Genomic DNA, 72,089 nt, shown 5'->3' with positions numbered 1-72,089 from the left:
TGGGACTAGCCACTGAAGTTTAGGGCAGGTGGAACGAGTGAAGATAATATTATTAAGGGCATGCTTCTCCAGGTGGGAGATAGTAGTGCACAGCAATTGTGATTTACGGCAAGCTGAAAAGGAACAAACTGTGTGTGTTGTCTAATGGTTCAAGGGAAGCCGAGTGGGGCCTGGTAGTGCACTCACTTCGTGGGGCTAAACATGGGTAGAACATAAAACTACATGCAATACATAAATGTACACATACATATGTATATATGTGTATATTTTAATTAAATATAAAATGATTCCTTGAGACCTTGTCAAACAAACTTGGCATTATTTGCCCCTTGACCCACTTTCTACTTCTGTATTGACTTCCCTCTCTCCTTTGCATCTAGAGCCCTCTTCCTATTTTTCCATTTTTTACTTCATATCAACTTTGATCACAGTTTTTACACTTAGGGTTGGTCCTATTGTATATTTCAGCAGCACAATGCAAAAGAAAAGGTGCTCACTCGGTGTCATTTACTTAAGAATGGGCCTCTTTTATTCAGAAGAATTATGATCTCTCTTCCAATCTAATCTCTCAAACAAAGATCATCTTTTCTATTGAACAGCACAGCAAATGTGGTATTGAAAAGGAAGAAAGAAATTCTGTTCACATCAGTCTCTTAAATCTCACAGGAGGGAAATTGGTTTGAGGCCCTATTTATTCCATATACTACACAAAGTAACAATTAAACAGTATCAATCCATACATACATGTTTCTGAAATAGTTTTCTTTGAAATGGTACATTGTTTTCAACATGTTGCTGATTTTAGAAATGTTCTTAGATATAACTACCATACCATTTCTCGGCCTGAGACAAGGGTCACAAAAGAAAAATGAATATGGTACAATAAAGCTGTATATTCAGTTGAGTTTGTAGGGGTTTATACCATTGCAGGTTCCAAAATATAGTAAGATTGGTTCTAATGTTTTGCCTAAAGGTTTGTTAATTCTGAACAGGATGAGTATATAGTATGTAAACAGAGTGAATACATAGTTGTAAATGATCACACATCACATTATTAATGTGGTTGCAGGTTTGATGAAAGTTTGACTTGCAAAGGCAAGCTTCAAACAGCATTTCTTAGAAAAATAATGTCTACATTACAAGTTAATTTACATAGTTTATGTGGAGTGAAAAGTAGAGTACTAAGAATATAAGAAACTTAATTTTGCAGAGGGCACAGACATCCATATACTAAACATTTCACAGGCATTTCAGGCATTAAATTAATGTTTTATAGAGAGATGGGATAGGAAGTTTATTTATATAGAGAAAAAAGTTGGTGTGTCCCACCTAAGAATGAAAGCATAAGGAAACATCACAAACTGGAATTGACTGTGCAACATTTGGTAAAGCAACACAAATGTAAAACCATTGTTTGCTGAGTGCTGGGCAATAGGGCTAGACTAATACTATGAATCCAAATTCTACAGGAGTCTGAAGACAAATGATATCACATAAGACTTTATTCTGGATGTGATTTAGAGCAGTGAAGATAACCCTGAAAGGGAAAATCAAAATATGAATATAGCAGAAGATTAATAAGGTAGACATAAACAATGGATATTTGAAGGAGGCATAATAGGAACATCTATTAGAAGTCTATGAATTCCAGGGTAAAAGATTGAAATGGAATGGTTGCAGGAAGGGACAGAAACAAATATTTCTTGGTGATGTTGACAGAGTGTTTAGGATAGAAAACTGAGTTTTCATAGCCCCAACGAACTATGTTTAGTCATTGGCGATATTCATCCCTAATATACCAATTAGAGACAAATAGTAGTAAAAACTCAAACATTCGTTCTTGGAATATAGGCATGAAATAGTATCAGGATCTTCTTTCGGACTCCTTGTTCCATTCCTGTTTACATGAACAATTCATAGATGTAATTGCAGTATGGAAATCTAGTATGCTCCATGTAGAAAGGAAGATTGTCACATGTCTATGGGGGAGAATCATTCCAAATAGAGAACTGAAATGAAAATTACACAGACAGTGACTCAGTGAATAAAACAATAGTTCTTTCTAGGCTAGGTCGAATTTGAGAATATATACTACCAACAGAGGAGTGATGTTTGCACTAGTTAATTCCAAATTTAGCACTTGATATTTCCAAGCAGATGCAACAGTTTTCCCCTTAAAACTGTCTTTTCATGGTTAATAGATCTATTATTTTGACTATTGATGATTTCCAATAGTGGGAATTAGATCAGGTGTCATGGAACAGTTAACACTTTTTTTTTATTTGGGCCTTATGGTGGTTTGAATAGGAATGGCCTCTATAAGCTTATGCATTTCAATGCTTGGTCCATAAGGAGTAGCACTCTTAGGAGTTGTGGCCTTGTCGAGGGAAGTGTGTCACTGTTGAAATGGGCTTTGAGGTCTCCCATATGCTCAAGCTATGCCCACTATGAAACCTAGTCTCTTCTGCTGCCTGCAGATTAAGATGTACAATTCTCAGTAACTTCTCCAGCACCATGTCTGCCCATGTGCTGCCAGGCTTCTCACCATAACAGTGGACTAAACCTTTGAACCTGTAGGCCAGTCCCAACAAATATTTTCATTTATAAGAGTTGCCATGGTCAGTGTTTCATACAGCAATAGAAACCTTAAAACGGGCCTCATTTTTCAAAATACTACTGGTTAAGTAAAAATTGTCTATTTTTAATGTTAGAACTCATTTTTCCTTTAGTTATATCACTATTGTTTGTTTACATAGCACTTGAATAAGAGATATCTACCTAGTTTATACTGATTTACTAAATATCAGAAAAGGATTGTAAAGAATAAAAATCAAAAGTCATTTGAAAAAAAAGTTTCTTGCTGTTATCAAATCTGACTTAGTACTAGTCACTTTACAGATAAATCTGACATTATATATTATACCAGGCCTGATCTGAACAAACACAAATTTAAATTTGTTGTGTGGCCAAATACTTTAATCTTATATAAGATCTAAGTATCTTTGGGTGAAAGCATGTTCTAATTTTCTTTCTATTGTTGCAATAAACACCATGATCAAAACAAATTTGTAAAAGGGTTTATTTGGCTTCAATCTTGAAGGGAAACCTGGACAGGAACTCAAAGGAGAAACCTAGAGGAAAACAGAATCATGAAACACTGCTTGCTGGTTTGCTCTCCATAGATTATTCAACTTTCTTTCCTATGACCATCTTTCTAAAATGGCACCTCCCATGGTAGTCTGGACCACCTACACCAAGCATCAATCAACAAAATGTGCCATCAGCTAACACACACTAGCCAGTTGGATAGAAGCAATTCCTCAACTGAGGTGCCTGCCCTCTTCCTATATTACCCAGTTTGTGTCAAGCTGACAAAATAACCCTAACAGGTATAAAACATAAATATAACATAGTAGTAGATTTGAAACATTATTACAGTAAATGTTAATTGGAGATTTCTTCCCCACCTTTGACCATTTAGTTTCCAAATAAAAGACAACCTTTATAATAATAATAAGCCTTAAAAGCGCTAGGACTAGGCGCATATCAACCCTCTGTGCTATTCTCTCTAGCTCCTGTCAATAACCCTGAAGTACAACTTGTCGTGTTCCATCTGAGCCAGCCTTCTCCAATCGGCTGGCCCTCATGGGCACACTTTTTTTTCTCTTTTCTTTCTATATTTTTTAGCCAGAAGATATTTTTAATTTTTTTTAGATATTTATTTACACTTCAAATGTTATCCCCTTTCCTGGTTTCTTGTTCAGAACCCCCCATCCCATCCCCTCTCTTCCTTTTATGAGGGTCTTCCCCCTCCCTAACCACCCACCCCTTCCCACCTTCCTGCCCTGACATTCCCCTACACTGGGGACTGAGCCTTGGCAAGACCAAGGGCTTCTCCTCCCATTGGTGCCCAACAAGGCCAGCCTCTGCTGCATATGCTGCTGGAGCCATGAGTGTGTCCATGTGTACTCTTTGGGTGGTGGTTTAGTCCCTGGGAGCTCTGGTTGTTTGGTATTGTTGTTCTTATGGGGTTGCAAGCCCCTTCAGCTCCTTCAGTCCTTTCTCTAATTCCTCCAATGGGGACCCCATTCTCAGTTCAATGGTTGGCTGAGAGCATTTGCCTCTGTGTTTGTCAGGCTCTGGCAGAGCCTCTCAGGAGACAGCTATATCAGGCTCCTGTCAGTATGCGCTTCTTGGCTTCATCAATATTGTCTGGGTTTGGTAGTTGTATGTTTAGGGGCTGGATCCCCAGGAGGGGTAGCCTCTAGATGGTCATTCCTTCAGTCCTTCAGTCTCTGCTCCAAATTTTGTCTCCATATATCCTCCTATGAATATCTTTGTTCCCCCCCTTTAAAAAGGACTGAAGCAGCCACACTTTGGTCATCCTTCTTCTTGAGCTTCATGTGGTCTGTGGATTGTATTTTGGGTAACCCAAGCTTTTGAGGCTAATATCACTTATCAGTGAGTACATACTATGCATGTTCTTTTGTGATTGGGTTAGCTCACTCAGGATGATATTTTCTACTTCCATCCATTTGCCTACGAATTTCAAGAAGTCACACTCTTACAATCCACCGAGGTGTCTTCTCCCTTCTCCTCTTAGTCAGACCATAAGCCTAGGAACTGAAGCCCTATCTACCTCTCTTCTGCTCAGCTACAATAGGCTGTTGGTATCTTTAATCAACAAACAGCTTTAAATTAAGGAGTAAGGTTTGCACAACAAAAGCTGGTGTATTTGAGAATTCGCTGGATTTGAGGCCACTAGCCCTTCGATGCAGAATTTAGCATTACAATACATAGCTACAGACCATATCACAAAACATGACAGGTATTGTCTGGTTACAGTTAGCAACAGGAACATCTACTAGATGTTATTGCAACATTGATCATCTGTTTCTAATACTGACTGATTTTTGGAAAGTTTATAAAGACAGTAAGAAGCAAACACTTTCCCAATTTAGAACCTGGCAATGAAATGCTTACATGCTGTCAACTTGAATGATTCTGATTATTTTACAGGATAATCTTACGGTTCATTTTTTTTTATTAACTTGAGTATTTCTTATATACATTTCGAGTGTTATTCCCTTTCCCGGTTTCCAGGCAAACATCCCCCTCCCCCTCCCCTTCTTTATGGGTGTTCCCCTCCCCATCCTCCCCACCTTGTCGCCCTCCCCCCAACAGTCTAGTTCACTGGGGGTTCAGTCTTAGCAGGACCCAGGGCTTCCCCTTCCACTGGTGATCTTACTAGGATATTCATTGCTACCTATGAGGTCAGAGTCCAGGGTCAGTCCATGTATAGTCTTTAGGTAGTGGCTTAGTCCCTGGAAGCTCTGGTTGGTTGGCATTGTTGTTCATATGGGGTCTCGAGCCCCTTCAAGCTCTTCCAGTTCTTTCTCTGATTCCTTCAACGGGGGACCTATTCTCAGTTCAGTGGTTTGCTGCTGGCATTCGCCTCTGTATTTGCTGTATTCTGGCTGTGTCTCTCAGGAGCGATCTACATCCGGCTCCTGTCGGTCTGTACTTCTTTGCTTCATCCATCTTGTCTAACTGGGTGGCTGTATATGTATGGGCCACATGTGGGGCAGGCTCTGAATGGGTGTTCCTTCAGTCTCTGTTTTAATCTTTGCCTCTCCCTTCCCTGCCAAGGGTATTCTTTTTCCTCATTTAAAGAAGGAGTGAAGCATTCACATTTTGATCATCCGTCTTGAGTTTCGTTTGTTCTAGGGATCTAGGGTAATTCAAGCATTTGGGCTAATAGACACTTATCAATGAGTGCATACCATGTATGTCTTTCTGTGACTGGGTTAGCTCACTCAGGATGATATTTTCCAGTTCCAACCATTTGCCTACGAATTTCATAAACTCGTTGTTTTTGGTAGCTGAGTAATATTCCATTGTGTAGATGTACCACATTTTCTGTATCCATTCCTCTGTTGAAGGGCATCTGGGTTCTTTCCAGCTTCTGGCTATTATAAATAAGGCTGCGATGAACATAGTGGAGCACGTGTCTCTTTTATATGTTGAGGCATCTTTTGGGTATATGCCCAAGAGAGGTATAGCTGGATCCTCAGGCAGTTCAATGTCCAATTTTCTGAGGAACCTCCAGACTGATTTCCAGAATGGTTTTACCAGTCTGCAATCCCACCAACAATGGAGGAGTGTTCCTCTTTCTCCACATCCTCGCCAGCATCTGCTGTCACCTGAGTTTTTGATCTTAGCCAATCGCACTGGTGTGAGGTGAAATCTCAGGGTTGTTTTGATTTGCATTTCCCTTATGACTAAAGATGTTGAACATTTCTTTAGGTGTTTCTCAGCCATTCGGCATTCCTCAGCTGTGAATTCTTTGTTTAGCTCTGAACCCCATTTTTTAATAGGGTTATTTGTTTCCCTGCGGTCTAACTTCTTGAGTTCTTTGTATATTTTGGATATAAGGCCTCTATCTGTTGTAGGATTGGTAAAGATCTTTTCCCAATCTGTTGGTTGCCGTTTTGTCCTAACCACAGTGTCCTTTGCCTTACAGAAGCTTTGCAGTTTTATGAGATCCCATTTGTCGATTCTTGATCTTAGAGCATAAGCCATTGGTGTTTTGTTCAGGAAATTTTTTCCAGTGCCCATGTGTTCCAGATGCTTCCCTAGTTTTTCTTCTATTAGTTTGAGTGTGTCTGGTTTGATGTGGAGGTCCTTGATCCACTTGGACTTAAGCTTTGTACAGGGTGATAAGGATGGATCGATCTGCATTCTTCTACATGTTGCCCTCCAGTTGAACCAGCACCATTTGCTGAAAATGCTATCTTTTTTCCATTGGATGGTTTTGGCTCCTTTGTCAAAAATCAAGTGACCATAGGTGTGTGGGTTCATTTCTGGGTCTTCAATTCTATTCCATTGGTCTATCTGTCTGTCTCTGTACCAATACCATGCAGTTTTTATCACTATTGCTCTGTAATACTGCTTGAGTTCAGGGATAGTTATTCCCCCTGAAGTCCTTTTATTGTTGAGGATAGCTTTAGCTATCCTGGGTTTTTTGTTATTCCAGATGAATTTGCAAATTGTTCTGTCTAACTCTTTGAAGAATTGGATTGGTATTTTGATGGGGATTGCATTGAATCTGTAGATTGCTTTTGGTAAAATGGCCATTTTTACTATATTAATCCTGCCAATCCATGAGCATGGGAGATCTTTCCATCTTCTGAGGTCTTCTTCAATTTCTTTCCTCAGTGTCTTGAAGTTCTTATTGTACAGGTCTTTTACTTGCTTGGTTAAAGTCACACCGAGGTACTTTATATTATTTGGGTCTATTATGAAGGGTGTCGTTTCCCTAGTTTCTTTCTCGGCTTGTTTCTCTTTTGTGTAGAGGAAGGCTACTGATTTATTTGAGTTAATTTTATACCCAGCCACTTTGCTCAAGTTGACTATCAGCTTTAGTAGTTCTCTGGTGGAATTTTTGGGATCACTTAAATATACTATCACATCTTCTGCAAATAGTGATATTTTGACTTCTTCTTTTCCGATCTGTATTCCCTTGACCTCCTTTTGTTGTCTGATTGCTCTGGCTAGAACTTCAAGAACTATATTGAATAAGTAGCGAGAGAGTGGGCAGCCTTGTCTAGTCCCTGATTTTAGGGGGTTTGCTTCAAGTTTCTCTCCATTTAGTTTAATGTTAGCAACTGGTTTGCTGTATATGGCTTTTACTATGTTTAGGTATGGGCCTTGAATTCCTATTCTTTCCAGGACTTTTATCATGAAGGGGTGTTGAATTTTGTCAAATGCTTTCTCAGCATCTAATGAAATGATCATGTGGTGTTGTTCTTTCAGTTTGTTTATATAATGGATCACGTTGATGGTTTTCCGTATATTAAACCATCCCTGCATGCCTGGGATGAAGCCTACTTGATCATGGTGGATGATTGTTTTGATGTGCTCTTGAATTCGGTTTGCCAGAATTTTATTGAGTATTTTTGCGTCGATATTCATAAGGGAAATTGGTCTGAAGTTCTCTTTCTTTGTTGTGTCTTTGTGTGGTTTAGGTATAAGAGTAATTGTGGCTTCGTAGAAGGAATTCGGGAGTGATCCATTTGTTTCAATCTTGTGGAATAGTTTGGATAATATTGGTATGAGGTCTTCTATGAAGGTTTGATAGAATTCTGCACTAAACCCGTCTGGACCTGGGCTCTTTTTGGTTGGGAGACCTTTAATGACTGCTTCTATTTCCTTAGGAGTTATGGGGTTGTTTAACTGGTTTATCTGTTCCTGATTTAACTTCCATACCTGGTATCTGTCTAGGAAATTGTCCATTTCCTGAAGATTTTCAAATTTTGTTGAATATAGGTTTTTATAGTAAGATCTGATGATTTTTTGAATTTCCTCCGAATCTGTAGTTATGTCTCCATTTTCATTTCTGATTTTGTTAATTTGGACACACTCTCTGTGTCCTCTTGTTAGTCTGGCTAAGGGTTTATCTATCTTGTTGATTTTCTCAAAGAACCAACTTTTGGTTCTGTTGATTCTTTCTATGGTCCTTTTTGTTTCTACTTGGTTGATTTCAGCTCTGAGTTTGATTATTTCCTGCCTTCTACTCCTCCTGGGTGTATTTGCTTCTTTTTGTTCTAGAGCTTTTAGGTGTGCTGTCAAGCTGCTGACATATGCTCTTTCCTGTTTCTTTCTGCAGGCACTCAGCGCTATGAGTTTTCCTCTTAGCACAGCTTTCATTGTGTCCCATAAGTTTGAGTATGTTGTATCTTCATTTTCATTAAATTCTAAAAAGTTTTTAATTTCTTTCTTTATTTCTTCCTTGACCAGGTTATCATTGAGTAGAGCATTGTTCAATTTCCACGTATATGTGGGCATTCTTCCCTTATTGTTATTGAAGACCAGTTTTAGGCCGTGGTGGTCCGATAGCACGCATGGGATTATTTCTATCTTTCTGTACCTGTTGAGGCCCGTTTTTTGACCAATTATATGGTCAATTTTGGAGAAAGTACCATGAGGAGCTGAGAAGAAGGTATATCCTTTTGCTTTAGGATAGAATGTTCTATAAATATCCGTTAAGTCCATTTGGCTCATGACTTCTCTTAGTCTGTCTACATCACTGTTTAATTTCTGTTTCCATGATCTGTCCATTGATGAGAGTGGGGTGTTGAAATCTCCCACTATTATTGTGTGAGGTGCAATGTGTGTTTTGAGCTTTAGTAAGGTTTCTTTTACGTATGTAGGTGCCCTTGTATTTGGGGCATAGATATTTAGGATTGAGAGTTCATCTTGGTTGATTTTTCCTTTGATGAATATGAAGTGTCCTTCCTTATCTTTTTTGATAACTTTTAGTTGGAAATTGATTTTATTTGATATTAGAATGGCTACTCCACCTTGCTTCTTCTGACCATTTGCTTGGAAAGTTGTTTTCCAGCCTTTCACTCTGAGGTAGTGTCTGTCTTTGTCTCTGAGGTGTGTTTCCTGTAGGCAGCAGAAAGCAGGGTCCTCGTTGCGTATCCAGTTTGTTAATCTATGTCTTTTTATTGGGGAGTTGAGGCCATTGATATTGAGAGATATTAAGGAATAGTGATTATTGCTTCCCGTTATATTCATATTTGGATGTGAGGTTATGTTTGTGTGCTTTCATTCTCTTTGTTTTGTTGCCAAGACGATTGGTTTCTTGCTTCTTCTAGGGTATAGCTTGCCTCCTTTTGTTGGGCTTTACCATTTATTATCCTTTGTAGTGCTGGATTTGTAGAAAGATATTGTGTAAATTTGGTTTTGTCATGGAATATCTTGGTTTCTCCATCAATGTTAATTGAGAGTTTTGCTGGATACAGTAACCTGGGCTGGCATTTGTGTTCTCTTAGGGTCTGTATAACATCAGTCCAGGATCATCTGGCCTTCATAGTTTCTGGCGAGAAGTCTGGTGTGATTCTGATAGGTCTCCCCTTATATGTTACTTGACCTTTTTCCCTTACTGCTTTTAATATTCTTTCTTTATTTTGTGTGTTTGGTGTTTTGACAATTATGTGACGGGAGGTGTTTCTTTTCTGGTCCAATCTATTTGGAGTTCTGTAGGCTTCTTGTATGTCTATGGGTATCTCTTTTTTTAGGTTAGGGAAGTTTTCTTCTATGATTTTGTTGAAGATATTTACTGGTCCTTTGAGCTGGGAGTCTTCACTCTCTTCTATACCTATTATCCTTAGGTTTGATCTTCTCATTGAGTCCTGGATTTCCTGTATGTTTTGGACCAGTAGCTTTTTCCGCTTTACATTATCTTTGACAGTTGAGTCAATGATTTCTATGGAATCTTCTGCTCCTGAGATTCTCTCTTCCATCTCTTGTATTCTGTTGGTGAAGCTTGTATCTACAGCTCCTTGTCTCTTCTTTTGGTTTTCTATATCCAGGGTTGTTTCCATGTGTTCTTTCTTGATTGCTTCTATTTCCATTTTTAATTCCTTCAACTGTTTGATTGTGTTTTCCTGTAGTTCTTTCAGGGATTTTTGCGATTCCTCTCTGTAGGCTTTTACTTGTTTATTAATGTTTTCCTGTGCTTCCCTAAGTGTGTTCATGTCTTTCTTGAAGTCCTCCAGCATCATGATCAAATATGATTTTGAAACTAGATCTTGCTTTTCTGGTGTGTTTGGATATTCCATGTTTGTTTTGGTGGGAGAATTGGGCTCCGATGATGGCATGTAATCTTGGTTTCTGTTGCTTGGGTTCCTGCGCTTGCCTCTCGCCATCAGATTATCTCTAGTGTTACTTTGTTCTGCTATTTCTGACAGTGGCTAGACTGTCCTATAAGCCTGTGTGTCAGGAGTGCTGTAGACCTGTTTTCCTCTCTTTCAGTCAGTTATGGGGACAGAGTGTTCTGCTTTCGGGTGTGTAGTTTTTCCTCTCTACAGGTCTTCAGCTGTTCCTGTGGGCCTGTGTCTTGAGTTCACCAGGCAGCTTTCTTGCAGCAGAAAATTTGGTCTTACCTGTGGTCCCGAGGCTCAGGTTTGCTCGTGGGGTGCTGCCCAGGGGCTCTCTGCAGCGGCAGCAACCAGGAAGACCTGTGCTGCCCCTTCCGGGAGCTTCAGTGCACCAGGGTTCCAGATGGTCTTTGGCTTTTTCCTCTGGCGTCCGAGATGTGTTTGCAGGGAGCAGTCTCTTCTGGTTTCCCAGGCTTGTCTGCCTCTCTGAAGGTTTAGCTCTCCCTCCCACGGGATTTGGGTGCAGAGAACTGTTTATCCGGTCTGTTTCCTTCAGGGTCCGGCGGTGTCTCTGGCAGGGGTCCTGCCGCTCCTGGGCCCTCCCCCACGGGAGCCCAGAGGCCTTATACAGTTTCCTCTTGGGCCAGGGATGTGGGCAGGGGTGAGCAGTGTTGGTGGTCTCTTCCACTCTGCAGCCTCAGGAGTGCCCACCTGACCAGGCGGTTGGGTCTCTCTCTCACCGGGTCTGGGAGCAGAGAGCTGCTGCGGGCCGGGATCCGCGGGTGTGGGACCACGGTTCATTTTTTAAACATTCTTTTTCCATTACATCTTAGAAACATACGAAGCAATAGATTTCATTATGCAATTTTCACCTTAGTCTTTTCAATGAGATGGTGTTTTAAAAGTATTTTCACTCTAATTATTCTTTTAAATATATTAAACTATATAGTAAACTTTAATTTATGCCATTGCTGTCAATTAGTTGAATTTTAAATTTCATTTACATTTTCAGGATTTGTGGATCATTCAATAAATATTTAGATAACAACTTATGTTATTTTGAGATGATATTATGTTTTAATCTTTCCTTGATTTAATTTTGCCATATATTGAATTATAACTGGCTCTATAAAACATTCTTAAATGCTTAAAATTTATTACTTTTCACAATATTATTAAAGCAAAGCATACATTTTATCACTGTATATCATAAGACAAGTGTATGCATTTCATCCTCAGGAAAGAGAATGCTAACAGTAACTTAAAGTTTTTCATGTCCTCCTCGAGTTACTACTATTGTTAACTCAAGACCATGGAAATTGTTTCTTTGTTCTTATAATATTATTGAGATAAAATTAATATTACATAAGATGTATGGTTTTACATTGGTGTGGCAATACATCTCACACAATTTGATTACCTGAATGAGAGACCTACAGAAGACTGTGCCCACTATCACTAGGCTACTCTCAATTAATGGCTGCTAGGGGAAGGGAAGTGCCATTTTCCCAACCTCTTTAAACAACATTGCTAATCCCTCATAATCTGCCTTTTCCTCTATCACATCACATCAGAAGCAAAGTTACCCATTATGCCTAAGCCACATTAGGCATCACCTGTAGGTTTAGATTTTTTCAAAACCTACTTTAATTTCTTCCATTGCTGTCAATTAGTTGAATTTTAAATTTAAATAAGGGTTCTTACTTCCTTCAACCTTCCTTCTGGCCTACTGTTCACCAGAGGTAGTGGAAAAGAAAGGTTAATAGGACAAAGTGGGGTGCGGATCTCTTAGAAATAGTTCTTTGGGGCTCTTCCAATCTTTGTTGTCAGTAGTCCAGTCCTCTAGCAAAACACCAACATGAACCATCAGCTGCAGTTTTCCAGCTACAGAGCTGGAGATGCAACTGGGGGAACTGGATCTCAGGAACAGTAGGAGAGATGTGGGTCTGCTTCATACTAATTGTTGCCCTGGGAAGACCTGCCCTTGGGTTAGCAGAGGAGTTACCTGCTGAAGGTCTGGAACACAGCAACCATCGGGGAAGGAGAGGAGAGGGGATCAGTTTATGGGATCAAGATATGGGGAGGGGTAAGGTTAGGCTGCAGCTGATGTTTTTAAGAAGGCAGTACTAGGGAGGATACTTGGTCTTGGTCTTCGAGGGTGACACACACACGTCTATGAGCAGCCTACCTACTGGTAATGTATTAAGGTTTTAGTTTTCACACGTTTATTTTAAGTGCTCCTTATATATTATAGTTTCTTTCTGTTGCTTGGTGATTTTTATCTACCTTTCAGTATGAGGAACCCTTTTAAGTCTAATACCAAGAAAAATATATAAGAGAAAGTTTTGCTATGACATATATTGTGGTGACTATTCTTGGTTGTCAACTTGATTATATCTGGGACTAGAAATACAAAATGTGTAGGCTTAGATTTTTAAAACCCACTTTAATAAGAGTTCTTAAATGCCTCGACTTCCTTTCTAGACCACCGACAAAAAGTAGGGGGAAAAGATGATTAATACAACAAGGGAGATGTGGGCCTATTCAGAAGTAGTTCTTTGGGACGATTCCAGTCTTCATTGTTGGAATATTAGTAGTCCAGTCCAAAATATCAAACAGGATCAGTAGCAGCAGTCCAATCCAGTCAGCAAACACCAAACATGAATTAGCAGCAGCAACATCCAGAAGAATCTGCTAAGCTCCACTAAATTGGCACAAGTCTGTAGAAGTGGCAAGAAGCAGCCAGAATACCATGAGAACTTCTTTGGCACATTTTTCTTTATTAATTCATAACAAACAAAGATCACTGAAGCATTGCAAGGTGAACTAATGCAAGACCATTGGTCACTGGCGGGTTCTACTTAATACTCTTTCCAAACATCATGTGTCCTCTCTCAAGTATCTGCCACAGCAAAACATCCTCTCATAAAACCGAGAAACTTAAGTTCTCACAACTGAGAAAGTCAGTTGTGTTGGATGGTGTTTTGTGGGGGCAAACATGTGAAGGAGTGTTCTCCTGAAGTAGACACAGGTGAAAGACTAAGATAGCAGATTTGTGAAGGAATATTTCACTGAAGCAGACATAGGAGAAAGGATGTTCTGCTAAAGCAAGCACGTGAAAGACACATTATGAGAGAATTTTTGCTAATGACCTACATGTATTGGTTCACCTTACATTGCTTAGTTGAACTGCGTTTGTTGGGACTCCATAGAGTCCCATAGAACTTCTTCTGGCATCTGTCCCACCAAGTACCTCCTGCTGATTCATGCTGAGGCTGAGGCCTGGCTGTCATTGCTAGGTGGTGCTGTAAGGTCCAAACTGAATCTCTTCTAGGACCTCTTGAATGAGTTTCATGGAGGCAGTGATTGATGGAAAAGCAAGAGGAATTTAATCATTCTGACATGTTTGGGTCATCCCACTTCAAGGGGAGACAACTCTGAGCAGATTTTAACAGGTAGATTATTTAAGGATATGGAAGAAGGAAACTTGCTCTTGGCCTGCTTGCCCTCTCCTTGCTAGAACATCTATTCCTTAACTGGCATTAGAGTCTACTTTCACAAGATTCCAGTATCCGCTGAAGACGAGCTGAGTCTATCAGCCTCATAGACTGAACAACTACTACAAATTGAAGAAGATCTCAAAAGATGGAAAGATCTCCAATGCTCATGGATTGGCAGGATTAATATAGCAAAAATGGTCATTTTGCTGAAAGCAATCAAGTTTCAATGCAATCCCCATCAAAATTCCAACTCAATTCTTCATAGAATTGGAAAGAGCAATTTGCATATTCATTTGGACTAACAAAAAAAAAACCCAAGCTATCCTCAACAATAAAAGAACTTCTGGGGAATCACCATCTCTGACCTCAAGCTGTATCACAGAGCAATAGTGATAAAAACTGTATGGTATTGGTACAGAGGCAGGCAGATAGATGAGTGGAACAGAACTGAAGACCCAGAAATGAACCCACACACCTATGGTAAATTGATCTAAAACCATCCAGTGGAAAAAAGATAGCATTTTCAACAAATGGTGCTGGTTCAACTGGAGGTCAGCATGTGGAAGAATGCAAATTGATCCATTCTTATCACCCTGTACAAAGCTTAAGTCCAAGTGGATCAAAGACCTCCACATCAAACCAGATACACTCAAAATAATAGAAGAAAAAGTAGGGAAGAGTCTTGAACACAATGGGCACTGGGGAAAATTTCCTGAACAAAATACATTGGTTATTGTAATGGCTTATGCTCTAAGATCAAGAATCGACAAATGGGACCCCATAAAACTGCAAAGCTTCTGTAAGGCAAAGGACACTGTCATTAGGACAAAATGGCAACCAACAGATTATGAAAGGATTTTTACCAATCCTACATCTGATAGAGGGCTAATATCCAAAATATACAAAGAACTCATGAAGTTAGACTGCAGGGAGACAAATAACCCTATTAAAAATGGGGTTCAGAGCTAAACAAAACATTCTCAGCTGAGGATTATCAAATGGCCAAAAAGCACCTAAAGAAATGTTCAACATCCTTAGTCATCAGGGAAATGCAAATCAAAACAACCCTGAGATTCAACCTCACACCAGTCAGAATGGCTAAGATAAAAAACTCTGGCTACAGCAGATACTGGCGAGGATGTGGGGAAAGAGGAACACTCCTCCATTGTTGGTGGGGTTGTAGACTGCTACAACCATTCTGGAAATCAGTCTGGAGATTCCTCAGAAGATTGGACATTCCACTACCTGAGGACCCAGCTAAACCTCTCTTGGGCATATACCCAAAAGATGCTCCAACATACAACAAAGACACATGCTCCATTATGTTCATAGCAGCCTTATTTATAATACCCAGAAGCTGGAAAGAACCCAGATGCCCTTCAACAGAGGAATGGATTCAAAAAATGTGGTACATCTACACAATGGAGTACTACCCAGCTATCAAAAATAATGATTTCATGAAATTCATAGGGAAACGGAATGAACTAGAAAATATCATCCTGAGTGAGGTTACTCAATCACAGAAAAACATACCTGATATGCACTCATTGATAAGTGCATATTAGCCAAATCGCTCGAATTACCCAAGATGCAATCCACAGACCACAGGAAGCTCAAGAAGAAGGATGACCAAAATGCAGATGCTCCCACTCCTTCTTAAAAGGGGAAAAATATCTATAGGAGCGGATATGGAAGCCACGTTTAGAGCAGTGATTCAATGAATGGTCATTCAGAGCCTAACCCACATTTGGTCCATATATACAGCCACCAAAACTAGGTAAGATTGATGAAGCCAAAAAATGCATGCTGAAAAGGACCGGATATAGATCTCTCCTGAGAGACACATACAGAGCATGTCCAATACAGAGGTCAATGCTAGCAGCAAATCATTGAACTGAGAGAGCAGGACCCCGTTTACGGGAATTAGAGGAAGGATTGAAAGAGCTGAAGGGGCTTGCAACCTGCTAAGAACAACGTCAACCAACTAGAGCTTCCAGTGACTAAACCACTATCCAAAGAGTATACATGAACTGACCCAGGGCTCCAACTGCATATGGCCTTGTTGGGGCACCAGAGGAAGGGGAAGCCCTTGGTCCTGCCAAGTTTGGACCCCCAGTGCAGGGGAATATGGGGGGCAATAAGGGGGATGTATAGGGGGAATACCCATATGGGGGAGGGGAAGGGGGTGGAATGGGGGCTTATGGACAGGAAACCGGGAAGGGGAATAACGTTTGGAAAGTAAGTAATAAATATATCTAATAAAAAATTTTAAAATTTATAATAATTTGAAAAGTTTATCAAAACTTTAGTTAACTGAAAAATGAAAACGTTAAACTACAACAAAATACTGTAGCAATAAAATAAATTGAATGACTTAGAATTTTAAGACATTTTAAAATCACTTTGGAAAACTATAACTTCTAAATATGTACACATGGGAACAAAGAACTCTACCATAGTAAAATGCAACAAAATACACATAAATCTGAGAAACACTGTTTCTTGTAGCCTATATATAGAAATAATATATCTGTTAACATTTGAATATATCTTGTATGATTCTATACATGCATGACTCAGTATACTCAATAACTTGAATGAATCTCACAAACATAAGCTTGTGTAACCAAAGCAAGTCAGAACATAATATTACTACATTACCAAATTATATAAGATAAGCAAAATAAATATATAATGTTAGAAATAAAGAGAATCATCATTGAAGACTGAGAGTCATTGAAACCTGGAGAGTGAATGACATAATAGATTTAGCTGAAGGGCTGGCAATAAGTTCTGTTTATTAAGTAAGGCAACAGTTTATCACATTTGTGAAAATTCAATACTCATATTTACATAGTTGGGCCATATATATTTTACCACAAAATATATGCACAAAATTATTAAATTCTGAAATTTGCAGCAACAAGGATGAAACTGGCTGATCTTTTATTAAGCAAAATAAGCCAGAGCAAGATAAATAGCACATGTTCCTGCTCACGTGTGGAAGCATATAATAGTAGCCATTAAAATTAGCAATATTAAGAGGGTGAAGGGAGACAAATTGGTTAATGTCTAGCACAGGAAGAATAAACCTTATGTTTTACAATGCAGTAGAGTTACTCACTTTATAATAATTGAATAGATACTTTATAAAACTTTAAAGGAGAAGAATTTGAAAGTTCACATCACAATGAAATGATAAATGCTTAGGAATATGAAAATGCTGATTATCCTCAGTTGATAATTATATATTTCACACATAGAATTGCCACATTATACCCCCAAATATGCATAATTATTATATCAATAAAACTTGGGAAGGGGAAGTGAAGAGGGGTATAGCTAAAATTAAGGGTCTTTTGAAAAGTACTATGGAAACCTAATACAGTAGAATCTTCCTAAAATACACACATTTATAGAGGCTATCTAATGAAATTGCCAAATAATGGGGGGAGGGGGAGAGGCCTTGCTGAATATCTTCTGTCACCAAATAAACCTTCTGGTACTGGGAATGAGTTACATCTAATTGAGTTATTGGCCATAGGGGCCCCATGGGAACCCCAAACAACCAGGCTGTTGCCAGGACTAGGTTGCTCTCCAAAACTGAAGGCAAGACCCTATGGCTGAAGACAATATCCATACAATTCATTGAACACAGAATTGACCTGGTACCTACCAGGAACATTCAACCCTACAGACTATTGTTCTTGGTACTGGAGCAAAATTGGTATTAAGCAAAATACCAAAAACTGTGCATGCTACCAATAGAGAAATGTAAACAGCAACCCAGCTACAAACTCTATATACAATGGTGTCCTGCTTGTAAGATATGCTAGTCCAATGGTGGCACAAAGTTTGTCGGAGTAAGCAACCGATATCTGATTTGATTTAAGGCCCACTACATGAGATGTAAGTTGTGTTAGTTAGGGTTTCATTGTTGTGAAGATACAACATGACCGAGGCACTCCTATAAGGGAAAACATTTAATCGGGGCAAGCTTACAGTTGCAGAAGTCCAGTCCATTATCATTGTGGTGGGAAGCACAGCAATGTGTAGTCAGACAGGCCACTGGAAGAGCCAAGAATTCTACATCTTGACCTGGAGGCAGCAGAAGTGGACTGTCTTCTACAGGCACCCAGGAGAAGACTCGGCTCCTCAGGCAGCTAGGGAAGAGGCTCTCTCTTCTGTTTGGGAGGAGACTGAGCACTAATAGCCCAAAAGGCCCACCTACATAGTGATGCACTTCCTCCAGCAAGGCCACACCCCCTAATAGTGCCACTTCCCATGGGCAAAGCATATTCACACCACCTCATAACCCATATTCAAAGCTGCTTGAGCAACTAAGAAACTGAGACTAGACAGCCTAGGGTCCTGGGGTAAAAGCAAAATCTACTATTCTACTAAAAGAACACAGCAATACTATGACTCCCAATGACATTCTGCTATACTATACTATAGATCAGTGCCTTGCTCCGGCATCATCGGGAAGCTGCCTCCTGCAGCAGATGGGTGTAACTTTAATTATTTTCAAAGCCTACTTTTAATGATGGTTCGTAAATTGTTTAACCTCCCTTCCAGCCCACCACTCACCAGAGATAGTGGAAAAGAAAGGATAAGGGGAATGGATATGTTTAGAAATGGTTCTTTGGAGCAATTCCCATCTGTGTTGTCTAGAAGTCAGCAGTTCAGTTCATAGGATAGCAGTGGCAGCTCAATCCACTCATAAACGTGTCATGGATACATTAGCAGTCCAGTTCAATAGAGTTGGGATAGCAGCAGCAGTGGCACTACATAGCAGAGACAGCCAGGCCTCGGCCTTGGTTTGAGTCAGCAGGAGAAACCTGGAGGAACGCCAGGAAAAGTTAACAGCTGTGCCTCTCTCAGTGAAGGGAAGATCAGCAACAACACAAGACCAACAAGTGTTGCACAGCTAGCTTTACCAGCAACCTAATCTCAGCCTCCTTCACTGTGAAGTTCTATTTATACTTCCTTCACACATCACATGTCCTCCATGTGTCTTGTCTCAGAGGACATCACCCTGCCAATCAGTCCAAGTCTGCTGAAGCAGCAAGAAACTGCGGCAGACTACCGGAAGTGTTTTAGTGTGTTTCTCTCTGTGGAGTCCTGGCAAATGAAGCTCAACTATGCAATGTAAGGTGGACCAATACATGCGTGTTGTTAGCAAAGAATCCTTTATCACATGTCCTTTCTTCTGTGTCTGCTTCAGCAAAACCTTCCTTCAGGAGTCTGCCTTAGCCTTTCACATCTGTGTCCACTTTAATGAAATTTTCCTTCATGTGTTTGCCCCAGCAAAACACCGTCCAACACAACTGACTTTCCAAAGACCGCTTCAGTTTCTACTTCAGATGGGAGCAAATACAGACAGCCATACAATATGCAGAGAGTGAGAGACCTTGGAACAGTCTATCTTAAATGGGAAATCTCCATCAAGTCCCTCCCCTAGAACTCAGGGGATCCTGCTAAAGAGGTATAAAGAGTATAAAAGCCAGAGGGGTATGGAGGTCACCAAACAACCAAGGCCTTCTATAGCAACATGAATTCAAAGAGACTATAGCAGAATGCACAAGGTCACCAAGTGTCTGCATCAGGTCCCCTGAGTTTATGTCTTTCAGTTTATTGTTTTTATGGAATTCCCAAGTGTGTGAATCCTCATGCCTTCTCTTGGGCTCTTTTTCTTCTGTTAGTTTGTCTTACTCAATTTTGATGAGTTGATGGGTTTTGTTATATTTTATTCATTTTGAAAAATGAATGAATGGACAGATGAATGAATCAAAGTGGATGGAGGACACTAAGGAAAATGGGCCTTCTCAACACAACAGGAAAAATGCACATATGAACTCATAGAAACTGAGGCAGTATGCACAAGACTTACATAGGTCTGCATCAGATGGGCTCCTACAGCAGAAAAGAGTAGGCACATGCCCCCACCCCTAATCCAGAATCCATCTCCAATTAATAACCATTTGAAAATGAAAATTTAGTATTCTCCAAAGGATTCTCAATGGGAAAACAAACTGTTTTTAAGGGTAGGCCACATGTCCAGCGAAGATGACCAGTACAAAAATGAACTTGATGGTATCTTTGGAAGTTTGTTGTATCAGGGTATTTTATTTTTCATTTTTTATTTGTAAATGATTTATTTTATTTTATGTACATTTGTGTTCTGCTTGCGTGTCTGCCTGTCTGAAGGAGTCAGATCACCTGGAACTAGAATGACAGACAGTTGAGATCTGCCATGTGGGTACTGGGAATTGAACCCAGGTCCTTTGAAAGAGGCACCAATGCTCTTAACCACTGAGCCCTCTCCACACCTCCTCCCCCTTTAAATTTAACTTCTTACATTTTGCTTCCTTACAGGTACTTTGGGTATACATTATAGCTTCCAGAGTTTATGTTTTTTATGGGATTCCTGAGTGTACAGATGGGTGGTTCTCTGCATCTCTCTGTTTCCTCTAAATATTCTCTGGCTCTTTTCCTTCATTTTGCTTGGTTTGTCCTATTCTGATGTGTTTGATTTTGCTTATCTTATTATATTTTATTTGTTTTACTATGATGCCTCAGAAACCTGTTTGTTTTCTAATGAGAGACAGAAAAGGGATGGATCCAGATGTGAGGGGAGGTTAGGAGGATTTGGGAGGAGTAGTATGAGGAAAAATCAGATTCTGGATATATTATGAGAAAATAATCTATTTTCAATAAAAGAAAAATTAAATTTAGCTCTAATACTTGATGCATACAGCTCAATTTAAGCCTTCTCACTCGTTATAAAGTGTGAAAGACTAAAGGCATTACTTTTTTGTTTGTTGCATTTTCAGATAATAAATTTTTAAGCAGTCACAGAGAACTGCCAGGAAAACATAAAGATCATTTAATATGGAAATCTATCACATTATTATGGTAACCTTGATTTAAGTTTGCATGAAGAAATGGAATGGATGTTTGGAATCTGACCTCTTGAGTTTTTTTTTTTAATTTAGAGAATACTTTATTAGTTTTTGTAATCAAACCCACGTATATAAGACCTTACATATTTAATACAGTGTGTTACCCCTGTACAAATGGAAAAAACTTAAGTTCAACATTTCTAGACCAATATGGCTGTTAATTTCTGTACAGTGCCAACTCAACACAGTAAACGGGGATACTTTTTTCGAAAGTTGACAGCACAGGTAAAGTTTCAAAAAATTCAAATTATATATCTGTATATATATTTATATTTATATAAAAAGACCAATAATAGCAGTGTGTTATGCATCAACAGCAGCAACAGCTTTTCCAGGTTCTGCAGTCATCTGAACAAAACTGTAGAGACATCCAGCACACTCCATTAAAAAAAAAAAAAGTAAAAAAACAAAACCCGAGAAAACAGCACAGTTCTGTTACTCTTGTGGTACCTGGCACCATTTTTTTTTAAAATTAGCTTCTCAATCATCATCTGGAAAGAAAGCATTCTGAGCAACATCATTAAAAACAGCTCTGATAAAGCATGGTCACTACTACGTATCATAAAGCAGGTACAAGCTATTTTACATCCACAGAGGTATGATACAGTACTGTCCTACATCTATAATACTAGAGGATACAATTTAAAAGGCATTATTTGAGACTTGATTCTACTTTTCCAGCAGAGGGCCCAAAGGATGGTGTGACACAGCTTTGTAAAGAAACATACTCTAGACAGGATTTCCTTTCACTAGTGGCACACTTCTAAGGATTCATTCTCTCCATGAATGTCAGCTAAAACCGTTATTTAAAAAATGAAATATCCCTAGAACAAAACCGTATAACCACCAGATTCACATGAAGATGACCTAGTGGAGACAAGCTGGACCTCACCTTACCAACAAGCTATCAAATCTGTTATGTTTAAACAGTGAGACCTCCAAGGAAGGAGATGCCAAGTAGTGCTTCAAAGCTTCGGACCACAATCAAACACAGCATCCTTTTCAACAGAAGCAGAAGCTCATCTGAATATGCTCATGGATGCTGACATCAACATTTAATCATCTCCTCACTCATCCAGGAAGAGGGGGAGATCAGTTACTACTGTACTTTATTGTGTTCAACCAAATCACCATGTTACAAAAATAGCAAGCTGCCATAATAAAAAATAAGGCTCCTCTATCCAGCACTAGATAGCATCATTTTACTTTCAAGCCTAGAAATTGCACACTTGTATATAAACCAATCGAGGATGAGGATTGAGAGTTCATCTTGGTGGATTTTTCCTTTGATGAATATGAAGTGTCCTTCCTTATCTTTTTTGATGACTTTTAGTTGGAAATTGATTTTATTTGATATTAGAATGGCTACTCCAGCTTGCTTCTTCTGACCATTTGCTTGGAAAGTTGTTTTCCAGCCTTTCACTCTGAGGTAGTGTCTGTCTTTGTCTCTGAGGTGTGTTTCCTGTAGGCAGCAGAATGCAGGGTCCTCGTTGCGTATCCAGTTTGTTAATCTATGTCTTTTTATTGGGGAGTTGAGGCCATTGATGTTGAGAGATATTAAGGAATAGTGATTATTGCTTCCTGTTATATTCATATTTGGATGTGAGGTTATGTTTGTGTGCTTTCATTCTCTTTGTTTTGTTGCCAAGACGATTAGTTTCTTGCTTCTTCTAGGGTATAGCTTGCCTCCTTATGTTGGGCTTTACCCTTTATTATCCTTTGTAGTGCTGGATTTGTAGAAAGATATTGTGTAAATTTGGTTTTGTCATGGAATATCTTGGTTTCTCCATCTATGTTAATTGAGAGTTTTGCAGGATACAGTAACCTGGGCTGGCATTTGTGTTCTCTTAGGGTCTGTATGACATCTGTCCAGGATCTTCTGGCCTTCATAGTTTCTGGCGAAAAGTCTGGTGTGATTCTGATAGGTCTGCCTTTATATGTTACTTGACCTTTTTCCCTTACTGCTTTTAATATTCTTTCTTTATTTTGTGCATTTGGTGTTTTGACAATTATGTGACGGGAGGTGTTTCTTTTCTGGTCCAATCTATTTGGAGTTCTGTAGGCTTCTTGTATGCCTATGGGTATCTCTTTTTTTAGGTTAGGGAAGTTTTCTTCTATGATTTTGTTGAAGATATTTACTGGTCCTTTGAGCTGGGAGTCTTCACTCTCTTCTATACCTATTATCCTTAGGTTTGATCTTCTCATTGAGTCCTGGATTTCCTGTATGTTTTGGACCAGTAGCTTTTTCCGCTTTATATTATCTTTGACAGTTGAGTCAATGATTTCTATGGAATCTTCTGCTCCCGAGATTCTCTCTTCCATCTCTTGTATTCTGTTGGTGAAGCTTGTATCTACAGCTCCTTGTCTTTTCTTTTGATTTTCTATGTCCAGGGTTGTTTCCATGTGTTCTTTCTTGATTGCTTCTATTTCCATTTTTAATTCCTTCAACTGTTTGATTGTGTTTTCCTGGAATTCTTTCAGGGATTTTTGCGATTCCTCTCTGTAGGCTTCTACTTGTTCTCTAAGGGAGTTCTTTATGTCTTTCTTGAAGTCCTCCAGCATCATGATCAAATATGATTTTGAAACTAGATTTTGCTTTTCTGGTGTGTTTGGATATTCCGTGTTTGCTTTGGTGGGAGAATTGGGCTCCGATGATGCCATGTAATCTTGGTTTCTGTTGCTTGGGTTCCTGCGCTTGCCTCTCGCCATCAGATTATCTCTAGTGTTACTTTGTTCTGCTATTTCTGACCGTGGCTAGACTGTCCTATAAGCCTGTGTGTCAGGAGTGCTGTAGACCTGTTTTCCTGTTTTCTTTCAGCCAGGTATGGGGACAGAGTGTTCTGCTTTCGGGCGTGTAGTTTTTCCTCTCTACAGGTCTTCAGCTGTTCCTGTGGGCCTGTGTCTTGAGTTCACCAGGCAGGTTTCTTGCAGGGGAAAAGTTGGTCCTACCTGTGGTTCCAAGGCTCAAGTTTGCTCGTGGGGTACTGCTTAAGTCCTCTCCGCGGCGGCAGCAACTGGGAAGATCTGCGCCGCTCTTTCCGGGAGCCTCCGTGCACCAGGGTTCCAGATGGCATTTGGTGTTTTCCTCTGGCATCTGGATGTGCACAGAGTGCAGTCTCTTCTGGTTTCCCAGTTTTGTCCGCCTCTCTGAAGGTTTAGCTCTCCCTCCCACGGGATTTGGGTGCAGAGAACTGTTTATCCGGTCTGTTTCCTTCAGGTTCTGGCGGTGTCTCAGGCGCAGGGATCCTGCCGCTCCTGGGCCCTCCCCTACGGGAACCCAGAGGCCTTATACAGTTGCCTCTTGGGCCAGGGATGTGGGCAGGGGTGGGCAGTGTTGGTGGTCTCCTCCGCTCTGCAGCCTCAGGAGTGCCCACCTGACCAGGCGGTGAGGTCTCTCTCCCACGGGGTTTGGGAGCAGAGAGCTGCTGCGGGCCGGGATCCGCGGGTGTGGGACTTCCGGTAAACACAGGAAGTGCCCGGTCCTAGAGGAATTTTGCCTCTGTGTGTCCTGAGTTCTCCAGGCAGGTTTCTTGCAGGGGAAAAGTTGGTCCTACCTGCGGTTCCAAGGCTCAAGTTTGCTCGTGGGGTACTGCCTAAGTCCTCTCCGCGGCGTCAGCAACTGGGAAGATCTGCGCCGCTCTTTCCGGGAGCCTCCGTGCACCAGGGTTCCAGATGGCTGACCTCTTGAGTTTTATTCCAGTACAATAACCTTATAGATATTTTACTTGCTACTCTGCATTTTATGAAAATTTTCTAATTTTAAGACATTCCTTTCATTCTAATTCATAAAATGTGCACTATTAAATGTTTCATGTAAGAACCTGACTGCTACCTTGCAAAAGTACAAGTTAATGTGAAGCATGAGACTTTTGTTAAATTTTGAATAGAATATTCAAAATGTTTAAAAAGGTTTTAAAATAAAAAATGTAAATAAATAATTGAAACAACATTGATATGTTTTGTGGTTGTTTAAAGTAAGACATACAAAGAATTAAAGTGTGGATCCAAAAATTTAAAATATAAGCAGCTATAATACACACTGGACAAAGAATAAATTTTAAAGAAAAAAATTTAATGTGTATTAGGTATGTTTGTCCAAAACAATCAACAAAGTGTATAGAGTACTTGTGTCACATATATATATATATATATATATATATATATATATATATATATATATATATGGCAGAATGGTAATATAAAACATTCCTATAATCTAAGAGGAAAATAGAACAAACAAGACTAATAATCTAACTTTTAAAAGAGCATCAGAAGTGGAAAGGAGTTCTTCAATAAAATCATTTAGAAGACTAATAAGTATGAAGAAAGTACTAAACATCATTATTCATTGGGGAAAAATTTAAAAACCCACTGAGATATGACCTTATATGAGTTACAATATCAAATTACTTAAAACAAAAGAAAGGAAGACAAATATTGTGTGATAAAGGTGCATCAAAGGAAACTCTGTCACTTTTTTAGTAGAAACATAATTGATGTAAGCACTATGGAAAACAACATGGAGGAGCAGATGTGCAGTTTGGTCTTCATGTAGGTTCCCAGTAACCGGAGTAGTGGCTCACACTCTGTTGTTGCCTGCCTTTGGATCCCTTTCTCCTAGCTGGACTGCCTGACTGGGCCTCAGTGGGAGAGGATGCACTTAGTCCTGCTGCAACTTGATGTGCCAGGTCAGCCTGGTACCCGTGGTGGGAGTATGGGGGAAATGGGCTGGGAGGGTGAAAGTGGAAGAAGAGGGAGGTGTAAAATGAATGAATGAATTACTGAAAAAAAATAACGTTTTACAGAATTCTACTTACCAGTTACCAACCTCAGTACATCTCCTCATTGAATCTTGATAGTAGAATTACCTAGAAAGAACAGTGTAGTTAGTCACTGGAAGGAGAAATAGCTTCACTCACATAGAAAATAGACAGCAAGAGTAGCAGTTTCACTTACATTCTGGCTGTTGAAATGGCAACTTGCCTATAGCAAGCTCTTTTCTTACCACAGAAGGAAGACACCGTACATACCCAGGGAGGAGTGGATTAAAGCATATAATTCTGTGAAGTACACATGTAAGCATAACAATGACACAGTGAGCTTTCAACACAAAAAATAAGATAATATTGCTCAAGGTAATAAGCCCAGTACACTCCCTAATGACATTTTATTTCTTGGGAAGAAAGTGTTGTAGTCTCAAGGTCCATATATATGCGTATCAATTGTAAACAGAAGACTGTAGGCATGAGATTGCCTTTACAGTAAACAATAAAATAATACAAAGACAGGAAAACTAAGATTACATTACAGATTTTAATTATATCCACTGTAAATAGTAAAGAGAAATTCCTCTTAAAGATATTATAAAAAGTATCATCTGTTCAGTCAATTAAAGTATCAATCATCTAATTTGGCTATACTTTGGAATTTCATATGCAGAAAATAATGGAAATGTTTCTTTTACATATTCTGAGTGCATGTTTATGTAGGTAACATTAGAGAGATAGTCATTAAAAACTTGCAGGAGAAAGTTTAAAAAGGTATCCCTGGTCTTCTAGAAAATAAAGGCAAGTAACTGTATTATCCATATTTTCAGTATTCTTGGAGTGGGTGTTGGGGTGGAGCTGGGCAGGAATGGTGTGTGCACCGGATGCCGGGTATGTATGTATGTGCTTTACCATTGTTCTATCTCCAGACCATAGTTTATTCTTGGAAATCTCTGAACCAGTATCACAGCACTTTTTGCTATTGGCTGATTAGTATGTGAATGGAAAGTTGATGCAAAGTTTGCCACAAAACTGGATGATATATTATCTTTGAAATTTTATTTAATTTCTAACTAGCATACAAAGTACCAGGTCCCCTTGTAGGCTTGGATTTTTCAAAACCTACTTTAATAAGGGTTCTTAAATGCTTCCCTTCTATCCCATTTACCAGAGGTAGGGGGAAGGAAAGGTTAATAGAAAACAGGGGTTGTGGACCTGCTAAGCAGTAGTTCTTTGGGGAGATCCCAATCTTTGTTGTCAGGATATCAGTGGTCCAGTCCAAAAGATTAAACACAAACCAGTGAGAGCAGTCCAGTCTAATTGGAGACCACTAACCAGAAATGAGTGTTGGCTGATGGATCCAGAAGACATGCTCAGGGTCCATCAGCATGAGTCCACACAAGTAGCAAGAATCAGCCAGAATATCAGAAAAGTTCTTTGGCGAGTTACTCTCTATAAAGTTACAAGGGAGATCAGTGATGCAGTGCAAAGTGAACCAAAGCACTAGTCTTGTCCCACAATCTCTGGTCATATTTATATTCTTTCTAAACATCGTGTGTCTTCTCACATGTCTGCTTCAGCAAAACGTCCTCTCACCTGTGTCTACTTCAGCTAAACATCCTTCCACCTGTGTCTGCTTCAGGAAAGCATCCTCTCACCTGTCTGCTTTAGTAAAGCATCACATGACACAACTGAGTCTCCAAAGAAACCAGAAACTTCCACTTCACTTCCTTATGGGATTTTCATACATAACTAGTTTGGGTTGATTCTCACTCTCTGACCCACTTCTCTTTCAATCTCCTGCCTGCCCCCAACTCCTACCCTCTTCTCCCAATATTCTCTCTCCTACTTTTATAACATGTATATTCTATTATCTTATTCAGAACCTTTATTAAAGCTTCTTATTGTCCCTCTCATGGGGCCCTTTATATTTTTATGAAGTCCACATACACTTATTCTTGCACAAATACAAACAAAATAAAAGTTAGAAGCTCTTATCCATATATCTTAGTCTGGGTTTTATTGCTGTGAACAGACACCATGACCAAGGCAACTTTTATAAAGGACAACTTTTAATTGGGGATGGCTTACAGGTTCAGAGGTTCAGGCCATTGGCAGGAAACACAGCAGCATCAGGCAGGCATGACGCTGGAGAAGTTGCTGAGAGTTCTACATCTTCATTTGAAGGCTGCTAGGAGAAGGCTGGTTTCCATGTGTTTAGGAGGGTCTCGTTGCTTACTCCCACAGTGACACACTTCCTCCAGTAAGGCCACAGCTACTCCGATAAGGTCACAGCTCCTAATTAGTGCCACTCCGTGAGCCAAGCATATTCAAACCACATCACATATGAGAAAGGGTATGCAGTATTTATAGTTCTGAGCATATTTCTATAATAAAGTATGTTACTGTTCCGTTACTTTTCTTGCAAATTTCACCATTTCACTTTGCTTTATAGTTAAATAAAATTCTATTGTACAATGCATATCACATTTTCATTATCCATTTAGCTGTTTGTAGACATTCATGCTAATTCTATTTCTTTGCAATGTGAATAATGCAACAACAAACATGTATATATAAGCGTCTTTGAGAATCAAGACCCTTACTCCATAATAACTAATTCAAGAAACTATACACAATGAAAGCAAGACACTTTACTTCTTTTTTAGTAAAACAAGACACTAGTTTAAAAACAAAGAAATAAAACGCTGGTTTGATTAAGTGAGATCTTACTTTTAGACCATGTAGCTGTTGTTCCAATGGAAAGCACTAGATTTCTCTTTCGTGGCATTCAACTCTTTAACAATTACATTTGCATTCTCAGCATTTACCTTATCTACAACACTGAACAATTTTTCATCATTTGACACAGTTTCACATTTTTCTGCATTCTTTCTTACCATAGACCTTGGAAAGACCAGTGAACAATAACCATGACAGATCCAGAAAGCTATCCTGCTTGGAACTTTTGCCAATTTGGTGTGGAACAGTGTTTTTGATGATGCTAATTTTAAGTTCTTATCTTTTCTTTCCCTCTGACTGGGTACTTTGGAGAGGTAAAACATTGTTGATTCTCTAGCATAGTTACCACCCCAATTTTACCATATTCCTATGGCACAAGCTTCACTTCTGCATCTTGATATATGAGCTCAGCCATGCAGTGGAGCTGGGTTTTTAATCTTAAGATATAGAAGACTGTCTCACACTGGTCAGACTTGTGGATATATATAAAACAACTCAAAGCACCGCCTCCACAGTGACACACTTCCTGCAAGAAGGCTACATTTCCTAATAGTGCTACTTCCCATGGTCCAAGCATATTCTGACTAACACACATTTTATTTAAAAAATGAACTACTGGAGTGATGCTTTTGGTCACTGTGTAAAGAACTGTTTCTGTCTTTCCTGGCCGCCTAAGGCACCTTCTGATTGATTAAAATAAAAGGCCTATAGCCTATAGCAAAAGACAGAATGGTAAGGTGGAACTTCCAGACAGAGAAAGGAACTCTGAAAGAGAGTGGCATGGGGGATCAGCCAGCTGGACACAGGAAGAAGCAGACCAGCCATGTGGCAGAACTTAGATTTCTAATAATGGGATAATTGAGTTTTGAACCAGTGGGAAACTGCCTATATATAAGGCCAAGCTTATAAATAAATAAATAAATATAAATATAGTCTCCTTGTCATTTTTCAGGAACTGAATAGGCATAGAAAGGCCCATGGTTTCAATGATGCTTTTCTTCTTTTTTTAGTATAGAAAACTGTTTGTATTTTTAATATAAGATTTTCTCAGATGAAACTATAGTATGGAGAATAGTCTGTTCTTTCTTTTGTTTTCCTTTTATTGAAAATATTCTTTTCTCACATAATATATTCTGATTATGATTTGACTCCCTCTAATCCTCCCAGTTCCTTCGCCCCTCCCCTCCCATCCAGATCCATCCCCTTTGTCTCTCATTTAAAAAAAAAGAACAGATTTCAAAGACATAGCAACCAAATGTAATAAAATTTAATAATATAAAATAAAATTCATCATATTGAGGCTGGACAAGGCAAACCAAGAGACCCCAAGAACAGGTCTTGTAGATTTTAATATTATGCTGTTGTTGTTGTTCTGTGGTTTTAACATTTTAACAATGTAACATAGGGAGGTTCTTTTCTGGCCTTGACTTTTACTCATGAGTCAGAGACTTTCACAGGCTCAGAAATCCCATAAAAACACTAAACTTGAAGCATATATATATGTGTGTGTGTGTGTGTGTAATATGTATATATGTATATATTTGTATATGTATATATGTATTTATGTATATGTATATATGTGTGTAAATATGTATTTATGTATATATGTATGTGTGTGTGTGTGTATGCAGATGACCTAGTGCAGACCTGTGGATGCTGTGTCCATAGAGTTGGAGTTGGAATCCCTGAAAAGAGGCCTTGATGCCATTACATGAAAACATGAAGGTAAAGTTTAAGTTGCAATGGAGATCAGAGAATGTTGGAGACACCAGGATCATTGATGTGTACTTCCAAAAGCTTTGAGACATTCTGAAGAAACAAAACCTAAGAATTTGGGGAGTAAAAGGAGCTGAGAAGCAAACAAAAGGCACAGAGAGTCTATTTATTGAAACTATTTCATGAAGTATGTAAAAGCCAGAGAATGTTATAGATACAAGTACTGGAGACATTTCTATCACTAAAAGTCAAGGCCAGCAAAGAACCTTTTTGTGTTACATTGTTAAGATGTTAAAACCACAGGACAACAACAAAAATATTAAAAGCTACAAGAGAAAATTGTCAGCTTATGTACAAAGTGAATCTCATTAGAATAACAGCATTTTTGTAGAAGTGCCAAAAATCCAGAACAGTAAGAGATAATAAAATATAAGCAGTATGAGAAAATAAATGCCAAATAGGATTAGTATATTCACATGAATTCTCTTGTTTGTTTTCTTTAAGAACATTTTACTAATTATTTAAGAAATTCATAAATGTGTTTTAAACACATTTACTAACCTTTCTTCAGCTCCCAGGAGAGTTAAATTTTGAAATCAGTGGTGAAATGCATACCTTCCAAGATAATCACAAATTAGAGCAACTAATGACCACTCACCAAATATTGTGGAAGATACTTAAAAAAATTATACATACAGGGGAATTTAGTCACAAATGCAAATGATCAGGGAAGAATAAACCTTTAGGAACAAATAGAAAACAAAAACAAGAAAAGAATTGAAGATATTCAGCACAGCAAATAAACTCCTAAAATTAAAAAATTTAGAAAAAGTTAGAAAGAAAAGATTTGAGCCATGTAAATAATGTACAACACTACCAGAATCTGACTATGTCTTGGTAATCTTGGTAATAACCCCCAAAGTTCATTATTTCAGTTTCCCAACTAAAAGATACACACTAGCTGACTGGATTGCAAGACAAGCTACAGTTGTTTCTGGTCTGCAAGAAATACAGCACACCGGTAAAAGCATAGAATTAAAGTAAAAACATGGTAAGAGATACACCAAGTATGCGTTATGAAGACAACCAACCAGGATTAGCAATATGCATCATGTCTGATGAAGTAGAGTTCACACCAAAATTACTCAGAAGAAATAACGTTCACTGAACACTTAAAGTACCAATTGATCAAGATGACATAATGATAGACAGACAGTCCAGACAGACAGACCAGACAGACAGACAGACAATTTTTGGTACAAACAATTTCACAAAGCACCACTGAGCATGAAATGGCAGGTATAACAGAAGAAAATTCAATATCCTACTCAGAGCAATAGATACATTATCCAGGCCACACCACATCCCAAAATCAACACAGTAACTTCATAGTCAAACTCAAGGATAATCAAATAGACTTTATACACATCTATAGAATATTTTACACAAAAATGTGAAATACACATGCTGTTCAATGACTTATGAAACTTTTCTAAAACTGTAGCTAACTATTGGCCAAATTTTAACAAATACTAAAAGTATTAATTTTATATGTCTTATCATATAATTGAATAAAAGTCAACTGCATGAGAAACTATAGAAAGTATATAAATGCATGAAGATTGAATGATATATTCATGAGTGACAAATGGTTTATTAGAGAAAACAGGAAGGAAATTCAAAGTTACTTTGAATGAAATTAAAATGAAAATATAAACTACCTTAATCTTTGAAATACAGGGTGGCATTTTCAAAACAAACACTTACCATTAAAATTTCCCACATTAAAAAAAAATCGAATAGGGCTGGAGAGATGGCTCAGCAGAGCACTGACTACTCATCCAGAGGTCCTGAGTTCAATTCTCAGCACCCACACTGTCTATAAGCCCAGCTCTAGGGGATGGCAGCTCATACTGTCTGTAACCCAGTTCCAGAGGATCCAACACCTGCACACAGTCATATATGTAGGCAAAAATCCAATGCATATAAAATAAAAATAAATAGATTAGGGCTGGAGAGGTGGCTAAAGTGGTTAAGAGCACTGGCTGCTCTTCCAGAGGTCCTGAGTTCAAATCCCAGCAACCACATGGTGGCTCACAACCATCTGTAATGGGATCTGCTGCCCTCTTCTGGAACTCATGTGTACATACAAATAGAGCACTCAGATTAAATAAATAAATCTTAAAAATAGTGATCAAAAATACATAACATTTTTAAATCGGACAAAACTTAAAGTCTAATGACATAGTTCAAATTCTTAGAAACACAGAAAAATGCCAAACACAAAATTACTGGACAGAAAGAAATAATAATGATCAAAGGAGAAATTAATGAAATTGAGACTGGCTAAAAGGACAATTAGAAGGATTTAATGAGATAGAGTGGCTTACTAGAAAAGATAGACAAATCCTTTGTAGAACTAACAAAATGAAAGAACAGCAAAATTATTAAAATTAGTGGTGAAAAGGACATTACAACAGTTATCTGTAAAATTGTGCGGCTTTACTATGTAATACTTTGAAAACGTGTATTCTAGTAAGGAGGAACATGTAGAAGAAACCGACAAATTCCAAGATACAATACTTAGCATAATACGCAAACAACTCAGACTCAAACAAGGAAACTGGAGCATCAATTAAAAGTTGCACAGTTAAGAAAATGTATAGTTCAACGCTGAACTTTACCAGAAATTTGCATTTGCTCTTCAAAATTTTTCATAAAATAAAAGGGAAAAGGATCATTATTTTTTTAGATAATTGTCATTATTACTTTGATTCCAAAATCAATAAAGAATATACCATCAACAAAAAAATACCTAATTTCTCTATTGAATATAGACACAAATATTCATAATGAAATCTGTGCAAGCTGAATATTTTACAACTACCTGGGAAGGGATTAGAGAGAAGGCTCAGTTAAGAGCATTTACCACTCTTACAGAGGACCTGAGTTTGGTTCCCAGCACCAGGTGGGTGGCTCACACTTCCTGTAATGCTAGTTCCAGAGCACTTGATGCTTTTTTCTAGCCTATTATGGATGGTCAGGCATGTGCAAATAGTTATGTTTATGTTCACATACACACAGAGACACACACACATAATTTTATAATCTTCTAAAAATACCTAGGGCATATACCTCCTAATCTGTCTAGCTCCCACCACATAGAAGTAAGATTCCATGAGGCCTCAACCACTCAACCTGTACCTCCCAATCTGCCCAACTTCCTACATGAGAGAGAAGAGAAAGCTAGGCCCTAACTACTGCATCCAGACTTCCTTTGTTGCTCCAGTCCCAGGGATTACCAATAAGGGATGGTGCACCCTGAGTATCCTGCCCTTGCTTCCATATTTTCTCCAGCTCCTGGTGCTGACTGGCAAGCCCTACCCAGACAATCATCCCCAGGCCCATATTCTCATTCAATCAATTAACTCCAGATGCATAAATCTTGTCCCCAAAAGAGAAAAATCTACATAAAAATCCAAGACATGTCTCCCCCCAAAATTACTAGTTCCATAATAATGGAACCCAATGAGAATGGCCTTGAAGATCTTCCAAACAAAAATTTCAAAACACTGTCTAAACTGGTTTCACAAAATTCAAAGATTAAAAAAAGAGAAATGAATGAAATAAGGAAGCTAATACATGATATGAAAATATAATTAAATAAGGCACAGGATTATTGAAGAAAAACTAAACTGAAATGATGCAAAAATTGAAAAAAAAACAAATAAAACCCTCTATACAAGACCTTACCAATAGAACAGATCATGAGGAAATCGGGGCTGGAAGACAATATAGAGAAATTGTACAACTTTAAAATTCAGTGATATGTACATATCACTGAACAGAAGAACCATGAACAGAAGAAAGGAAACCACTTGAGTACCATGAAAAGACTTAACTTTCAGAGTACAGGCATGGAAAAGGAGAAGAATTATTGCATCAAAGGCACAGATTCCATTTTCAGAAAAATTGCATGATAAAACTGTTTACATAGTTGCCCTCCTGGTGCCTCCAGTACTCCAAACAGATATGACAAGAAACTCTTCATGGCACATCAAATTAAAACATTAAAAGTAGAAGAAAGAAAGAATATTAAAAACTGCAAGAAAAACTCAAATCACTTATAAAGGTGAAATAACACCTGGTTGATTATCTGACAGAAATTTCAAAACTCAAAAGGGCAAGGAAAGAAGTGTTTCAAGTTCTCAAAGAACATTACTCTCAACCAAGAATATTATATCCAGCAAAACTATTAAAATTAATAGAGAAATAAAATTTCCCACAAGAAAAAATGAAAAGCATTTATGACCACTAAGCCAATTCTATGGAGTATACTGAAAGTACTATTTGAGTCAAAATAGAATAAACACAACCAAGAGAAAAATAAACAAAAGAGGTCAAAGAATCACCACAAAATCAACAAAATGACAAGAACACACATCCCTCAATAATAATTCTATGTACTGAGACTTTTGCTTTCTTTCTTTTTTTTAAATACAAAAACATTATGGGAATATGTTTCCGTTTTAATCCTAGGTCTGGAGAAATGGGGCTGCTTCACAGCAGGAGACTACAATTTGCCTCATGCTCTAGCAGGGGCATGATTTTCCAGCTGCAGATAGTTTCTAGAGGTGTGTGACGTTTGGAATTCTGGGGACTTTTTAGAGGATATGTAAATACTAGAGTCCCGATAGAAGGGGCTGATTGCATGTTTGTGACTGGTTGCTGTTCGTTGCTGTTTGATGCAGTTTGTGAAGTAGTTGTGTGCAAAGAGATGAAAAGAAGAAATCAGATATCCTTACAGCAAAAATCAAGCTTGCCCCAAGGAACTCAACCCTCCTAATCAAGAGGACATAGTCTAGTGATACCATTGCCCCCTTTCCTAGCCCCATTCTGGGATTTCTTCTTCTCTTCCCTCTACCCTTCTTTCTCTCCCACCCAGTGTCCAGATGGTAGAAGTGAAGGGTGGAGAAGGGCGGAAGAAAATGGACCCACAGAGTAGCCAAAGAGAGCTACAATTCTGAATAGTACTGGACGTAATTCCCCGATAAAGAGAGCTACAATTCTGAATAGTACTGGACGTTATTCCCCGATAAAGAGAGCTACAATTCTGAGTAGTACTGGACTTCATTCCCCGATAAAGACACAGACCAGAAGACTTGACTAGAAAACATGAACTATCTTTTCTCTGTCTCCAACAAATACACTTTACCAACAAATACATAACCTTAGCATGAAAGGATGAAAAGAGATCCAAGCAAATGAATGTAAAATACAAACGTCTAGCGATTCTAATAGTTGACAAAACAGACTTCAAACTTAAATTAGTCAAAAGGGACAAGGAAGATCTCTTCATACTCATTAGAGAAACAATCCACCAAGAAGCTGTTACAAATATATACAAATACACACACACAAATATATATATACATATATATACACAACACACATATATACAACATATATTTGTGTGTGTATGTATGTGTATATGTATGTATATATATATATATATATATATGCACCAAAACAGGTGTAATTAATTTCATAAAAGAATCCTTAGTATATGTAAAACCACAGATAATTTCAATATGGGACCTATGTATGACTTCAATACTAAATCTCACCAATGGACAAGTTAACTGGCAAAAAATAAAGGGACACACTAGAGTTGAATGATACCATAAATCAATATGGACCCAACATATCTACAGAACATTCTAATAAAACAAGAAAGAATACATATTTTCTCAGAAGTCTATGGAACTTTCTCTAAAACTAAACATACATCAAAGTAAGTCTCAACAAATACAGGAAAACTGAGCTAACGCTCTGCATTCTATCTGACCCTATGGAATAAAGCTAGATATCAACAGCAATAATAGGAACTACAGAGAGTACACAAAGATATAGGAACTACATAATATGCTGCCAAACGAGAAGTGGACTAAGGGAAAAATGAAGAAAAAATTTAAATTCCTGGAAATGTATGAAAACGAAAGCATAACATACGCAAATCTGTGGAGTACAATGATAGCACTTCTAAAAGAATATTTATAGTACAGTATCTACTTGGAAAAACATTACGGACCTCAAATTAACAACTTAATGATGCAATGGAAGGCTTGGAAAAACAAGAATGACAACAAAGTAGTTATGAAAAGAAACCAAAATCAGGGTTGAAATTAATCAAATATATATATGAAAAACAACAGAAAGAATTAAGAAACAGAGTTCTTTAACAAGATGGACTTGACTAAAAAACCTTTAGCCAAATTAACTAAAAGAAAATATGACACAAATCAATAAAATCAGAACTGAAAAGCAAGATTTTACAACAGACACTGAGAGAATTCATAGAATCATAAGGACATACTTTAAAATTTTGTATTCCATCCATAGACTCATGGCTCCAGCTGCATATGTAGCAGAGGATGGCCTATTAGGCACCAATGGGAGGGGAAGCCCTTGGTCCTGCCAAGGCTGGACCCCTGGTGTAGGGGAATGTCAGGGCAGGGAAGCAGGAAGGGGTGGGTTGGTGGGTGGGGGAACACCCTCATAGAAGCAAGGGGAGAGGGGATTTGTGGAAGGGAAAATGGGAATTTTATTTACATTTGATATGTAAATAAAAATCCAATAAAAAAGAAAATAACAATAGAAAAAATTAAAGTTATGCCAAAGAATCAAAATAAATTTTGTATTCCACTAGACCAGAAGATATAAAAGAAATAGTTGAATTTCTACATGCATATATCCTATCAAACTTATCATCTACAAATGGTTGGGATGCAGGAAAAGGTCAGCCCTGCTGTTTCAAAGTTGCTGGATCTCCATGATACAGGGCAACAACAGGATAACTGGAGGGAGTTCCAATGAGGATCCAATATTGATGGTGTCATAGAAGACAAAGATATTGAACCAGACCCCTGACTCATTGCAATGAACATGTAAATGAAGATGTGTAGACAGAGATATACTGTGGGACACACTGTGACACACTGCAGCTTCCAGGATGAGATGTTTCCTAGGTTTTGTTATTGTTGTTATTTGTGTGTGTGTGTGTGTGTGTGTGTGTGTGTGTGTGTGTGTGTGTGTGTATGTGTGTGTGTGTGTGTGTGTTCTATTTTTGGAGAGAGGTTGCAAGGATGAACAGTGGATATTGGAAGAGAGAGAGAGAGAGAGACAGACAGACAGAGAGAGAGAGAATGAGAATGAATGTGTTCATTTACTCCACATCTATTCATAATAGTGCTTGAATTCAATCTTAGCTATAGCAATAAGTATCAAGAGATAAAGAGGATACAAATAGGAAAGAAAATATCAAAGCAATCCCGTTTGCAGATGATGATTCTATAAGAAAAAGACCAGGAAATTTCTACAGCTGATAAATACTTTCACCAAAGTACTATGTTACAAAATCAATAGCCTTCCTATATAAAAATGACAAATATTCTGAAACAGGAATCAAGAAAATAATACCTTTTATAGCCTCAAGCAAAACATACTAAAGTAAAATAAAATATTTTTAAATAACTCTAAGCAAGTGAAAAGTTGTATAAAAAATTAAGAAACTGAAGAAGACATCTGAAGGTGGATGGCCTCTCATGCTCAGGAATGCATAGGATTAATTTTGTAAAAGTGGACATCCTACTAAAAGCAATCTACAATCCCCATCAAAAGTCTAAACGGTTTTTCACAGAAATATACAAGTAAACTCAATTCATGCGGGAATGTAAAAGACCTAGGATAATTGAAACAATAAAGCCCCATTGGGACCATCAGCATCCTCAATTTCAGTCCTACCGCAGAGCTATAGTAAAACCCGGATAGCACCAGCAAACAAATGCACTCATAAATAGAACAGAATGAGGACTTAATCAGAAGTATATGCTCTGACAGTCACCTGAATTTTGAGAAAGAGCACAATGATATGCGTTGGAGAAGATACAGCATCTTTAAAAAATAGTACTGGTCAAACTGGATAAGCTACATGTAGAATGAAACTAGATCCTTATCTAATACCCTTCCCAAACTCAAGTTCAAATAAATCAAGTATGTCATCATAAGATATGATAACCTGAGTCTGAGAGGGGAGAAAGTAGGGCACTAATTGAACAGGATCAATGGAGTACGTGCATTAAGAGTGTCCTTGACAAATGAGCTAGCACAAAACTAAGAGTCTGGATGGCAAACAACAGTATCATTCCAAACAAGTGGTCCACATATGGGGGGGAGGGCTTTACATGTCATACACTTGTCAGAAAGGTGTTGTCTATAATATATAAATTTTAAAAAACCTAGGGGAAAAACTGAACACCAAGAAAACAACCCAATTAAAATCTGGCACATGAAACTAAGCAGAATTTTCAAAAGAAGAGATACAAATAGCTGAGAGGTGTGTATTTTTAAATGTTGAGCATCCCTAGCATATAAAAAATGAAGATTTAAACTACTTTGAGATTTTTGTCTTACTCTTTTCAAAATGGCTAAGAATAAAAAAAAATGACAATCAATGTGGAGAAAGGGGAAAACTTATTCACTACCAGTGGAAGTAGAGTCTGGTGTAGTCACTACAGAAAGCGATGGAGAATTCTAAAAGCTAGACTAGAGCCAGGCATGATAACATACGCCTTTAATCCCAGCACTTAGGAGGAAGGGACATATGGATCTATGAGTCTGAGGCCAGCTTGGTCTACTCATAGTTAGTACCACAACAGCCAAGGGTATATAATGAGACCCTATCTAAAAACAAGATAGCTAGACCTAGAATTCCTATATAATCCGGGACTATACACACTCCCAGGCATATTCTCAGATGACTCTATATCCTACTATGGATGAGTGCACCTGAATGCTTATTGCTACATTATTCACAATAGCAAGAAAATGGAAACAGCCTCGAAGTCCTTCAACAATATATTGATGAAAACAAGATTCATACACACCAATGAATTATACTCAGCTTTAAAAAGTGAATCATGAAAATATGCAGGACAATGGATAAAACTACAAAATATATTATGCAGGCTACCAAGACTCAAATAAAAATCATATATTCTTTCTCATTTGCAGATCTTAATTTTTGATGTCTGTATGTATATAATAAATAAGGAGGTGTGAGAGTAAGTATAGGTGGCAGGGACTGGGGAAGGAGGGAAAATATGAAGGTATTAAGATACACATTAGAGAATGGGAATCAGGAGAAAAAAGGGAAGAAAAAACAAAACAAATTTTGTTTGGAAATTGCTATAAGGAAAGCTAATATCTATGTGCTAATAAAGTAATTGCTGAAGTCTGTTATAAAATACTGTCCTCCAGATTATAATGCAGTACTTTATAAGACATTAAGGTTTTATTGGGGGTTTGTTTTGTTTTACCCTTAAGCATAAAAAACTACTGTTTTTTTTAAATAGAGCTTTAAACAGAGAGGAGAATTAGAATACCACATTTTTATATGCGGCAGTCTGAGGGATGTAAGTAACAACCAGATTGGTGTAGTTAATAAAACAAGACCTTAAAGCACAATTTTATATTTTAGTTTTTGCAGTTACAGCAAGAGTTGTTTACATAGTTTTCAATTTTCTGGTAGCTACATTAGGACAAGTAAAAGGATACAGGCAAATGGATAGAAGTAGAAAGAGATCATCGTGAGGGAGGTCACCCAGACTCACAAAGGCAAACATGGTATGTCCTCACTTATAAGTAGATATTGGCTATAAACTAAAGGATAACCATGCTATAGTTCATGGAGCTAGAGAAGCTAAGTAACGAAGAGGGCTCAAGGGGGATGCATAAATCTCCCTGGGAAGGAGAAATAAATATCACAGGTGTGCTGGGAGAGCATTGCGATGGGAAAAGGAAGGATTAGGTGGGGACGAAATGGAGGGAGTACTGGGAGACATAACTAGAATTGGTGGAGGGCATCTCAGGTATGCACCTAGTGCAAAGGAAACCCCCAGTAATCCATGAGGTTAACTCTAGCTAAGACTCTTTGTAATGTGGGATATGAAACCTGAACCGGTTATCTCCTTTAACCAGGGAAGACTTCTGGTGAAGGGACTGGGACACCAACCAAGCCGCAAAACCCCTGACTACAATTTGTCCTGCCTACAAGATGTGCTGGGATAAAAGTGGCACAGAGGATAAAAGTGGCACAGAAATTGTGGGACTGGCCAAGCAATGACTGGTCCAGAGATGAGCCCACCCCTGACACTGCCTAGAGAGCCAGGTTCGAGAGGCTGGATAGCCCAGAGACCAACGTAGAATCAAACATGACTGGGGTAAAAACTCAACGAAATTATTCTAATATTATGCTATACTCACAGATTGATGATTAGCCCAGTTGTCATCAGAGAGGCTTCATGCAACAACTGGTGGAAACACATGCTGAGATCCACAGTCAAACATAATATGAAACTTGGGAACCCTGCAGAAGAGTGGAAGGAAGGGCTGTAGGAGCCAGGGAGTCAAGGACACCAGAAGAACATGACCCACAGAATCACCTAAGCAGGGCTAATAGGGTCTCACAGAGACTGAAGCAAAAAACAGGGAGCTTGCACGGGTCTGCCCTAGGCCCTCTGCCTTTATGTTATGGTTGTGTAGCTTGGTCTTCTTGTGAGACTTCTAACAGTGGGAGCAGGGACTATCTCTGACTCTTTGGCCTGTCTGAGAGGTCCATTTCTGTAGAGAGAATTGCTTATGTACTGTGTGGAAACATCACCTATCAATAAAAAGCCTATAGGCAGTGAGCAGGATTAGAAAGGGGAATATACGGCAGAGAGGGGATTCTGAGAAATAGTCAGGCATGAAAGATTTGCCCTAAACACTAAAGGAGATGATCACATTAAACTAAAGAGAGGTAACTAACCATGTGGCAGGACTTAGAATAGAATAAGTGGGTGATTAAGCCTGAGCCAGTCACAGAACAAGCCAAAACTTTTGGTCTAGGTGTTTATTCATCAAATATTAAGTCTCAGAGTTGTCATTTCTGGGAACAAAGAGGCCAGGTGGAAAAGCTCATGACTATACTTTTCCTCCTATTGAGTTGCCTCATTCAGCCTTAATATGAGGGGAGGTACCTACCACAATCTGATATTCATGGGGGGCCGGTTCTTTCTGAAGACAACCAGAGAAGGAATGGATGGTGGAGGGGAGGCAAGTGAAAGGACTGGGAAGAGAGAAAGGAGGGAAAACTGTGGTCAGGATGTAATATATGAAAGAAGAATAAGTAAAAGAATGTTTTTATACAGAAAGTAAAAACGTCTTAGTGTCTTGGTACATATCTATAATCTCAGAACGCAAGAGGTTAAAACAAATTTGAAACTAACCTGGGTTATATGGCAATCTCCTATTACAAAAATTTAAGCAAATAAACCAAAATTTAATAGCAAAAGAAACTAGAAAATTAATTCTAGTATTTTCAACAAATATATTCAAAATAATCTTCATGCAATCACAACTAAAATATGTAACTTTAATTATTTCAAACCTTATTTTTAATGATGCTTCTTAAACATTTTAACCTTCCCTGTAGCCCCCCACCCACCAGAGGAAGTAGAGAAGAAAGAATATGGGGAAAGTAGACCTGTTTAGAAAGGTGCTTTGGAGCAACTTCACTCTGTGTCTTCTGGAAGTCAGCAGTTCAGTTCACAGGTCAGCAGCAGCAGCCCAATCCATTCTCAAACAGTTCACTGATACACCAGCAGTCCAATTCGGTAGAGTCGGGATGGCATACAGGAATCAGTAGCTGTGGCACTACCAAGCAGAGACAGCTAGGCCTCTCTCAGCAAACTGAAGATCAATGAAGACTTGAGACTCACAAGCCTTGCACAGTTAGCTCTATAAACAAGCCTAGCTCAGCCCATCACCAAGCACAACATATTCTCCACGGGTCTTGTCTCAGCACAGGTATTGCCTCAGCATATACACCTGTCTCCCCTGGCATCACTCTGACAATCATCCCTAATAGGCAGAAGTGGCAAGAAACTGCAGCTCACCACCAGAATTTTTTTTTTGGTTCTGTCTCTCTATGGAGTCCTGACAAATGCAGCTCAACTACACAATGTATGGCAAACCGATACATGTGTGTTGCTAGCAAAGAATCCTTATCACATGTCCTTCCATATGCTTGCTCTCTCCTGTGTCTCATTCAGTGAAATGGTCCTTTAGGAGTCTGCCTTAGCCTTTTACCTGTGTCCATTTTAACAAAACGTCCCTTTACATGTCTGCCCCAGCAAAACAACATCCAACTGACTTTCCAAAGAACCCTTCAGTTTCCACTTCAAAAATATGTAAGTGTTTATACTACACATTTAAATCCTGGTTTTTAGTTTACATTCATAATACATCTCAATTTAGATATCAAATTTTCCATGACTAAATTTAAAAAAATTATAAAAAGAAAAAAAATGAACTAAACAATATATTTCCTATGGCCATCATGAAATGCATTCCTATCATTGGTCAAAACAGAAAACCAATATTTTATATTGTCCAAGTTTTAAAATTAAAACTTAAACATATTGAGAATTTTAACTCTTACTCTTATTAACCTCAATTCAAGTGCTTATATAGTCCTTAAGTCAAATCACTACCATACTAGTTGGTGGCAGATCAGATCTTTCAAAACAATATGAAAATACCTCTTGTACTTCAAGGGGATATAACAATAACTGTGTAGGTAGTTCAGAGAATGCAAGAGGGAACAAAGAAAGAGGAAGTGGTCTTCTACTGTTATATAGAATCTGAATAAACCACAATATTGACAGCTTATAAATAATTGTGTCATCACTTGTCATTTAATTAAATGCACCAAACTTATATGGTCATTCTCCAATTCCTCTCTTTTGATTACAATTCCCAAGTACACCCAAGTTACCATTCCCAGTTCCTCTTGTCAGTCTTTCTATAACATCTATATCTTGCTAAAATATTAATAATATCCTCTCTCCATATGCCAGTGAAATCTCAAATGATATCTCTAATATATTTGCCTTCTCTTTCAAACTCAGTGATACCACTCCTGGCTTCATACTTCATTGTAATGGCTATAAAAATGTTCTGTTTTTCTATTTGAGTTTTTCCATGTACACCTGTACAGGCCTATCAAAAATAACTTTTTATTAATTTCATTGACTTCTCTATTAAAACATTTACTGGCTGTTGTATGTATTCAGAACAAAATTCACACCATTTTGCCTTTTTTCACCTTTCCATTATTTTGATAGAAAATTAAACTTATTTTTACTCTTTAACTATATAATACATTAATTTCCTATCTCCTGTCAAGTGTGTTTTACTCAAAGGTCAAGGTAACACATATATCAGTCTGTTCAAAGAAGCTTCAGTATGTTATAATTTGTACCCATACCTGATTCCTTAATAGGAACATAAAGACAAAGTTATCATAGTCTATTCAGGATTCATGCTTACTGCTCAAGTAGGTTTTTTTTTTTAAATTATATTGACTGGTAAACAACAGACCTGCAAAAGTACATCTATATAAAAAATACAGACATATCTGCACATATCCTTTTGTAACACACACACACACTCATTATTTTTGTGGTGGTAAAAATCAAATTCTTCATGCTGACTAGGCAAATTTTCTACCACTGCACCATATCGTCAACTAAAGGCCAACATACTTTTACTTCATAATCAATATGATCAATACAGCCCTTAGAAACGTACTTCCTCTTAAGCTATTTTGTTATGAAATAACCAATAATTAAAGAGACTCAGAATAATAAGATTGAAACCTGCAGCATTAAAAGGAGTCATCAGGAGAGATGGTTCAGCGATTAAGAGCACTGACTGCTCTTGCTGGGGACCCAGGTTCAATTCCTAGCACCCACATGGCAGCTCATAACTATCTCTAACTCCAGTTCCAGGGGACCTGACACCCTCACATAGACATACATACAAACAAAACACCAATGCACATAAAAATAAATGAATTTGTTTAAAAAGATAAATGGTTAGTGCCTTGTGGCTAACAACTTTATATCACCAATAACAGAAATTAACATTGTTACCTTAAAAATACAAAGTGGTTCTTTAACATTTTACTATAAAACATGCTAAAATAGAAATAATTTGAAAAACTTAGTTCAATAAAACTTTATGAGGACATGCACAAATAAAATCTGCTATCTTTAAGAAAAGTAGCATTTGTTCACTGAAATTTCTTGGAGTAACTAGGGAAAATATAGTTTGTGCTTCTATTGGATAGAAATTACTTTAAGAAATTAAAGAAATAAGACCACAGCATTAATTTATTTTCATGTTTATAAATTTACTTTATTTTCATGACTTGTGTATTTAGCTCATCCTTGACAGAGTTATTTGCCAAACACACACAAAAAATAGTGGTCTATTTAGGAACTTTCAAATGAATAACACTTTTGAAATATATCTTATGAATACAAATAGTTTCAACACAAACATGGAAAACTGTCAAATGAGTAGACAAAATAAAATTCTAAGCATTTCTCTGATTTATAAAAGTATGTCTACTTTTCATTTTCACTAAATGAGTACAACCATTTTTAAAATATTTGCGAGTATCTGTGGGTGTGTATAAATACCAACGTACACACAACAAAGAAACATTTCATAGTGGCAAATTTTTAGTGCATTTCCAAAGTTTGTCATCCATAGACATCTACATGCAAATACTACTGGACTAGAACACTAGAACAAATAAGAAAGTATTAGCAGAACTCCCTGGTAAAGACTTTTTAAATAGAAAGAATGAAACACAAATTTACTTCTCATTTGAACAGCATAAAAAATAATCTCATTTATGCCTTGAATCATATTTACACACAGTATTATTTAAGCTCAGAAAATAGCTTCTTACTGTACACACAGAGCTATTGTATACACTCAGTAAATGCTTGCACTGGAAGAAAATGTGTCATGAGAAAAAATGTTGAAAGGATAGTCACAGAAAAAATATCTATCCATTAAACAAACAGAAAATGAAAGGTATACCACGACTGGAATGCATAGGCAAGGAATTGGGTTGTAAAAATAGTAAGCAGAAGCTAACAGAAACCAATTAAGTTGGAACAAAGCAACCAGTTATGAAAGAGAATGAATCTTAAAAGTTGCAGACAGGAGAGGTGAAAAAAATCTCTTCTTCTTTTGTGAAGCTATATATAGAATTGTCAGTCATACTCAAAACCAGCTGGAATGTGAGTTGGCTAAACTATAATATGAAACATGCGCAGACTTGGCTAAAACTACTTTACATGGTTGCTCTGAACAAAAATAAAAGATGTATGAAAACATTCCTTAAACTAAAAATGCTATACTCTCTGTACAAGAGTTTATACACTATTGAATTGACATTCAATCTTGCAATTTCTTTCACTTCTGGAAAACTATAAACACTGCTCTCTTCAGATCACGAAGGATATCATCACCCTCTGCTCCTTTATCAGATTTTGAAAGAGTGAAAGGCTCCACAGTCACAGAGAAGCCTGATGTTAGAAACAGAACGAGGATGCTGACAGACTGATCAAATGGAGAGCTATGTAAGCACATGAGCAGTGTTTCCACTTCTGGTTTTTTCTAACAATGATTTAAGAGAAAAATTATTCAGGGTAAGAAAAAAAGAGACCCTTTTCTGTTTCACCACAAACCTCACAACACTTTTATTGACTGAATACCAATATGGCTGAATTATCCTTATTTGCCCCTAGCAACAAGAAAACTGAATATGTAAAAGATGCATATGAAGTCATTAAAATGTGCTGAAATCTATACTTTTATGTATGTGTTGAAAACTGAGAAGAAAAGTCTAAGGAATGTTAGTCATGTGCATACACATTCATCAGTAAACAGGAAACTGAGGTTTTGTGAGATGAGTATGTTCAAGACAACCTCCCCAACACCAGAGCACAAACTGGACCCTGAGTCTCCTTCATGTCAAAGTCGTGGATGGCAATTCTACAATACAGCCTCCCTAACACCAGCAAAAGATGTCAGAAATGTCAATAAGAACATCAGCAAATCCAGTTCTCTTTGCTGTTTTGTCTTGTGACCTTTAACATCATTTAAGAAAATATTCTGGCACTGAATAATATTTATACTGAACTTTTTGAAGTGTTTTAAACATTTCTTCCTCCCCTAAGTGTTAAGAGAGTACAAGAACAATTGGATATAGCAGAAGAAAAAGTAATCACAAACAAATGTTCAGACCAGGAAAGACTTAGTATCCAAAAATAGAAAGGCAAACACTTAAAGTTAATAAAAGAAGATGGGGCACTCTAGAAAACATGAATGCAAAAGTAATATTTTAGCTTGACCAAGACATTAACTACTAAATTGAGGAAATCAAGTGAATACACAATCAGCAAGATTTTGACTGGATGTAGTAGATTCTACACAGAAGAATTATATTCAATGAATACATTCTTAAGTAAAACAGGGAAATGGAACATACACATTAAAATATACTTCAGGATCTTAAGAAATACTAAACCAGGTAGCATATATGTAACAATATGAAGTTTAAAACATGAAATTTAACTGATGTAAAGAAATTAAGAAACTTTTCTAAAGGGCTCAAATGAAGTCTAAAGATCTATACTAAATATTTATGAATAAACTGCTATCTGGTGCACCTTCAAAAATAATACTAAAGGGGAAGAGAATAAAGACAACTAAAATAACTTGTGGATTCAAATTGATGAAGGCAAGTGCAAAGTATATATTCATTATTATATAATTTAATTTTCTTTATATACAAAACAAGAGCATACCACAGTTTGGGGTGCCCCAAGGATTTTGAAGAAAAAAACAAAAATAACAAAATAATACAAATTCTAGACAGCTAAAAAGACAACAGAAGCAATCTAACCTAAACAACCTCCTGTATGAGTAAAAAGAAAAAAATTAAGGCTCAGCTAGGTTAAGAGACTTGCTCAGTCAGAGAACTCCTCAGTTCAGACTCAAGATGAGACCTGAAATCCCTAAATCGATAGTCCACAGATGCGTTCCTTCGCAAGGCAGCAAGAAAGAACTGCAGGCAGGCCACTCAAGCAAGCACTCCTTCCAGAACATTCTCACATTTGAGTGTGATTAAAAAAAAAAAAAGTTGAGCCACGAGGCAGGCAGGGAACAGGCAGAGTCGGTTCATACCAAAAACGGGGTGCCAGTCACCGTGATAAGATCTGTCTCTTTCTGAGAACCATGGCTTCCTGTCGTATGGGAGAATCCGAACTGGGTTTCTTCCTCGTGCCCAAAGAAGTCAGATTCGGGGTGCATGCTCCAATCGGCTTTGGCTGGGGTCAGTAGCTCGGAGACACTGTTTTCACAGAGGGTGCTGGAGGGAGTCAGAGCTTCCGTGTCCACGGTCAACTTATTGCTGGGTGTCAAAGCCTGGGGCTCCAGGCTTGAGTTTTTCAGAGCCAAGGAGCCAAAGAGCCCCACATTCCCAGCAGAGACATCGTCCATGTCCAAGGGGCTGTGCTGATAGCCAGCCACCGAGGAGGAGGTGGTTCCGAAGAAGAGAGAGGTATCCAGACTCTGGGGAAGGTCACTGGGGGGCCCCCTCAAGGCCCGAGGGTCCACCGCTTGCCCCAAGGAATGGTTGCTGTTGCTATTTTCGGCAGGGAGACCTCCTGCGAGGGTCGAGTTCACAGAGGCCACATCAATGGTCAAGATGCCAGAGTTGACCAGGGCCGTGTCCAGCACCGCAGCAGAGCTGTGGCCAGGCACATCGGAGAACAGAGACACTAGCTCGGCACCACTGAGATCGTTCGGCCCCTGGCTGGTGAGTTCACTGCTGGGGGTGAGAGAGTTGGCAGCTTCTAGCTGGGCCAAGAGGTCCTGGCTGAGGTTGTGCCTTTTGGTCATGTGGGTCTTCATGCTGTGCTTGGACGTGAAGAGCTTGTTACAGGTGGGCACCGGGCAGCGGCTTTTCCAAGCACCCACGTCCTGCAAGTGCTTCTTGGAGTGGATGTAGAGGCTGCTGCGAGCAGAGAACCTGGCACAGCAGCCTTCCACGGGGCACACGAAAGGCTTCGTGCCCAGGTGGGTTATGCTGTGGCCTTTCAGGTGCTCGGCCCTGGTGAAGGACTTCCCACAGCCCTCCACGGGACAGGTGAACCTGCGGTCGTCTTCGTGCTTCCTCTTGTGCCTTAAGAGTTTGGACATGCTGGTGAAGTTCCAGCCACAGCCATCAAAGTCGCAGAGGAAAGGCCTCTCCCCAGTGTGGCTCCGCAGGTGGATCTTGAGCCTGCAAGCCTTGTCATACTGCTTGCTGCAGCCCGGGAAAGAGCAGGCAAAGAGTTCCTGCTCCCTGAAATGGGCGCGGTTGTGAGAAAACAGGGCACTCACAGTAATGAACGTCTTCTTGCAGCCAGAAAACGCACACTGGTAAGGCCTCTCGGGCTCGAAGTGGCTGCGCTGGTGGGTGCTGAGCTTGGCCTGCGTGGGGAAGCTCTCCTCACACACCTCGCATTTGAAGGAGTTCTCCTGCTCGTGCCCCTTCATGTGCGCCTTGAGGTTGTACACGGTGGTGAAGCTCTTGCCACAGCCCTCCACCGGGCAGCCAAATGGCCGCAGTTTGTCGTGCGACTGCAGGTGTCTCTTGAGCTTGTAAGACGTGGTGAAGGTCCAGCCGCAGCCGCTCAGGGGGCACTTGAAGGGCCGCTGGCCCTGGCTACTGCTGTGCGTCAGCAGGTGCACCTTCAGCTGGTGCTTCTTGGCGAAGGTCTGTCCGCACTGCGCCTCGGGGCACAGGTACAGCACCACGCCCGGGCCCGGGACCACAGGCCCGCGGGGGCTCTGGGCGGCGGCCGGGGCCTCGGCCTCCTCCTCCGGAGGCGCCGGGCCGGCCGCGGGTTCCGCCGGCTCCGCCAGCAGGAGGTCCGGTGGCAGCTCGGGACAGTCGCCCAGCTGCGCCGAGGAGGCGGCGGCGGTGGCGGCGGCGGGCGGAAACCCGGCGGCCTGCGGGGCGATCAGTGCCCCTGGCTGCGGCTGCGGCTGCGGCTGCGGGAACGGCGCGACCCCCGGCTCCCAGGCGGGCAGCGGGGGCGTGGTCAGGGTGAAGACGCCGTTCTCAAAGCGCAGCAGCAAGTCCTGGTTGTGGATAGTGATGGTGCCCGCGAAGGCCGCCGCCGCCGCCGCCGCAGGGCCCGGGCCCGCGCCGGGGCCCGGGCCGGCCGCGGGAAGCGGGGACACAGCCGGGACCGCCGACAGGCAGCGGGGGCCCGGCTTGGGCCGGGCCGCTGGGTTCACGCCGCTCTGGCGCCGCTCGGGCCCCGGGCCTGCCTCGGCCTCCTCCCTCCACACGGGCCCTCCGGCCTGCTCCGTGCCCACTGTTTCTACATCGCCACCCACCGGGTCAAGCAGCAACAGGAAGAAGTCGTCGCCGCCGCCGCTGCCGCTGCCGCCGCCGCCGCCACCGCCGCCGCCGCCGCCGCCGCCTCCTCCTCCTCCACCTCCGCCTCCTCCTCCACCACCTCCGCCGCCGCTGCTGCTGCTGCTGCTGCTGCTGCCGCCGCCGCCGCCGCCGCCGCCGCCACCACCGCCGCCGCCGCCAACTCCGCCGCCTCCGCCTCCGCTCCGGTTATCCGGCCTCGGCGCCAACCGGTTGGGGCTCGGGCCCAGGCCCCGGGAGGCCCTCTGGGCCTCTGCGCTCCGCGGCCCCGGCCCGCCATCTTGGGCCCCCCGGAGCAGTAGGAGGCGGCGCGTGGGGGCCTGACAAGCCAGAGCGTCCGGGGCTCGGTGGACCCCGCCGCCACCCGCGGGGCAGCAGCCGCCGCCGCCGCCGCCGCCGCCCTGTGGTGTCCCGCGAGCCGGGAGCAGCCTCGGGATTTCCATCTCGGCGTCAGTGAGGCTCGGCTGGAACCAGAGCCGAGGCGGAGGCGCGACCCCGCCCCCTGCCGCGGGCCCGAACACGTTCCTGAAAGGAAAAAAAAGTGCAATGCGCAGAAACTGGCCCTATCAGATATTAAAACGTATTTAACGCCACAGTGATTTAAATATTCTGGTACCGCGTCTCTGGAACACAAGAGACAGCCCAGAGGCAGAGTCTCAGGCGAGTCAATAACTTCCACAGAGTGTGTTACAAAGTAATCAAGGTCCTCGGAAGTCAAGGAGAATGACAGTTCATCCAGAAGGCTGCTCAGGCACCCAGCCACCTAGCCAATGAAAACAACTCGAATCCCTACCTCACCCTGTGTATCAAATAAACCTATCGCGGCCTCTCCCTGAGATGAGCTTGTTCCCTGGCACTTTGCAGTGTGTTGGAAAGTGTTTACTGCTGGGAGGGGAGGGGGGAGAACACTTCGGACAGGATAAACTTATGTTGCCCGCAAGAAATAATCTACCTTGACCTTACCATTTCTGGTGGAGATGCCCGCTACACACACGCGCGCGCGTACACACACACACACACACACACACACACACACACACACACACACACGCAGCGGGCGTGCACACACAAGCCTGCGAGCTCCCAGTAACTTCTAATACTCAGAATTGGTTACCATGAGGAGCCTGGGTAAAAGTCTTTCACATGCTTAGGATTTTGACCTCCTGCTGCAGGAGTCAAAACAAGAAATGGGGCCAAAACAGATTGGCACCCTCTGGCCTACAGGTGTAAAACCTGGCAGCAGAAACAATTAGTAATGAAATCTGGAAAATCCAGCCTGCTTCCCAGTTCTCCCCAGGTAATGCTATGGAGTTCGCATTCCTACACAATGCAGTTTATATGGAACTGTGCAATTGAAAGCATACTGCAAGCTTCTTAATATGGCTTCCTTCTTCCAGGATGGGTTATGTTCCAGAGCCATCCAAGTTGCTTACTATGGGCAGAAATCCCCGCCATTATTAACAAGCATTTAGGCATGAGTATATAGAACGGTGAGGCTATCGTGCCATTCTGCAGTAAATGGGCAGTGGAGTTCTCAGGGGTATTTTTTGTTGGTGGTGGTAGAGGAGGTTATGATGGTGGTGGTTGTCTCTCTCTTTTTTTTTTTCCTGACATTTCCCCACCCCCTCCACTTTATCATGAACATTTTCGTATCTTAATCGTGGAAGACCCATGTAAAGGCCTGTCTGGAGTATATCTCCAATAATAGAATCGCTGGCCAATCTGTGACTTGTGCATATGTCCAGATTTATAAAACAATGACAATTTGGGCTATTATACTTTATGGGGGGGGGGCTTCTGTCTGAGGCAGGATGTCACTAGGCAGCTCAAGCTGGCCCAACATGTCTTTGGAATCATCTTCAGCACACTTGCAACAGAGAGAAATCCTGTTGCCTCAAGTATAAACTTCAAAATATTTCTTTTCGATCTCCATGTGGTCAACACTCAGGGTACTATTACTACAGTCTCCTGCTTATGAAACTTGGCTTCTGTCTTCTGTACAAGGCACGGTACAAATTGGGCTCCTTTAAGCAGTTTAGGGTCCATTTCCATTTCCGTGGGCGACGGTTTGAGAAGTTATACATCTATATGAAAGCCCCTGTGTGCACACTACAGGCCCCTTGTTGCTTGACTTTAAACTTGCTTTGTAGTGTATCGTGTGAACAGGAAGAGATCTCGGTAATTCTACAGTCACTCGTTAAAAGAAAACGATTGCCCTGCCTAAGGTCTTCCTTCCCTTCTTCTTTTTTTCTTTTAAAGATATATGTACTAAGAAATAGTTTGTGGAGTAAAAGCAAGCTCCAGAGAGAGAAAATAGAGATCTTGAGAAAGGCTGGGCGGGTGATGGCTGTCACCTGTGACCTGAAAGCAGAAAGGAGACTACTGGGGAGAAAGGAAGAAGGGTGAGGGGCAGTAAAGCAGAAGGCCCATGAAGGACAACAGGAATGGGGAGGAACTACAGGAGCAAGTTATGCCTGAAAGACCATCAGTGAATGTAAGGCCTTGCTGATTAATTTAAAAAGGTAAGCACAAACAAAAACGAGAAACACTTTCTGGGGCCAGAGCCAATAAGCGCTGTGGTGTCCGACTTGCCAAGCAAACAAACTCCCATGAAGAAGACAGAATGGAAGGCTGTAGGAGGAAGGAAATGCACACAATTTAGTCTCTGCATGGTCTTCTAAGATCCAAATGTTTTTGGCCTCTCACAACCAGTCTTTAACCTACATGATGTTTGTGTAGGATATCGAGGAACGTTCTCTTCATAGGCATATCAACTTCCCTCGGCTCAAAACGCATTATTCTCAAAGGTCTAGATTTCTCCACTTGGCACATACTCCCATTTGTAGCACAAATCCAGTATCTATTTGTGTGTGTGGGTTTGTGGTTTCTTTCTTTTTTTATATATAGACATATTACTTTCTTTACATTTCAAATCTTATTCCTTTTTCCGGTTTCCTGTCCATAATCCCCAATCCACTCCCACTCCCCACATAAAGGTGTTCCCGCCCATCCACCTCCCCCCCCACACATTCCCATGCACTGGGGGTCCAAACTTGGCCTAACCAACGGCTTCCCCTTCCACTGGTGCCCCAACAAATCTATTCTCTGCTACCTATGCAGTTAGAGCCCTGGGTCAGTCCATGTATAATCTTTGGGTAGTGGTTTAGTCCCTGGAAGCTCTGGTTGGTTGGCATTGTTGTTCATATGGGGTGTCAAGCCCCTTCAAGCTCTTTCAGTCCTTTCTCTGATTCCTCCCACGGGGGTCCCATTCTCAGTTCAGTGGTTTACTGCTGGCATTCACCTCTGTATTTGACATGTTCTGGCTGTGTCTCTCAGGAGATATCTGTATCTGGTCCCTTTCAGCATGTACTTTTTAGCTTCATAAAACTTATCTAGTTTTGATGGCTGTATATATATGGACCACATGTGGGGCAGGCTCTGAATGGCCGTTCCTTCAGTCTTTGCTTTACCTCCATATCACCTCCTATGGACATTTTTGTTCCCCCTTTTAAGAAGGCCACATGTGGGGCAGGCTCTGAATGGCCGTTCCTTCAGTCTAAACATTACCTCCATATCACCTCCTATGGACATTTTTGTTCCCCATTTTAAGAAGGAGTGGGGGCATCTGCATTTTGCTCATCCTTCTTCTTGAGCTTCATGTGGTCTGTGGATCTTGGGTAATTCGAGCTTTTGGGCTTATATCCAGGTATCAATGAATGAATACCAACTGTGTTTTTCTGTGATTGGGTTACCTCACTCAGGATGATATTTTCTAGTTCATTCCATTTGCCTATGAATTTCACGAAGTCATTGTTTTTCATACCTGAGCTCCATTGTGTAGATTTACCACATTTTTTTAATCCATTCCTCTGTTGAAGGGCATCTGAGTTCTTTCCACCTTCTGGCTATTATAAATAAGGCTGCTATGAACATAGTGGAGCATGTGTCTTTGTTGTATATTGGAGCATCTTTTGACTATATACCCAGGAGAGGTATGGCTGGGTCCTCACATAGTAGAATGTCCAATCTTCTGAGGAACCTCCAGACTGATTTCCAGAGTGGCTGTAACAGTTTTCAATCCCACAAACAATGGAGGAGTGTTCCTCTTTCTCCACATTCTCACCAGCATCTGCTGTCACTTGAGTTTTTGATCTTAGCCCTTCTGACTGGCATGAGGTTGTTTTGATTTGCATTTCCCCGATGACTAAGAAAGTTGAACGTTTCTTTAGGTGCTTTTTGGCAATTCTATATTCCTCAGCCGAGAATGTTTTTTTTTTAAGCTCTGTTCCCCGTTTTTAATAGGGTTATTTGGCTCTCTGGAGTCTAACTTCTAGAGTTCTTTGTATATTTTGGATATAAGCCCTCTATCTGTTGTAGGATTGGTAAAGATATTTTCCCAACCTGTTGGTTACTGTTTTCTCCTAATGACAGTGTCCTTTGCTTTACAAAAACTTTACGGTTCTATTAGGTCCCATTTGTTGATTCTTGATCTTAGAGCATAACCCATTGTTGTTTTATTCAGGAAAATTTCTCCAGTGCCCATGTGTTCGAGATTCTTCCCCACTTTTTCCTTAGTTTCAGTGTATCTGGTTTGATGTGGAGGTCCTTGATCCACTTGGACTTAAGCTTTGTACAGGGTGATAAGAATGGATCGATCTGCATTCTTCTACATGCTGACTCCCAGTTGAACCAGCACCATTGTTGAAATGCTCTCTTTTTCCCATTGGATGGTTTTGGCTCCTTTGTCAAAGATCAAGTGACCATCGGTGTGGGGCTTCATTCCTGGGTCTTTCAATGCTGTTCCACTGATCTACCTGCCTGTCTCTGTACCAATACCATGCTGTTTTTATCATTATTGCTGTGTAATAGTGCTTGAGTTCAGGGATAGTGATTCCCCCAGAAGTTCTAGCAGAACATAATATTTGTTATCCTGGTTTTTTTTTTGTTATTTCAAATGAATTTGCAAATTGCTTTCTATCTCTATAAAGAATTGAGTAGGGATTTTGATGGGGATTGCATTGGATCTGTAGATTAGATTGCTTTTGGCAAAATGGCCATTTTTACTATATTAATCCTGCCAATCCATGAGCATGGGAGTTCTTTCCATCTTCTGAGATGTTCTTCAATTTCTTTCTTCAGAGACTTGAAATTCTTATCATACAGATCTTTCACTTGCTTGGTCAAAGTCACACCAATGTATTTTATATTATTTGGGACTATTGTGAAGGGTGATCGTTTCCCTAATTTCTTTCTCAGCCTGTTTATCCTTGGAGTAGTGGAAGGCTAATGATTTGTTCGAGTTAATTTGATACCTAGCCACTTTGTCGAAAATACTTTTCGAGCTTGGTACTTCTCCCGTTGAACTTTTGGGGTCACTTAAATATACTATCATATCATCTGCAAGAATAATATTTTGACTTCTTCCTTTCCAATCTATATCCCTTTGACCTCCTTTTGTTGTCTGATTGCTCTGGCTAGGACTTTGAGAACTATATTGAATAAGTAGGGAGAGTGTGGGCAGCCTTGTCTATTCCCTGATTTCACTGGGATTGCTTCACGTTTCTCTCCAGTTACACTGATGTTAGCTATTGGTTTGCTGTATATTTCTTTAACTATGTTTAGATATGGGCCTTGAGTTCCTGTTCTTTCCAGGACTTTTATCATGAAGGGGTGTTGAATTTTGTCAAATGCTTTCTCAGCATCTAATGAAATGATCACGTGGTTCTTATCTTTCAGTTTGTTTATGTAGTGGATTACATTGATGAATTTTCACATATTGAACCATCCCTGCATTCCTGGGATGAAGCCTGCTTGATCATGATGGATGATCATTTTGATGTGTTCTTGGACTCGGTTTGCAAGAATTTTATTGAGTATTTTTGTGTCAATATTCGTAAGGGAAATTGGTCTAAAGTTCTCTTTTCTTTGTTGGGTCTTTGTTGTGGTTTTGGTTACAAAATGTGTCTTTATAGAAGGAATTTGTTAGTGGTCCTTCTATTTCTAATCTGTGGAATATTATGGACAGTATAGGTATGAGGTCTTCTATGAAGGTCTGATAGAATTCTGCACTGAACCCATCTGGACCTGGACTCTCTTTGGTTGGGAGACTTTTAATAACTGCTTCTATTTCATTTCTAGTTATGGGGTTTAGATTGTTTAGATTGTTTATTTATTCCTGATGTAACTTTGGTACCTGGTACCTGTTTATAAAATTGTCCATTTCCTCCAGATTTTCCAGCTTTGTTGAATATAGGCTTTTGTAGTAGGATCTGATGATTTTTTTTTAATTTCCTCAGATTATGCCATTATATCTCCCTTTTCATTTCTGATTTTGTTAATTTGGATACCGTCTCTGTGACTTCTGGTTAGTCTGACTAAGGGTTTATCTATATTGTTGATTTTCTCAAAGAACCAGTTCCTGCTTTTGTTGATTCTTTCTATGGTCCTTTTTGTTTCTACTTGGTTGATTTCAGCTCCTAGTTTGATTATTTCCTGCCTTCTACTCCTCCTGGGTGTATTTGCTTCTTTTTGTTCTAGAGCTTTTAGGTGTGCTGTCAAGCTGCTGACATATGCTCTCTCCTGTTTCTTTCTGCAGGCGCTCAGAGCTATGAGTTTTCCTCTTAGGACTGCCTTCATTGTGTCCCAAGAGATTTTGGTATGGGGTTTGTGGTTCCTATGCTCTCTGTCACATGCCATGGGGGTTGATCTTTTTGAACTAGAGCCCTATCAATGCAGGTTAAACACCTCACTGCCAGAATTGCTACACAATTATAGTGTCCAACATGATACTTGATGATGGTGACAACCATGGCATCAAATGCTCTTGGCCATTTGGGGCTCATTTCAATCCTGTTTAAGCCAGCAGTTCATCCTAAGATGGAATGAAAACAAACAAACAGACAAAAATAAAACAAACAAACAGAAAAAAAACAAGAACAAAATTCTCCCTAGAGATTTCTCATTAGGAATTTTAATTTTATTTTTTTTTACTTATTCACTTTTCACCTGCGCCTTTCCCCCCCAACATTCCTTTCCCAATCTCCCTGCCCTTCTGCTCTGAGAGGGTGTGGTCCCCACTGGATAGCCCCATCCCCATCCCCTTCAGAACTTCATGTCTCTGTGAGGCTAGGTTCTTCCTCTGCCTCTGAGGCCACACAGGGCAGCACAGCAACTAGAGCATATAGGATAGGCAACAACTTTGGGGAGTAGCCCACCTCCAGTTGTCCCACATAGGATAGGGGCCTCTTGAGCCACTTCCATAATCCATGCTGGTAAGGTGACTGGCTAGAGCATTTTATTCATTAACATCTCAAATGATACCCCCTTCCTGGTTTCAGCTCCACAAAATCCCCCATCCCATCCCAGCTCACCTTTGACTCTATTAGGGTGCTCCTCTACCCGTCACCCACTCCCACCTCACTGCTCTAGCATCCCCCTGTGCTGGGCATCTAGCTTCCACAGGACCAAGGGGCTACGCTCCTATTGGTCCAACAAGGCCATCCTGGGCAGCCTATGCGGCTGGAGTCGTGGGTTCCTCCATGTGTACACTTTGGTTGGTGGTTTAGTCCCTGGGAGCACTGGGTAGTCTGATATTGTTCTTTGTATAGGGTTCCAAAAACCTTCAGCTCCTTCAGTCCTTAGTCTAACTTTGCCAATGGGGTCTCTGGGCCCAGTCAAATGTTTGGCTGTGAGTATCTGCATCTGTCTTAGGGGCTGGCACAGCCTCTCAGGGACAGCCATAACAGCAAGTGCTTCTTGGCATCAGCAATACTGTCTGGGCTTGGTATCTGCAGAAGGGATGGATCCTGAGTTGGGGCAGGCTCTGGATGGCCTTTCCTTCAGTTTCTACTCCATTGTCTTTTGGGATGGGTGGCTGGTCCCAACCTTCAACTGGGGGCCGTGCCTATCTGCTGAAGATGGTCTCTACAGATTCTATCTTTCCTTTGTTGGGTATTTTGGCTAATGTTGTCCCTTTTGGGTCCTGGGAGGCCCTGGATTCCCTGGCATCTGGGACTTTCCAGTGAATACCTACCGTTCCTTATCTCCCACTGCTACATATTTCTATTTAACTTCCTGACCCTCTGTACTTCTCTCTTGTCCCTTTCCAGACATGATCCTGCTCCACTCCCCATTTCTCCTCTCCCTCCTCTCTCCATCTTGTTAAGACCTGTGGAGGACAGGCGATATTTGGAGACAGTACAAACAGAACTGGGTGGACAGTGATTGACTCATAGCTGGGCTCGTTCATAGAGTTAGCTGTACAAAGCTTGTTGGTCTCCAGGGTTAGCCGATCTTCACTTCCCTGAGAGAGGTACAGAAGAAAAAGGCTCCTGGCATTCCTGTTGGTCACTCCTGCTGCTGATTCTTGTGAAGGCTGGAGCCTGGGGGTCTACTAGGTCCTGCCACTGCTGCTGGTTCCTGTATGCTCTCCCAACTCTACTGAATCTGGCTGCTAGCATACCTGTGAAATGTTTGGGAATGGATCTGGCTCTCACTGTGGACCTATGAAGTGAACTGTCGATTTACAGACAACACACATGGGAGCTATTCCAAAGAACCATTTCTAAACAGGTCCACTTTCCCGGTATCCTTTCTTTTTTACTACCTCGGGTGGGTGGTGGGCTAAAAGGGATGTTAACGTGTTTATGAACCATCATTAAAATTAGGGTTTGAAAGAGCATACATGGCCTGGCCTGTGGTTCCCTATACATATGTACCACAGGACCACCTTGTCTGGCATCTATGGGAGGGGATGTGCTCAGTTCTGAGGAGACTTGATGCCCCAGAGAAGGGTGGTGGCAGGGTGGTGAGGTGGGAGAGGGTGGGTGTGTGGGGGATGGGGTGGGAGGTTTTCGGAGAGGACCTGGAAGGGGACATTTGAAATGTAAATAAATTAATGAAAATTATGGTTTGAAAGAATTAAACTTACACATTACTCAAGGGGATTTCCTCCTTTGAAATGACTCTAGCTTGTGTTCACTTGACACAAACCTATCCCCTAGAATTGGCCCTGTGTGAAATGCACAAACACAACACTGATCAGTTGTACATAGGCTCTGGGGCCTAAGCACACCCCAGTTCTCAAAGAAGGACACGGACGCTCAATTTTATTTACTAGCCTTATGGCCTTATGCTAGGCTTGCTCCCCAAATAGCTCTTCACACATATTAATCCCTTCATACTAATCCATGTTCTGGTACATGGTTGGTTACCTCTCCTCAGTTCCATTTGTCTGACTTCCTTCAGGTCTTGCAGGAGAATTTCCCATGCCTGCCTCTTTGACAGACGTACTCCCTCCCTCCCTTGGCCACATCCCTGCCTATAATCTCCTGATCAGTTATTGGCCATTGGGATCTTTATTGACAAGCGTAGGCTTTTAAAGGGTGCATGAGAGATTATCCCTATAGACGTTACATTTCCTTTCTCGTTCATCCCCAAGATCACACAATAACCTCACCACCACAAAATAAAACACTTCAACATTTGAACCTCCACAGTCTTTAAACAGTCCAAAGCCTCTCTAAACTCAAAATCTCTCTAAAACTGCAGTCTCTCCAAATGTCAAAGTATGTGGTCTCCTGTAGAGAAATCCTAAAGGGAAGAAGGAGCACAAAGTCACAATCTTCAAAAGATAGACCAAGCACCAACTGTGTGAAGCTCAGTGTCACATTCCTGGGATTCACTCAGCAGCTACAGGGTAGGGCTCCCCTCAGCGCACGCACACACACACACACACACACACACACACACACACACACACACACACACACACACAGCTTGTCCACAGGCTCAGGTTGGCTCCATTCCTGTTGCTCTCCTTGGCAATCATCAGGTGGCACTCGCATCTCCAAAATGATGGTTTTCCTGATGCAACTCGGCTGCTTCCTCTTCATGGGGACAAGGCTCAACTTTCTGCATGACATTTCAATACTTGGGATTCAAGAGCTACTGTGGATACATTTTGCAATGGCCTTTCTGGAATCTCATGGTGCCAAGGCTCAGCTGCTCTTCATGACCCCTAATCCCTTCAAAGCCCAGCTTCATATGGGAGAGTCTGAAACATGACCAAGTGGCTGCCAGCATGAGGCACAGCCTTGGCCACCTCTGGAAAACGGCTTCTGCATACTGACCGCGGGAAATACTTCCCCACAAGATTTCAGGTTACTGTTGTTGGTCTCATCTTCATCATAGCTGATTCCTCACCATCAGCTGACCAGAGCCCCAAATTCATAACTGAAAATAACAAGAGTCCAGAGATACTTCAGCGGAGTCACAAAATTCCCCCCAGAAACTTCATAAGCCAGCCTGCCCTTCCCTACACTCCTCTCACTGTTCTTTATTTTTTAATACATTACTTTTCAAATTCTATCCTACTTCCGGCTTACCCCTCCACAAGCCCCCCCCCCCATCCCACAACCTCCTTCTCCTCCTTTGCCCTTGCCTCTATGAGGGTGTCCTTCCACCCACCCACCTACACTTACCTGTTCCCCCCTTCAGCATCAGTCTCCCATAGGACATCAAACCTCCGCAGGACCAAGGTCCTCCCCTCCCACTGATGTCATACAAGGCCATCCTCTGCTACTTATGTGTCTGGAGCCATAGAGCCCTCCCTGTACACTCTTTGGTTGGTGGTCTAGTCCCTGGGAGCACTGGGTGGTCAGGCCAGCTGATATTGTTCTTCCTGTGGTGGTGCAGTCCCTCTCAGCTCCTCCTGTCCCTCGGCCAGCTCCCACACGCGGGTCTCTGAGCTCAGCCTGATGTTGGCCTCCAAGCATCCACATCTGCATTGGTCAGTTGCTGGGTGAACCTCCCAGGGAGCTGCCACACCAGGTTCCTGTCAGTAACTGCCTCTTGCAACCTGCAACGGTAGCATTTGTTGTGTGTAGCCAGGATGGATCCCACAGGTGGGGCAGTCCCCTGATGGCCATTCCTTCAGTCTCTGCTCCATTTTTTGTCCCTGTTCTTCCGTCCTTTGGACAGGAACCGTTCTCCTCTCACCATGTCTATTCTTCCATGAACCTTCACAACATTTGCAGGAACCCTGAACACACAGCGACATCTTTAGCCCCACCATCCCAAGCCCCTCCACACTCTTCGCAGAAGCAGCAGGCTGTGGTCTGTCACAGTGCTATCCGACTCTATCACCTTGGAACCAATTTCTGTCTTGGTTGTGGTTACTACTGCTCTGGTAAAGCACCATGATGAAAAACATCTTGTCCAGGAGACCTTTGCTTGGCTTTTGAAGTGGAAACTTAAGAGTTCTTTTGCAAGTAGGTTGGATGGTGTTTGCCTGGGACGCCATAGAGAGAAAAGCACCAGAACACTTCTGGTTGTGTGATTTGGTTTATTGTCAGTTCCAAGGACTTGGGTGGATTGGCAGAAGGATGTCAGCTGAGAAAGACTCCTATGCTGAGTTAAGGGACATGCTGAGGCCAGGCCCAAGGAACAATATAACGGGAACAGGACAGACAGTCACACAGTCTGAGGTTGGCTTGCTGGAAGAGCTAGCTGTGCAATGCTTGTTGGTCTAATGTCTTCTGATCTTTGCCTCTCTGAGAGAGGCACAGCTGAGAAATTCTCCTGGTGTCCCTGCGGGTCTGATTCTTACCTCTGCTGAATCTTACCAAGGCTGAGGCCTGGCTGTGTCTGCTAGGTAGTGCCATGGACATCACTGGTGACTTGTGTGTGCTGTCCTGAATCTACCTAACTGGGCTGCTCCTATATCTGTCAACTGTGTGCAAATTGAATGAGCCCTCTCTGCTCACTACTGGGAACTGAGCTGCCCATTTCCTGACAACACAGATAAGATTTGTGCCAAAGAACCATCCATAACTCGTCCACCACCCATGTATGCTTTCTCTTCCCCCACCTCTGGTGTGTGGTGGGCTAAAAAAGAGGTCAACACATTTAAGAACCTTCATTAAAAAGGAGGTTTGAAAAAAAATCAACGTTACAGGCGTTTTGACTTCTTTATCAGACTAGATCATCCAGTGTGGTGAGGGCAGGAACACAAACACACTATGAACCTTGAGGCATGTCTGAATGCAGAAGCTATGGAGGAGTGCTACTCACTGGTTATTCCATCCTCTGTGCTCTGTCTGATTTCTTATGGAGCCCAGGACCACCAGCCCAGGCGTGGTACCACCCAACATTGGCTGGGCCCTCCCACATTAATCAGTAATTAAGAAAATGCCCTGTGGGCTTGGTTCCAGCCCTCTCTTATGAAGGCATTTCCTCAATTAAGGTTTCCTCCACTGAGATGACTCAAGCTAGTATCAAGTTCACACAAAACTAGCCAGCACAGAGGTCTTCCCTCTTGGGCCTGCTGTGTTTCTGCAGGCATGGCTTGGGGTTTCAAAAGACTCTTGCCTTTCCCAGTGTGCTCTCTGCTTCCTGCACTCTGAGCTGTTTCTGCTGCCGTGCCTCTCCTCCACCATCAGGAATCCAAGAATCTGGGACCTTGAGCCAAATTAAACTCTGACTTTGCTAAGTTGCTGTGGCTGTGGTATCTTATCACAGGAAGAGAAAGTAACTGTTCCACAGCACTAAGGGACTCAAAGGGACTCTTTATTGTTTGTGAGATATGTCCTCTTTAGGGATAGAGAGGGTGCGGTACAGTAGGGTTGTGGATGTCTAAGCTTCTACAGACTGAGAGAAAGTCAGAATGGGAAGTATTCGGGGCAAATTGAGGCCACAGAAGAAATGAAGAAAGAAGAGATGCCCAAGACAGGGATGAACCAGTTCCTCTGGCTGGCCGAGTGGCTCGCCCACCCATTCCATATACCCTTCCTTTAGCCAGCTAGGGTAAAATTGGATGGTGTAAAAGACCCCAATGCCTTTCATTTACTTCCTTATCTGTTCTCTCTCCTACCGTGGGGTCCTCACTGCCTTTCCTCTGTACCCAGTTCCCTCAGAGAAGCTGGGCGATCTGGGATCAGATTTCTGGGAAGGGGAGAAGACTGACAGCTACTTAGAATGGTTACACCACATGGTCCCAGGCTGTTGCTTGTCTTCTAAGTGCATCAAAGTCCCCCGCAGAGCTACCAAGGCCTTAAAATTGGCCTGATTGTTTTAAGAAGTTTGCATCAAAGTGTCTTACATTCCAGCAAACATGGAGGGCAGAGATCTGTCTGGTCCTGGTGTAGAAAATGCTTGACTGGGACCACATGGTGCCAAGATACTATTCTCCTTCGGGTTCTCCATTTGCTCCCAGAGCAACAGCCGCGGCTGTGGGCAGGAAGCACACCTCCCTGTCCCTGTCCACTCCTTCGTGTTCTTTCCCAGTAAAGGACTGCACTGCAGGAGGTGAACAGAGGTCAAGAGAAGAGCCTGATGACATCCCATGACAGCCACAGTTAAGATCTCTGTGTCAAGATGGCCTCATCTTTCTAGAAATGGGATCATAAAAATCGCTTCCTGTTTCCTAGCTTTTTTCTCACATATGAGATTTATTAATGTTATCTATGTGAGTACACTGTGGCTGTCTTCAGACACACCAGAAGAGGGCATCAGATCCCATTATAGATGGTTGTGAGACACCATGTGGTTGGGATTTGAACTCAGCTCCTCTGGAAGAACAATCAATGCTCTTAAACATTGAGCCATCTGTCCTGCCCCCTGGCTTTCTTATTATGCTGTAAATGACTGGGCTACCCAGGTACCATCTCTTCTTAAATGTGTGTGACCTTACCTGAAGTGTCATTTTGAAGGAAAGGAGGGACTGGCTGTCCACTTTATTCTCTCAGATGTGAATCTCACCTAGTTTTGAATCATGATGGAAAAGCAGTCTTTTCTTCTGACGACCTGAGTTCACTATAAGTATCCATGTAGAACGTCCTCAAGTATCCGTGTAGAACGTCCTCATCACGGTGGGTGAGCTGATCAAGAAGGGGGCAACTGAGTGGTGTGGCTGAATCTTAGTTGGTGATGTCATCAAGGTGGGAACAGCCACATGCACTATATTAGGGACTTCATGAAGGTAGTTAAGGTCATGTGACTTCATTGCTCTCTGGATTAACTCAACCACATGGCTTTATCCAAAGAGGTGGCACCTACAAAACTTCCCAGTGCCATGGTTCCCTCCGGGGATCACCACATCCCCCTTTTCTCAGACTGAGGAAAGTACACCAGAAATCCGTGGTAGCTTGTGTTGCAGTTTGCTTGGAGTTTCAAAGGTTTGATGTGTTTGAATTTTGATACATTGTTCCACAAGGTAGAGTTACGGGTTTCTACAGGGGTGTTCCAGCACTAGCTTGGTTTTCAACTGCAGCTGACTCTCCGGAACAGCTAAACTTGGAAGGCCCACGTGAATGTGTTAGTAGGCCATGGAATTGGTGGGAGGGCACATCCCAACAGGAAACAACTGATGGCTTTCCAGGTGCTAGACAAGCTGGAGGCCAAGAGACCTCTTCCTCCTGCCTGGACTGGAGGCTGGCTGTGGGCTGTGCTGGCTGCTAAGGCCTGCTCATTCACACTGGCATCTCCAAGCCGATTTTCCTCTAGAGGTGAAAGGCTATTCTTTCTCTTGTTGGGACTCTTTTGTCATATGGCATTCTCCCTTCCTCCCTCTTACTCTCCCCGTCCCATCCCTCTCCTCCCCTTTCCTCCTCTCCCCTCTCCTCCCCTCCCCTCCCCTCCTCCCCTCCCTCCCTCTCCCTCTCTCCCTCTCTCCATCTCTCCCTCTCTCCCTCTCTGCTGAACCCCTAAGATGCGGATACTCTTGTTGTTTTTACTTTCCCAATACAATGACAGAGGCAGGCTGAGGAAAAGAAGAGGCTGATTCCATCCCTTGGCTCCTTCTCTCAGATGGAAATCGTGAGTTCTGTATCCTTTAGATGACAGGAACTTAATCCCAGGCTGTATGCAGGATAGGAGTTGATCCTTCACATGCTGTTTCCTGCTCCAGCCTGGTACCCAGGCCACGGTGGCAGTGGTACGTCAGCAACTTGTAACTGCAACCTGCAGCATCTCTTTAGGATCCCTTCCTGGGCCAATCTGTCTCTGCCAGGTATTAACTCAGCTGTTCTCCCTTGATGGGATCAAGTAGAGACCCCGGGTTTGCAGAGCTCCGCGTCTCCAACCTGCAATTTTGAAGGCGTGGTTCAGCTCTGTTGGGGAAAGAAGACTTTAGGGGCTCACCATGTGGCCCGGACATCGACAGACCCACTACACTGGGCATCTTTGCATTCACAACGCGAGAGTTCCAAATCTGGTTTTTCATGGTCTTGAACATGAAGGCAGCATAAAGGTGCCATTGCTGTTCTGTCCCCACCGAAATAATCTATGTGACTCTAGCAGAGTTAACATAGCTAGGGCAATGTCTGGCTGCTCCTGGTGATTCAAGTACCTTTCGCCCTAGTTCTTTGCAGGATGCTGGTGAGCAGAAAGCACACTTAAAAGTGTCTTTCTAGGAGACAGTTGCTTTGATTGAGGCCTTGGCAACTCCTATACAACCAACGTCAACCAAACACAGGCTGTATCCACTTCTGAGGGAAACATAGTTAAAGTTGGTGGCCTTTCTCTGTGGCATTAACGTCCCATTTTCCTTAAATGTTTTTGTTTTGTTTTTCACTGCCATGAGGATTTGCATTGCTCCTGTTCCTTCTTACTGAAAACACCCAAGGATACCTTGGCTTGTCCACGGTTTGGTTCCTGCCATTTACCAACTCTCCATCTTCTGTTGAACTAAAACTAATTTCCAGAGAGGAACTCATTTGCTCTATCCTGTCTTCATACAGGGTCCCCTTAGCTGCACATCTCTGAAGCCTGAAAACAACATAGGGACACAGAGTTTCCACCTTCTGTGGGGAAATTCCCCACTGACTGCCAGTGGGGTTAGTGTGGTAAACTACCATAGTTATTTGGCCTTTGGGGAAGTCTGTAGCTATTGAGTTCAAGCCCTTCAGGTCTGTCAGCAATCTCACCCATATTCCTGTCTGGAGAACCTATTTTAACTTACAAGAATGACACATGTGTATTTAGGAGATTAATTTTTCATTCATGATACCTGAGGGGACGCAAAACTCCTTAATCATGGCGGTCTGCCTCTCTATCCACCCTGTGGTCAGTTGACTGCTTTCTTCCATAACTGCCTCAGTCTTCCATGTACATGGTCCTGAGCCCCAGACCGCGGTCAGGCACTGTCATTTGGTCTTGGGCCTCATATGATCATTTATTTCAGTTCCCTCTTCTCTGTGAGGTTATCTCTGTGCTCTTGGTCAGATCAGAAGACAAGGCCTGGGGTAAGCATCTGGCAAGCCAGATGGTAACCTTTCTGGGTGGAAAAGCTTTGACCTGTGACCTGTAGCTTCCTTGATTGCACCTGGAGATACTGGTGACCAAACGGTCTATCACAGGCATGCAGGCACAAGGTCTCCATTTCAAAGCCATTGACGTAGTTAGACATCTGTTCCTCAGCCTCTCCAAATTGCCTAGGGCAGGACAGACCAGGATGAAAACTTGGGTTCTCAACTCCAGCTCTCTAGAGGACATGTTGGCCTTGTCTGCCCTGTATGTGGCAAAACAGAATCCATCCCCAACCCACCCTGCCCGCACCCCAAGATCTAACCATGAAGGAGACCATGAACAAGAAGGTTATGTCTTTAAAAGGAGGGAATAAAAGCCCATGGACACAAATGGGGTGGGGGCTTGGGGTGACAGAATGATCTGAGCAGTTTGCTGCTCTGGGTACTGGACACATGCAGAGTAATCTGCATTCCTGCTCACTGCCCTTCCCCTGTCCCAGCAATAGGAGCCCAGCCCAAAGTTGGACTTCGAGGTCAGGTTTGGGATGTTCTTCTAGTACCCATGGGATTCGAGCAGGCTGCTTAGTGCTCAGCACAGGGGTAAGCAGCACAGTAAGTGTGAGATGTTCACTGTTGACAGCATAGAAACAGTATTTTCACAGAAGTGAGAACTACTTTGAGAATGTGACTCAGAATGTAAAAAATACACATTAAGAAAACAAGTGGGTAAAACGGAAGCCATTGGGACTGTGAACTAGTATTCATTTTTTAGGGGAAGCTCAGTAAGGAAAAACAAGTGGATTCTCTAAGTATCCACCTGACTGGTGGAGAAGGGTGTATGTGCAGAAACACAACTCTTAGCTCAAAGGTGACAAGGGCTAGTCTTTCCATCCCCCAAATGTGAATGGCCACGGCCTTTGAACACAAATTCAAGTTCCTTCAAGCTCCATGTTCCACAGTGGCAACAGGCCCATAACATTTTTATAATTCCAGACAAAAAATAGTCATGAGTCAAGGCATTTTTCAAATACACTGTTGAAGACATCATGAAGGCAGTTTACAAAAGTGGGGAAATCTCTGCTATAGGCCTCAGATGCTATCTGGTGATAATCGTAGCCCTCAGCTTGGTGCAATCCAGGGGATTGCTAACGTAGAACATCTCCAAGTCACCGGTTAGTCACTAAAATGTGAGGTCAGTCACTACCTGAGCGGGCTATATGTATAAAGGGCCTAAAGTTAGCCATAGCAGAAGAGTCATTGATCTGTGGACCTGAGACCCTCCAAGTTCTCCACATTGTTGGAAATTCTAGTCAGTCAATAGGCTTTGGTGTTTGGGTAAGATGGTGTTCTTTCCCTGAATGTTTGTTCAGTGGAGGAGTGTCTACACCACAGTCTCTCTGTGGGGGACAACAGAGGGTTCAGAACTGAGTCTCTAGACTTCCCAATGGGCCTCCATCCAGTGACTAAGTGAATGACTGAGCTGGGAGCAATGCGTACAGGACTGATGTTGACGTGGATGAGAATTTACGTAGGCAAACACTGAGGAGGGATCCAGGCAGAATAGCAGGCTGGAGTCTCTAAGGTGATGCAGCAGATACAGGTTCTGGACACAAAGGCTTTAGCAGTACATGGAGACCTCAGCTTGATCCTAGGGGACCCTACATGGTTTAAGAAGGGAACAAACTCTCAGGTATTTTGGTCTGACTTGCTCATGTGCACTCTGACAAGCCCCCACACATAAACAGGGGTATACATAAAACAGATGGACGAGAGATTGATAGATGATTGATAGATAGTGTACTGGCCGGTCATGTGTGTCAACTTGACACAAGGTGGAGCTATCACAGAAAAAGGAGCCTCAGTTGAGGAAAGGCCTTCATGAGATCCAGCTGTAAGGCATTTTCTCAATTAGTGATCAAGGTGAGGGGGGCGCCCATTGTGGGTGGTGCTGTCCCTGGGCTGGTGGTCTTGGGTTCTATAGGAAAGCAAGGTGAGCAAGCCATGGGAAGCAAGCCAGTAAGTAACATCCCTCCATGGCCTCTGCCTCAGCTCCTGCTTCCTGACCTGCTGGAGTTCCAGTCCTGACTTCCTTTGGTGATGACCAGCAACATGGAAGTAAGATAAACCCTTTCCTCCCCAACCTGCTTCTTGGTCATGATATTTGTGCAGTAATAGAAACCCTGACTAAGACATACATACAGATATACAGACAGACAGACATTTAGTTTACTGATAGGGTGGGAGGAGAGTATCCTACTGTAAATCTGAATGGAAGCACACAGTCATTCTGTCAGGATTTGAACACTGAACCATGTATGTGGAAAATGTGAACATCTACACACTGGAGATGGAGGCCAGCAGAATGGAGCTGCAATGGGGGCAGTATGTGGAAGGGAAATTAATGAGATGATTTTTAAAGAGAAGGTGGGCTGGACTGAGTGCTAGACAGAATCAGAATGTTGTCTACCATTTACTATTTTCTTTAAGAATTTGATACATGAGTTCTGTATCTTCATGGTTTCCATCCCAAATGCCTCCACACACAACAGCTGAGGTTGGCCTAACTATGCCCCTCAAACCCTCTAGAAGAACTGGGTAATTCTCTACATGCATTTGATTGACCAAAGTGAAACTGTGTGGGTGGAGGCCAGGGTCACAGATCAGTGCCAAGGAAGGAGGTGAACAAAGTAACAAAACGTTTCAGCCCTGAAAGACCAAGGACTAGATAGATAGGATTACTTCTGAATTCTCCCAGGCCATATGAGGACAAAGGGCAGTGGTGCTCCAATTAGTCCAGGAATGGGGAAAAAGTAACAGTGCCAGGCGCAGGTTTTGAAAGTAGTATTAGCCTGATCCTCAGACTACATGAGGAAAGAAATGCCATTTTGGGACAAATTTCCATCATGAATAATATCAAATATTAGTACTAGTAATACTACGATTACTATTGAGAGTAATAAAAACAGTAATAAAGTCTAATAATAATAAGAGTAATAATAAATTTTTGTCAGTCAAATTCAATCATGCAGTATATCAGATCCGATCCTATATGATACCCAAACTGACTTGGTTCCAGGTATGTAAGGATGATTTACCTGTGTGTGTGTGTGTGTGTGTGTGTGTGTGTGTGTGTGTGTGTGTATGTACGTACATACCAGTAAACGTGAAACAATACATGTGAATGGAAGGTAACTCTGCACCTTTTACCTAGAGGAATTCCATCATGCATCGGGCCATCATTTTGCTTTTCTATCATCATTTTGACAGCAGCAAAACAAGCATTGTCTCCCAAGACTGTAAGTTTTGCCGACACCAGGAGAATCTGTGATAAGGGTGAAACGTGAGAGAAAAAAGAACATCACCACAGTCTTGCTTTTTCTTGTTTCACACAGGATGAGCCTGTAGTCACCTCTACTGCTCAAGTTGCTATACAACACATTGGAGTCAGGTTTATATATGTTCTGCTACAGACTTAGCATCCCATGAAATAGGGTCTTGGTAAGAGGCCCGTGGTAGGTTGGAGGCTGCTGGGTGACTTTGGGAAAACACAGCTACCGGTAATTCACCCACAACTCTGCAAATAACCCCTGATGAGCTGGGTGTACTCTAGAGATAACTCAGAATGACTCATTCTCTCAACCATTGGTACTGTCTGACCTTAGCAGCAGATCATATTTTTAAATCTCCCCAAATGACATCAGTATAAATAGACTCAAGGACAGAAATCATCCTAATAGATGCAGACGAGGAATCAACAAATTTCAAAGGTCTTGAAGTGGGAATATGCCTTCCATGTGGTAGCTACCTACCACAGACTTATGGCCAACTTTGTGCTAGCTGCGGGGAGCTGAAATCATATCCTCTAAAATCAGGAAAGAGACAAGGAACCACTCTCACTCAATACCATGCTTGATTTTTATGAGAACAAAGAAGTCAGGAGGAAGGAGAAAATGAATGAAATGGAAAAGGAAGAAGTGAAATTATCCCTCCTTGAGGATGATTGATCACTGTATTTCAAAGACAATAAAGCCTTCACCTGCAAATGCCTAGGCCTGACAAACTGTCTGAGAACAAGTCAACATACAGATACCAAATAATCCTGCTTTCTGTATACCAATAGTGAACATCTCCAGAAAGATATGAGGAATAAGGCCCATTTCAGTAGTCTCAAAATAAATAAATAAATGAAATAAATCACCTAGGGATAATCTCTTCTGTGTCCCTGGTGGACTTTTCATTATTAGAATTTTAATTATTTAAAAGCGTTTTTAAATGTAAATATATTTTGATGATATTCTTCTCCTCTCCCCAAGTACTTCCAGAACCTCTCGCCCTCCCTACCCACCCAACTTCAAGTTCCTTCTCCAAAAATAAAACCAACCAAGCAAATATAATCCCAGTATAACAACAGAATACTGGAAAACATGAAAACAAATTAAACCACCACCCCTAAAGAAAAACAAACAAACAAACAAAACACCAAACTATTAGCAAATAAAAGCCCACAAAAAATCCGTAGAGTTCACTAAGATTGGTCAACTACTCCTGAGGGTGCAACCCACCCTGGAGTGGTTCATAAACCTAGGGCCAGTCCACTGGGGAAAACTGAGTTTTCAGTCTAGCCCATGTACAAGTGACAGTTTGTCTGTTAATCTTTCACGTCGTGACTAGGTTTTCAAATTCATTCATTCAATGTTTCATTCATTTTTAAAAGATTATATCAAAATAATGTGTAATAAAATAAAACCAAAACTATCACAGTGAAGTTGGACAAGGAAAGCCAATAGAGGGAAAAGGGCTCAAGACTAAGTACAAGACTCAGAGACCCTCTCTTGCACACACGCAGGACGCCCATAATACATCATATATATGCAGAGGACCTGGTGTTGCCATGTCGGGGAACAGTGCTTATGGTGCCTCGGTCTATATGAATACATATGAGCTTTGCCCCTGTTGATTAAGAGGCCCTCGTTTTCTTGGTGTCACCCATGCTTTCTGGCTCCTACACTCTTTCTTGCCTCTTCTTTGGTGGGGTTCCACAGGGAGAGACAGTAAAAATTAAGGTGCATTTGAAGTACTGTATAGAAAACTAATACAATAGAAACCTCTTAAACTATATACATATGTGATGTCAGTCTAAATAAAATCGCCAAATACTGGAGGAGACACAGCCCCAACAGGCTATCTCTTGTCACCAAAAGAAGCCTCCAGTACCCGGATTATGCTATATCTCAGTGAGATTTTCGCTAAAGGTGCCCCTGGGAATCCCCAACCACCCGGGCTGGTGTCGAGATTTTAGGTTGTTCTCGATAAACTTACATCGAAGCATAATTTTAACTGAAAATAAGAAAAAATAAGAAAAAAACATCTCAATGCTGACAACTTTGAAAAATAGAAGAGCCTTGTTTGATGGTACAGACCTGAATTTCTGTGACTGTTGAGGCCAAGAGAAGATGTTCCCAAGTTAAAGGCCAGGTCTTGATAGGTAGTTAGAATTAATGACTCAGGCCGCCGCGCAGAGCTCATAGGCAGCACCCCACGAGGAAACTTGAGCCTCGGGACCACAGGTAAGACCAACTTTTCTGCTGCAAGAGACCTGCCTGGTGAACTCAGGACACACAGAGGCAAAATTCCTCTAGGACCGGGCACTTCCTGTGTTTACCGGGAGTCCCAAACCCGCGGATCCCGGCCTGCAGCAGCTCTCTGCTCCCAAACCCTGTGGGAGAGAGACCTCACCGCCTGGTCAGGTGGGCACTCCTGAAGCTGCAGAGCGGAAGGGACCACCAACACTGCCCACCCCTGCCCACATCCCTGGCCCAAGAGGAAACTGTATAAGGCCTCTGGGTTCTCGTGGGGGAGGGCCCAGGAGCGGCAGGACCCCTGCGCCTGAGACACCGCCGGAGCCTGAAAGGACAGACCGGATAAACAGTTCTCTGCACCCAAATCCCGTGGGAGGGAGAGCTAAACCTTCAGAGAGGCAGACATGCCTGGGAAACCAGAAGAGACTGCACTCTGCACACATCTCTGACACCAGAGGAAAACACCAAACGCCATCTGGAACTCTGGTACACGGAGGCTCCCGGAAACGGCGGC

At 41.3% G+C, this 72,089-nt stretch overlaps 1 protein-coding gene across 1 annotated transcript; it reads right to left on the bottom strand.

The window, feature by feature from the left end:
* Positions 1-44,635: 44,635 nt before the first annotated feature.
* On the bottom strand, positions 44,636-50,608 carry Zxdb (zinc finger, X-linked, duplicated B). Its single transcript, NM_001419557.1, has one exon. It carries the CDS (start codon positions 50,193-50,195, stop codon positions 47,502-47,504), a length of 2,694 nt encoding a protein of 897 aa, NP_001406486.1. The 5' UTR covers positions 50,196-50,608; the 3' UTR covers positions 44,636-47,501.
* Between the last annotated feature and the right edge of the window lie 21,481 nt (positions 50,609-72,089).

The sequence above is a fragment of the Rattus norvegicus genome, chromosome X (genome assembly GCF_036323735.1).
Source record: "Rattus norvegicus strain BN/NHsdMcwi chromosome X, GRCr8, whole genome shotgun sequence".
In the NCBI taxonomy this organism is placed as follows: Eukaryota; Metazoa; Chordata; class Mammalia; order Rodentia; family Muridae; genus Rattus; species Rattus norvegicus.
The sequence above is the reverse complement of the archived record's forward strand: the minus strand, read 5'-3'. Positions and strand labels throughout refer to the sequence as shown.

Bases quoted from the DNA above. Each gene is read 5' to 3' on its own strand.
- Zxdb (NM_001419557.1), bottom strand. From the start codon at position 50,195: ATGGAAATCCCGAGGCTGCTCCCGGCTCGCGGGACACCACAGGGCGGC.